The 70567-nt window shown below is 36.8% G+C and overlaps 6 protein-coding genes and 1 non-coding gene across 12 annotated transcripts; 5 read left to right on the top strand and 2 right to left on the bottom strand.

The window, feature by feature from the left end:
• Positions 1-6111: 6111 nt before the first annotated feature.
• On the top strand, positions 6112-8695 carry LOC149029934 (calmodulin-binding receptor-like cytoplasmic kinase 2). 3 transcript variants are annotated; one of them, XM_089152012.1, is made up of 6 exons: positions 6112-6395; positions 6580-6800; positions 6888-7056; positions 7183-7272; positions 7369-7673; positions 8261-8695. In XM_089152012.1, exons 1-6 carry the CDS (start codon positions 6143-6145, stop codon positions 8522-8524), a joined length of 1302 nt encoding a protein of 433 aa, XP_089008138.1. In that variant the 5' UTR covers positions 6112-6142; the 3' UTR covers positions 8525-8695. The 3 variants fall into 3 exon arrangements, with proteins under 3 accessions (XP_089008138.1, XP_089008130.1, XP_089008121.1); XM_089152004.1 differs by having other exon boundaries at positions 6574-6800; positions 7372-7673; XM_089151995.1 differs by having other exon boundaries at positions 6574-6800.
• Positions 8696-12958: 4263 nt separating this feature from the next.
• On the bottom strand, positions 12959-15252 carry LOC149029933 (uncharacterized). 2 transcript variants are annotated; one of them, XM_089151984.1, is made up of 5 exons: positions 14477-15252; positions 14199-14381; positions 13895-14026; positions 13321-13482; positions 12959-13236 (listed from the first exon to the last, which is right to left on the bottom strand). In XM_089151984.1, the coding sequence occupies exons 1-4, from the start codon at positions 15029-15031 to the stop codon at positions 13363-13365; spliced, it is 990 nt and encodes a 329-aa protein (XP_089008110.1). In that variant the 5' UTR covers positions 15032-15252; the 3' UTR covers positions 12959-13236; positions 13321-13362. The 2 variants fall into 2 exon arrangements, with proteins under 2 accessions (XP_089008110.1, XP_089008102.1); XM_089151976.1 differs by having other exon boundaries at positions 12959-13482.
• Positions 15253-18619: 3367 nt separating this feature from the next.
• Positions 18620-21152, top strand: LOC149029932 (uncharacterized). The gene is made up of 8 exons (XM_089151964.1): positions 18620-18946; positions 19049-19070; positions 19775-19831; positions 19921-20002; positions 20109-20204; positions 20292-20416; positions 20514-20532; positions 20623-21152. Exons 1-8 carry the CDS (start codon positions 18847-18849, stop codon positions 20797-20799), a joined length of 678 nt encoding a protein of 225 aa, XP_089008090.1. The 5' UTR covers positions 18620-18846; the 3' UTR covers positions 20800-21152.
• Positions 21153-29804: 8652 nt separating this feature from the next.
• LOC149029931 (brassinosteroid-responsive RING protein 1-like) lies at positions 29805-30659 on the bottom strand. Its single transcript, XM_089151952.1, has one exon. It carries the CDS (start codon positions 30548-30550, stop codon positions 30041-30043), a length of 510 nt encoding a protein of 169 aa, XP_089008078.1. The 5' UTR covers positions 30551-30659; the 3' UTR covers positions 29805-30040.
• An 11267-nt stretch (positions 30660-41926) lies between these two features.
• On the top strand, positions 41927-45173 carry LOC149029930 (BTB/POZ domain-containing protein At1g63850-like). The gene is made up of 2 exons (XM_089142252.1): positions 41927-43699; positions 43791-45173. The coding sequence occupies exons 1-2, from the start codon at positions 42575-42577 to the stop codon at positions 44727-44729; spliced, it is 2064 nt and encodes a 687-aa protein (XP_088998378.1). The 5' UTR covers positions 41927-42574; the 3' UTR covers positions 44730-45173.
• A 1376-nt stretch (positions 45174-46549) lies between these two features.
• TRNAA-AGC (transfer RNA alanine (anticodon AGC)) lies at positions 46550-46622 on the top strand. The gene has a single exon. It is a non-coding gene; the product is annotated as a tRNA-Ala (tRNA).
• A 12319-nt stretch (positions 46623-58941) lies between these two features.
• LOC149029928 (dentin sialophosphoprotein-like protein) lies at positions 58942-66070 on the top strand. Of its 3 annotated transcripts, none has more exons than XM_089142251.1 (5): positions 58942-59323; positions 60990-61074; positions 61199-61525; positions 61616-64269; positions 64368-66070. In XM_089142251.1, exons 2-5 carry the CDS (start codon positions 61072-61074, stop codon positions 65722-65724), a joined length of 4341 nt encoding a protein of 1446 aa, XP_088998377.1. In that variant the 5' UTR covers positions 58942-59323; positions 60990-61071; the 3' UTR covers positions 65725-66070. The 3 variants fall into 3 exon arrangements, with proteins under 3 accessions (XP_088998377.1, XP_088998374.1, XP_088998376.1); XM_089142248.1 differs by having other exon boundaries at positions 60990-61104; XM_089142250.1 differs by having other exon boundaries at positions 58942-60861; positions 60990-61104.
• Positions 66071-70567: the final 4497 nt, after the last annotated feature.

The following is a 70567-nucleotide window of genomic DNA, read 5'->3' as shown; positions in this document are numbered from 1 at the left end:
AGTAGTGCAGTGCATTCATGTATGGTCTATCGCATGGACTCTAATAATTGATGATAAAGTGGACACCAAATCACCAATATGTTTTATCGTTTAATGTTTCGCGTCGATATCACTTTCATTGATGTTAGGTCATATGTATCAATTTTGCTGCATAATCATAGCGATATCATATGCATTGTGTGATTTTAGTAAAGGGTAATAAAGTCCAAAAATGACCTCACCACTGCATATGCCAATCCAAACCAACGAATGAGCGACCTTATGAGATGTACTTGTTAGCATATTTCATTTATACCAATTTACTCCAGCTCATACTATTAAAAGACTATATAATATATCAATAATCCACTGTTCTCTCCATTAATACTCAATGGTCTCAAATGATTGGGAGATGAATAAAACATATAATTCATTTGGAATTGTCCGAGATACCAAAGTAAAACTTCTATTAGAGCAAAAAAAAAAAAAAAAAGTGTTTCATATATTCAAATTTCTTTGCGCCAGAATGTTTGAATGGAGGAACCTTTTTAAGCTCATGTAACTTTGAAATTTATGATTCTAATACTTCTATATTATAAACTCAAATTAATATCCAGTAGCTATATACATAAATATAAATATAATGAAAAGTTGTATAGTTTTTTAAGTGATATTAACCTTCCATTTCAAATGCTTCATCCCTTGAACAATTTGGATTTTTAGTTGACCCATTGGATACTAAAAGTTGAGCTTTAAGTAATAAATTGTTTTGCCTTCTTTTATTTGCATTTTTGTAGCCTCTTATAGTCCGTTTTTTTTTTTTTTTTTTTTCATTATATATTTGACGTTGATTTTTTGTCAATTTGTTTTTGTTATTGTATTGTAAAAAAGAAGTCATTAAATGAATGGATTAAGAAAGTTGGTAAGCATGACAATGAATGGATTAAAAGATCTAGCCCCATATACTTCAAAAATCCAGCCCCATAAAATGGAGTTAGACAGATGCAAGTATTATACTAAGAAACTGTAGTTTATCATTATAAAATCAAAACACAACAGTGTAGAATATTCTGACTTGTGATATAATTTTAGAGTAAGGAAAAAAATAAATGAAATATATACTCAGGAAACCACCTGATTAACAATCTAGAATCTAGCAAATATGCTCCTGAATCACAGAACAACACACCAATAGTCTAATTATAGAAAAATATTATTGAATTGCACAACAAAAGTCTAAAATCCAAAACCCAAATCAAACCAAAAGTTCTTTGATTAATCAGATCATATGGATGGTATAAGGCATCACATATTTATGATATTGGACCCTAAGTGAAATAAAATATAAGTCTAAACTATCATAAATTTTCAAATTTATTGGATACTGTTGATGAGTCCTTAACTGACCCAAACCCTTGAGTAAACATTCAAACTATCAATCAAGTCTGGTAATAATTTATCTTACCTTGACTGAGACTTCAATGATTCACCAATATTATTACATTCTCACGGATAAAAATTACATTAACCAATCCAAGCCAAAATAAAAGCATCAAAATTCAAAAAAATTCAGTGGAATAATACCAATTAAAAATACAAAACATCTAATCATTTCTCATGGATACATACTCAATCAATCATATTTTAGAAGGGTCTTCAAGAGTTAGATAGATGTAATAACTTTACTAAGAAACTGTAGTTTATCATTAGAAAATCAAAATACAAGAGTATAAAATATTTTAACTTTTAATATAATTTTGGAGGAAATAAGAACAATAAATGAGAGGTGCACTCAGGAAACCACTTGAGTAATAATTTAGAATTTAGTAGATGTGCTTCTGAATCACTAAACAACACATCCAGGAAGACTATGTAGTTGCTCTTAGATTTTGGTGCTTGCGTTTTGAAAGTTACTCTGAAAAATAGTACAACAATTGAATCTGATTGGTACTGAACTGTAGTGCTTGATGTTAATTTTTTTTTATCACTATTCACCCGTTGTTACAACAACAACTTTTTATGTTATATATAATCATGGTTGAAGATACAATACAACAAATTTTCTTGTTCTATAGACTTCATGAATTTCATTTCCCTCTTAGAAAAGATTCAAGATTCAATGTCTAATTTCCAATGTTAGTATAATTTGAAAACATCCGAATTCATGCATAGTAGTTACACAAGTGCATCAATTTGACTAATGATCCTCACAAATATTATTATTTTAAATCCATCGAATCGATTTAATCCCCAATAATGATTTTTTTTTATGAAATTCCACCGTTCTTCTATATTAGTCGATCCAATCTCTAATATTCTACCAAAAGATCAATTTTGAATAAAGAAAATTTTATTCTTGAGGAACTGATAGCTTCACAGAGGGGCTAATAAAGTAGCTTTATAGAACAAATATACTATATCAAAAGACAAAGAAGAGAATACCAAAACATTAAGGATATACACAGATTGAACTTGATTATATAATAATATTATTACATTCAAACAGAATCAAACGATATTCTATTAGTTTCCTTTTATGAATTTAGGTGGTCTTTAGATTTTTTTTTCATGAAATAAAAATTTTCATTTACTTATGAAAAACATGTATAAAGAGAGTTATAATCAGGGAACGGAAGTTCGCCGGATTTCGGGGTTTCGCTGGTTGGCGAAACCAACGAAACCCTTAAATCTCGGTGAAAGTTCGCCGAGATTTGTGGAAAATGTTGATTGGATTTCGCCGGAAAAATGAGGAAACTGGGGCACCAAGCTTGATTCCCTGATTTCGCCGGAAAATAGGAAACCAAAGAAACTTGTTCTGCTAATCTGCAGTTGCTTTTCAGAGCTTCAGGGGCACCAAGATGAAAGAGAGAGAAGAAGAAGAATGAATGAATAACGAAGGGAGGTAGAAAATGAGAAGAGAGAGAGGGGTAGAGAGATGCCTGCGTGGTGGCAACGTCCACAGCCACCTGCCACTGATTTTCTTTCTGAACTTGGACTTCTCCTTCTTCCCCGGTCTCTGCTGGTTTCTTTGATCGTGTTAAAGACGGCTTATTCTCTTCTCTTCTACCACAGAAAATCCCAAACGGTGAGTCAAAAGATTTAACGGCACACCAAAGGTTGTTGTTTCAGCAAAAATGGCGAATTTCCGGCGAAAGGGTGCTTGTTTTGCCGGATTTTCCGGCGAAATCCTGAAATATCGATATCGATCATTTTTTTATTTCGCCCACCGGCGAACTGGGCTAATTTCGCCGAAATAACTTTCCATGGTTATAATAATGGACAGTTGGACAAAAATCCTGGCTTTGAAGTTTATCATAAGCAAGTTGCTTCAGCCAACATAATTAGACCGGGTTGAAAGGAAAACCAAAAAACTTGGTTGAGCCTGATTTTTTTTTTTAAATATTCAAAACAATGTGGGTTAGGTAGTCTTTAGATATTGCAATGTTTTTTAATTCATTATTTTATTCTTTGAAGGTTGAGATTTAGAGACATGATATTCTTAATTTCAGCTTGTTTTAAGCACATCAAGACAAATTTTATGATGTCATATAAAAAAACTTTGGAGAAGAGGTAAAAATAAGATATATTAATTTTGAGCAATTGCACCGGCACCTCTAAATAGAGGCCTTAAAGCACTGATATTTCACTTTATGTTTGAAAAATACAAACACTAAAAATTGAATTTTCATTAGACACATTAGTTTAATATGTCACTGAAAATTGTTAAATTATTATTTATTTTATTTTAATTTCAAAATATTTTTATCAAATATTATATAAAAAAAAAGGTAATTTAATAGTTTTCAGTGACAAATTGGACTAATGTGTCTAATAAAAATTCAATTTTGGGGTATTTGTGTTTTTCAAACATAAAGTAGCGTCAGCGCTTTAACGCCCTACCCTCCATTTTTGGGTGCCAGTGTAATTTGCTCTAATTTTTTTTGCCTAACAAATAAGTGACATTTATAATACTTGTTAATGATTAAGTTCTTCCTCAAGAGGGTAACATACTATTTCATTCTTTGGACCAATATGTCTTCTCCCATAATGGAATGACGGACATGTCATCTTATAAGGGAAATGGCTTTTCCCCCCAAAGTTGTAGTTAAGGCCTAAGGGCATACAAGTAACACTATAACACACGTACTTTCTCTAATTGTATATTCACATGTCGCACTATTGTTATCTATAAAATGGAGGTTTGAATTCAAAACTTTCTTGCACCTTTTCTTTTCTTGGTACCAAACCAATTCATTGAAACAAGAAGAATTCACAGGTTGCTAGAAACAAACCTCCAAAAGTCATTGATTGGACAACAACCACTCGCTATTACTTGTGACTTCGAGGGCCTTCCTAGCTAGGAAATGGGCTCGCCCATTAACGCCCATCAACCATTGTAGAAACAAAAGTAAAAACGAAAAAGAAAAAAACCAGATGCTAGCTGCAAAATATCATCCATCACCGACGAATGGGGGGTTGGAAGGGTGGCACTGTTCTCGCCTGTTAGAAGGCGAACCAGCTCCAAACAATCTAAGAGGACTTGAACATTTGTAACTCCCACCCTTTGAGTGTGCATCAACCCAAAGCTAATTGCCGATGCTTCACCTACTAAAACCTTAGAAAAGGGGGAAGGAATTGAGTCAGAGTTGACTTAAATCTCCTTAAACTTACTATTTCTAAATATGGATTATGTCACAACTCTAAATCTTCTACTTTTGAAGGGTAGATGTTTGTGATTTTCTTTACATTTTTCTACCACATATTAAGAGGGAGTTTCATTTCTAATTTTTCTTGTACGAATTCAGAGATGGACATCTTTCTTAATGTATGATAGAGAAATGTAAAGAAAACATAGACATTTGCCCGGTGAGATAAATATCTGAATTCAACTTTTACCATTGTACCATGAATGATGCTTTGACCGTTGTAATTATTTTGTATTTTGAATTGATTGCTCAACTTAAAAGTCTTAAAGTGAAAGTAAAGTTTTCAGTTAGATGGCAATGAGGTATACTGTCTCGAATCTGGAAACCAAATACCAAGTTGATGGCTTCATCGATCATTTCTACATGCAAAGCCCAGAACCCACCATTGGTAACTCTTGGATTGGTATTTTTACGTTTCTACCACGTTGACCTGTCAACCGCTCTAACTAACTTGTTGCTTTTCTCTTTATTAAATAAAATTAACAACCCCATTTATTGCAATAATCCCAAATCCCCAACCACTAATTGATTTTTCACCTTTAATCAATTAGTGCACTACAGTGTTACATATTAAATGCGAAACACTAAAGTTGAACCCTTTTGACGAGAGACAGGTGTACGGTACTTCATCATTCACATCGTACACCGCCAACCTTCACTCCTGATTCCCATCCAACGTGTTATAAGCTAATATTTGCCTTTCTTTTCTTCTTCATAAAATCGTTTCATTCAATTTTTACCATAATGTTTGGTATAAAAAAGGGTAGAACTGATCTTAGCCCATGAATGTTTCCTAAACTGTCAAATTGGTATCGAATGCCACCAGTGACACGATCAATGATTCGAAAGGATTTGAATCTCCATGATGTGAAGAGTAACAATTATAATTACCCATAATAAGAGTAAGTCTACCAATGGTGGGTTAGTTAAGCAGTTAAAAGTCCAAACTCCCATGAAATGGTCTTTAAAAAATAATAATAATAATTATTATTATTATATGACATCCCATAATTACTAATATAATTAAATTCATCACCTAAAAATCCCCGCTGTGGTAGATGATATCCGTCCCTTATCAAATCTGAACCGTTGTGGTCGGTTCGCTTTATCTTTAGATGGGCTAATTTTGTAGCCGAGTCTAGCTAGGAAGGCCCTATCCTTGACAAGTAGGATGATTTGGTCTAATTCCACTCCTCGGCTTCTTGAAGCTTGTATTCAGGATGTCTTGGCCTCTTGTCCCTTTTTTAATTAAATCTCTTTTTACAAAAAAAAAAAAAATCTCCGCTGGTAGATTCATCCACCACAGCGGACGCGGGTAGAACCACCAGTTTATAAGCCGGGGTTGGCAAATCAAAAAAAAAAATCTATCACCTAATGTCGATTACTTAAAATATTATTATAGAGCTCTCTAACGTTGCCAATCCAAGGCGCCAAATCCGACACTTTCAGTCTCAAAGATGCGAAGCTCTGCAACTTCGCATGGAGGCAGAAATCGGAACTTCGACGACCGGCACCGAGAAACACAATCTGAATCCTCAGGTGATTCAAATTGTGCTGACGCTTCATCTGTTCGGAAATCTGCTTCGGGCAGAAATCCTGTGGTGATCGCCGTTAGGAATGTTGCAGAAGCGATCTCTACTTGCTTCACTCCTCCAGAAACAACATCTTCCATTGATGAGAAAGATTTTTCTAAATTTAGAGCTCCTTCAGGTAATATTACTTTTCCTTGGTCTCTACATCATGAATTTGGTGCTTATCTGTGTTTATGATCCAAATAAAGCAGAGCCTCTGAATTACAGATTTGGCAGTTTTCTTCCAATGCAAAAGCTAAGAAACAGTTGAGATCAACCTAAATTAGTAATCTCACCTTGTTGATCTTGTTCTTTAGTTGTAGGTGGCGATAGGAGACGTAGTTCCAGTGGAGCGATTCACGACAACTCCAACAATAAGACCGTGACGACAATAACTGGAAGTGAAAAGTTCACTATCGAGGAGATTTACAAAGCTACCAAGGACTTTTCCCCTTCCCTGAAGATTGGACAGGGTGGATTTGGAACCGTTTATAAAGGAAGGCTTGAGGATGGTACGCTTGTCGCAGTTAAACGTGCGAAGAAGGTAGGAGGAGCAGTTAATTTTATTTTGTTTCTCACTCATTCTCTATGAAATGGTTTGAAATGAATCCATTTGTGCGAATCTTGGCAGAGTCTTTATGATAAGCATTTGAGCGTGGAATTCCATAGCGAGATCCAGACATTGGCACGGGTAGAGCATTTGAATCTGGTTAGGTTCTTTGGATGTTTGGAACATGGAGACGAAAGGATTGTGGTGGTTGAGTATGTTCCCAACGGAACCCTAAGGGAACACTTGGACGGTTAGTTAGTTCATTCTTTCTTTCTAATTTATTGTGTTTTTGCTTCGAAATTGAGCCATTAATGAAGGAATGCCTAAGAGAGGTTGAGAGAGCGTTCAATTTTGAATTACTGAAGCATTTGTACAGGCTTGAACCGCAAAACTCTGGAATTCTCTGCTCGATTGGATATTGCCATTGATGTGGCTCACGCAGTTACGTATCTTCATATGTATGCAGGTATACTTGTAATATTAATCTGATTAGTCTCATTAACAATTCAAGTTCTAATTCAGAGAGATTGAGATGAGATTATGATGAAATTTGTGTCACTAGCAGATCACCCAATTATCCACAGAGATATCAAGTCTTCCAATATCCTTCTTACTGAGAATCTCAGAGCCAAGGTAGCAGACTTTGGATTTGCTCGCATAGTTGCGGATGATGATACAGACGCCACGCATGTGTCCACCCAGGTTAAAGGAACCGCAGGCTACTTGGATCCTGAATACCTAAGGACTTATCAGCTCACTGAAAAGAGTGATGTCTACTCATTTGGGGTTTTGCTGGTTGAGCTTGTCTCAGGAAGACGCCCTATAGAACAGAAGAGGAGCTTCAAGGAGCGGATGACCGCTAGATGGGTAAGTATATGTTAATGTTTTTTTTTGGTAAAAGCATATGTTATGTTGTGACCCGCATTGTTATACTAACTTGCAAGATGGACCCACATCAATATATTTTTGTGAGCGACCTGAATGATCCAGTTTGGAGGATTTGTATGGGACCAAAGGATTTGGGCTGATAGAGATTTAGGGTTTTCGTATTGGAGTTTTGGTTGAAAGCTCTTGTAACACGGTCTAACGATTGGCTGAGATTAAGGGTGGATCCAGAATTTAACATCATGAGGAGCCAATACTAGTATTTCATCCATTATAGAAAGGAATGGGGGAAGTTTAAAAAATTCGTCTGAAGGGTCAAGTGCTGATATTTCACCCATGGAAGGAACATTATATGAAACTTTTTGGAGTGATCTCCATTCTTTTCTTCTTTTACATAATGGAAAGTTCTTCGCCCGAGGGCGTAGCATACCTAATTGGTTTGTGAATCACGTCAAATCTATGCATTCTTCTCGTTTTGCTTGTTTGTTTGTTGACGTTCCTTCTAATGTACATTGATTAACCCTTGAAGCTGAATAGAGTAAGAGGTAATAGAACTGATGAACTTGTAGGCAATGATGAAGTACACGGAAGGAGATGGGATTATGACATTGGACCCTTTGGTAGAGAAGAACACTGCAACAAACTTAGCGGTGGAGAAGATTCTAGAGCTAGCATTACAATGCCTGGCTCCAACTAGAAAGAGTCGACCGAGTATGAGGAGGTGTGCTGAGATCTTATGGGACATCCGTAAGGACTATAGAGAACTCGCTGCTTCATCAAAGCAATCGTTCAATGTTGTCCTACCATTCCCAGTTGATGACCCTAAACCCTAATGGGACAAGCAAAGCTCAATCTCGCATTAAATTGGGCTGACCTGTCATTGTCTTTGTTGCTATCCTTGTGTCTAGTCTTGTCACATTGTTGTGTATATTCCTTTTCCTAATAAAGAATGGGCACGAATGTCTTCTTCCAAAGAGAGCAGTAGTAGATTTATGAAGATAAGGTTTTCTTAACCCTTTTTGGTGTAGTGCAGCTGATAATGGTATCAGCTGGATATTGGTATCCATAAGGTACATAAAAGATCACATGATACCAAACTGAGAATCATCTTTCTTTTTGCGTTGGTATCTCATAAGTGTTGCACATAAAAGGTCACATGATACCAATACTAAGAATCATAAACCTTCTACCTATTTTGCCCAAGAAATAAATGGTATCTTCTTTGGGTTCAACTTAAGTGTGCATTGAGAAATAAATGTCCCCTCTTCTAATGTTAATAGGCACGGACTTAGTGGACTATTTGGCCTTTCCTTCAATTCTTGCCTCTTACAATTATTAAGACAGATGTCACTATTTATATAAGGTTTTCTCTATGACCTTTTTTTTTTTTACCATAGAAGAAAAGATTAATTAGCAAAGGAATCCTAAAATTAATGGATTTCCTGCATTTATTTTCCACCACGCTTCTACCTCTCTGAGCTTGGCAAGGCCGGACAGAAAAGTCAATACATTAGCATGAAACGTTATAAATACATCCAACCAAAATGGGCCTCCAGATCCTTTGCTGACTTGTGGGCCAAAGTCCAACAAAACGAGATGGGCATTGTCTGGCAATTATTAAACATGAAAGAAGCATTAATTTGCCATTGGAATATATTCTTGAAACTACAATGAAATCCAACCAACCAAGCCAGTATGTTTCTTCTACTATGTTCTCATATAAATACATATATACCCAAGTTACCCCTCTCTCTAGGTAAACCTATCACCCCTAATGTTTATAAGGGAAATTACCTTCACTACTGCACACTTAACCTATTTACTATTTCCCCCTATTTTCAGCCTTTCTCCAAACCCAAGCCCAATTCTAAGACTCAGGTGATTGAAAAGTCTCAACCCAGATCCTACCTTGCCCTGATTGATCCTGGTCATGTTCAGCTGGATCAGGTTGGCCTTGATTAACTCTACTTGTCTAACTGCGCTTTTACCTTTGGTAGTGTTAGTTTTGTTCATGTTACTAGGAATTGTAATTATACTAGAAATTATCTAGCCCAGAAGGTCGAGTTGGTGGCTCATTTGACTATATGGTTTATCTCCATTCCTTGGCTCAAGAACATTTAATCTGATATCTTGACTTCACTACTTGAATAAAAAACTTTTCAAATCCTCTCCCCCTAGCCTCCAAAAGAAAAAGAAAAAAAAAAATCCAAATGTTCACCCGAGCCCATAAGAGATTAAGAGGAAGAAAAACAAGAGTCCGGATCAGCGACCCCGATAGGGAGCACAAAGTGCTCTCCCGACGCTTCCTGACCACAAACATCAGTGGGACCACGGTGAAAAATAAATTTTTTTTCACCAGTGGGACCCACTGCCTTTTGTGGTCAGGAAGCCGTGGGGGAGCACTCCACGGGGAGAAGATCCGGATTCGAAAAACAATGCATGCATGTTCGAGGTTAGTGCAAAAAGCAAGTAGATTGCAATCTCATCTGACCCCATTTAGATCTCGTCTACATTAAGATGTTCAACTTTTTTACTAAATGATTCTTCAAACGGAGAGAGATAGAAAAAAATTTCACTTTTGAAGAACCGTTTGAGCATTTTAGACCTTTTCATGTGTCTGGCTAATAACATCACAACCCCCCTTAACGAATCCATGCTCTTAACATTTCCTTTGTTTTACTTTTATCTCCCCAATTACCCTTAAATCAAATATTCATTTAAAACAGCTTTTCTGATTATTTCCACACAGGGAAGTTGAGAATGTAGTGGAGGAGACAAAACAAGTTAATAAATATTTTCATGCACTCATGCTGTAATGGAGGACCAAGTGCACTGAGACGCTTGGGAACAATATGAATACTTGTAAAAATTTGACTTCACTACTCATTCTAAATGAATTGAATGACCATTCTCCTAAATCCAATTCAACTTTGCTTAGTGATGTAATCAATCACCTTTGCACAACCAACAACAAAATCATACAACATTAATGGTTCAATCTATCAATTGACCTCCCACCCATTTGAATATCACATCAAGAAGAAATTAAGATGGTCGTAAACCTTTTGATTACTAAGTTAATTTATTTTAAATTAGAGTAGTCATTATAGATTCCAAGAGTAAGAAAATCTTCCTTTATGTTATTCATTTAATGCTTGACAATTTGATTCTCTGACTAGATTTGGTCAGCATTACATATATGTTGTTGCTGTTCTTCGAACCAATAGGTTTTTTTTGGTCAAACAACCAATAGTATTGATACCCAGAGATGGTTTTCAAGTCTCTCTAGCTGTAAGCTTTTACATTAGATGATTCATGTCAACTGTAGCATTAATGCTTTCATATTAAACCCAACAATCTTTTTCACTCTCTTCCTTAAAGTCAAGAGGCACATCAAATTTGCCATTCCCTGATTCTTATAACACACATCACACTTAAGATAATCTTTTTTACTCCATAGAATTAAAACTTTTTGATCACCCAGTTCTGAATTACCATTTTTGTGCTATGAAGAATAATGGTTCAGTCCAAGTCCTGATGATGAGATGCCTGGACTAGCATATATGCTATTTCTTAAGTTCTCAAGTGCAGATTTTCTTCATTCTTAATAGAAGTAAAAAGCTCCCTCAGGAGGATTAAATAACAATTGAAAGCTCATAATAATTGAAAGCTGTAAAAGAAATTTCTAAAGAATTGAAACTTTTGAATCACCCATTCTACATTACTGTTTTTGAATTCTCAAAGAATAATCTTATGGGGGGGCATCTTTTTCAACCATGCGCACAGATTAAGCATCCTTTAATCTATATATCGCGATGCAATCATAGAAGATTGAAGCAGTTGTTTTAATTACTATTTCATTAACTAATTAACACTAAAAATAAAGTGTGATGGTCAAAAGAGCCTGGGAATCATTTGTTTGCTGCTGGGTTCTTCTGTACGTCAATTTAATAAACTATCTATTTGTTTTCTGCTCTCCCCATTAACTGGGTTGTCTCCCTGACTTTCCTCTTTCGTGCAGTGATAAAAGGAAGATGAACATTTATAAGAAAGCTAATGATCAGTTTGGAGACCAAATAAGATTTTGTAGTACTGAAACTGATTCTGTCAATATCATCAAGATTCGTTCTTTGTACTAATTTATGCCTTCGATTGAAACATTGAACGGATGCCAATGGTCTCTCTTTGGTCTTCCCCAAAAATTTGTAATTAAGTCTAATCCATGACCTTTTTCTTTCTTAGGTTATGGGTTTAGATTGCATTTGGAAATCCAGTTCTCTTTTTTTTCTTATATTAGATTGCGTTTAAGCTCCAAAACCTATCCCAGGAATGCTTTTTGAGATCTAGAACACATAATTAACTGAAGACAATAATCTGAATTGGTAAAGCATGCTACTTTACTGTAGGAGACTGGGGATGGAGATTGATGATGATAATCCATCTGGGTTTTACTCATAACATTAGAATCTAACCAAATCTGCCTTCAACTTTGCCAGTTTAGTCATAGAATTTCAGTCAATGTAGCTTGTAAAAAATGCCCAGTTATAAGTGCTTGTTCACTGTATACATCGGATTCTTTTTCACCCAAAAATGGAGAATACAAATCTGCACTAGGAGCCTACGAGAACAGGTTCCATCAATGATTTAAGTTTAGAAGCGGAGGTCCCACCCTAGTTTTACTCACCTGGTAAGGTTTCTCATTATATAATTTGACTAATTAGAGGTGTAAAGCATAATGATCAGAATTCTATTCAAAGTTGATCTTCACATACAAATTATCAGGATTTCACCCAACTTCAAATTCAAAGAGTTGTATTCAAACTTGAGCTTCTCATTATTATTTTTCTTGTATTATTCATACTCTTAATTTGTAATACAAACACTATAAATAAATTTGGTCTAGCTCGTGTAGAGTCAACAGCGATTACAATGTTTTCTCTTTCGAGAGGATTATGATAATAATTGACTTGCAAATTATTTCAGATGAAATTAACATGAAAAGATATTTATTTTATGAAATTAATTTGTAGTTGAATAGGGGAGGAGTTTGGAATACAAACAACACGTCGACCCCTACCATATTAGAGAGTAGGATTTATTCTATTTCGTCAACATGAAAGAGACATGTTTCTGTAGTAGCCAATGATACCAAATGTTGTATTCTATGTTCAAACATGTCTTAGATCCTTATTGATCAACCTCATGCTTAAGCATTTGCATTAAAGGGAGGTGACTCTCCTCCAACTTAACATGTTTTTCAATAAAATTTGATAAAATCTGTACTAGGGCTTATTACAGAATAGGCTTAGTAAGAAATTGGAATTTACAATTGGATATTCAAGCCTAATCACTATTTCTTTTCTTGACTTCCAAACATAACCCAAATGGCAGAGCAACTCGTTGTTCACACTTGGTCTCACAAGAAGACATAAGCAGCACTGGTACGTTGAGGGTCTACCACAATTATTGGGTAAGCAGCAGTCTTACCTTGCTTTCATTATTTTAAGATTCTCGATTCCAACCCGTGATTTTTCTGGCCACACCACTGGAGAAAAATAAAAGGATAAGGAAGAAACCCAGTATCTGAGCTCAAATCTCTAATTGAAATTTGAAAACCTTAAAAGCCCACCTGCAATTATGGAAATGCAAGGCTGCAACTCAAACCCAGAAGTCAGAATCCGTAGAACTGGAACTCAGTGGGATTGAAGCAGACACCACCATTAAGCCCTCCTTCTCCTCCTATTGCTTCCCTTATCATCTGATCCTCAGCCTCTTCGTGGAACCCATTCACCTGATCAAAGAAGATGATTTAGATTCACAGTACGTAAGTATTAATGTTAAAATTCTTCTTGCTTTTCTCATTGTAGTGTTGCACTGGTGGGTTTTGATTTTGCTAGACTAGTCGTGTGGATTTTATTAAATTTCCGCCGCTCAAAACATTATCTACACTTAGCACTTAGTGAAAAAAAAAATATATATATATATATATTCTTTGAAACAAACCAAACCATGTTTTGAATGGTTCTTAAGTCCTAAAAACCTCAAAGAACACTTTACAATTAGCAATCTTGCAATGTCCTTACAATTAACCGTTAGATGCTCTAATGCCACGTGTTACAATTCTAATGTTAGTTGCATGATTGTTAATTGCATTACCATATGTAGCAAAAAGAAAATGGAGTGAGAGAGAAAGAATAGTTTACCCAAACATCATCTTCATCTTCTCCCTCACGGTTGAAACCTGCAAATTTGTGAATCTCTCCTGTATCATCGTTGCGGGCAAATCTCCCACGTACCCTTGGTCTACTGTCGGCCAGCGTCTTTCTACACGCATACTGGACATAAACAGAGAATCCCATCTTCAGTCTTCATGGAGATTGATTAAAATTTGGAACTTCATTTAAAAATTAAATAAAAATAAAAAGAGCATTCTAGATTTTTGACTACATTATGAGATGGGCTTCCGGTTCTTTGGGAATTTTGTCTCTGTTCTGTGTCATCCCTTACCTTTATTGTTTTGTTGAAATTTCTCTGAGTGCGCTTGCTTCTGTATCTATGAATTCTTTGCTTCCTCTCTTCTGCGTTGTACTTTCGTACTTTGAGGCTCCCTTCTTCCATGAACGAATACGAATTCTCTACAGCTAACGGGCTCGATGAAAATCCATGATTCAGGTGTGTTACTGCAATTTTCTGAAAGACCCAATTGACGAAAACAATCAGATTTCTAAGAAGAAAACAGAGGAACTAAAACACAGGAAGAAGAAAGTAAAGATGGGTGTTCTAACTTGTAAATCTCCTGTGCTGCAAGCCCTTCTAATGGGCACAGTGTAGTTGCCATCTTGAGGAAAATCCATGGCTTGGTTAGGGAAACTCGGGTATTCTACGAGAGAACTGATGCGAGGATGGTAACAAATACCCTGTTTTCGGTCGAGAGATTGGCTACTGAAGCTCCTCTGTATCTGTATCAGCCCAGCTGAGACCTTCTGAGCACCATTTCCACTGTGAGGAGATTGAGGATTCACATGAAGATCTTCAGTGTAATTAGGTTGGACAGGTAAAGATTGAACCTGGGTTGTTGGTTCTAACGACAAATGATTCATTTTTTGGCTGGGAGGAGAAGAAGAGAAGAAATTCATGGAGGTTTGACCACCAGCAGAGGAGCATAGCTCGGCTTCCATCGAGAATTGAAACCCATGGAGGATTCCAGTAGAGGATGAGGAAGGGTCATGGAAGGAGAAAAAGGATTCGGATAGCGACTCCAAATCAACATCAGAAGTGAAGATATCAGAGCTCGAATTACGAAAGAAAGAGTCTCCAAAAAGAAAATGTTCAGAGGACATTGAAAAGTAGGAAAAGGTTACTACAGTACAGAGAAGCGTTGAAAACTTGAAAATGGAAGATGGAGAGAGTAAGAGAAAAGAGATATTTTGATTTAATTTTGCTTTCTTTCCAGTTCCACCGGAACAGAGAGAGACAGGGTAGTTATTCAGTTGAGGCTTTTGAGGAAGAAAAAAAAATAAGTAAACCTTGGGAGGAAGAAGAAGAAGAAGAAGAAGACAAGGGAGAGGAAGTCTGAAATCTACCAACTACTCTCACCGTCACTCTTTATCATACAAAGAAGCTAAAAACCAAATAGAGGTGGAGAATTTAAATTGGAATTGAGCTTCTAAACTGCAATTCATCAAAGTTGAATACACGTGCAGCGAATCTGATTTGGGTTTGCTCGCCTTTTTATCAACTAATCATGAATAGATTATAATGGTAGAGTGAGAAGGTCGCTGGCCTAGTGAGTGAGTGAGGGAGCAGCAATGTGGTGCGCCACTGCGGCGGCCGGCGGCTCATAGAACCTTTTCTTAACAGTGGCCACGCGTCAGAGTTTGAGTCGGTTCGAATTCTAAGAATCTGGATGGGTTCAAAACGGAGCAATGAACCGGCTCTGAAATGGCCAGGGTACTCAAATCAAGTTTTGGTCCTTTCTCTGGTTTATTTTTTACATTTAAGTTCATTTTATTTTATTAATGTCAGGTTCAAGATTTTAGTAAAATCTATATCTGCTTAGCTCAGAATCCGGATCATCATCCCGTCAGGAGAACACTCAGTGCTTCTTGAAGGTTTTACCGCCACAAATCATGTGGGACCCACTGTATTTATGGTGGTAAAGTCGTCGAGGAGCACAGAGTGCTCACCCGATGGGTAGCTGATCAGGACTCCTTTGCTCAAGCAGCTCTAACCTTGATTCAACTGGGCTCAACACTGTTGGGTTTAGCCACTCCGGTCTGTCTTGTCTTGACTCTTGATTGATTATGGACTGGGCCAAGTTAATCTTGTTTCACCTAAATGAATTTCTTTTTGGGAAATTTTCAATTGCACCCCTTAATTTACAGTTTAAATTAATGTCACCCATGAGTTCAATTTGTCAGTTATACCCTCCTATTACTATCACGGTTAGTTTAGTCTTACTTAGTCTTTATTTATCCATTTTCAAGATTATCCCCCCTCCCATCCTAAGTTTAAAAATACTATTCATGATCCACATCCCCCAAACTTTGTGAGGATTTATAATTGGAAGAGAAAAAAGTCGTAAATGGTAAATAGAGATGACAAATGAGCATTGGGTTTTTCATTTAAAGTTATTTTTGTTCTTTTGAAATATTTAATTTGCTTAGATAAACACTTCATTGTAATTTCCTAATAATAGGGACATGACGGGTGTGTTTGATTTTTTTTTTCAACTTATAGGGTGTTTGATTGATAAATTTAATACTTCAAGAGTAACATTAACTTTAGGGTGTGTAATCAAGGCAAGAAAAATTGACGAATAAAGCCAAAATTTGGTGATATTTTACCAGTTCGACAACTAGGAAACTAAAAGTAACCTGAAAACCCACTAAACGATGGAATTTAACAGTTAAAATGATGGCTACTAGTTAAACCCAAGTGGAAACAACACTATAGAGCTTTTAGAGCTTTTAGTGTCCATATGAACCTTTTTTCCATATTTTGTCGTATTTTCTTCATTTCTATTAAAAAGTTCATGACCTTCACTTACCGACATATAGATAATTCCATCATAATTCAAAATAGAAGGGAATCAGGAAGATTAGCATAACAAAGATAATAACACAATCAATCAAATATACAAATACAATTGAGGTCGGGCTGGGTCATGTTGGGCCTGGCTAGCATGACCTCACATTAGCCCAGCCCACCCTTTACCTAGATCCTACAATTGCTTCTTCCTTAGCTCTTCCTCATTTTCTTTTTTTTTTCTTCTTTTTGATAATTTAAAAAAACCTTTTATATAAGCTAGAGAATGCAATTACAACATTCGTGCATGTTGCAATTTATAATTTAAAAAATTTAGAGGGTTGGGAATTTAAACATGACAACACGGGTTTCAGTACAATATTTTAGTTCAACCAACAAGGGTATAAGGTTTAAATGCCAATTAGAGTTCTTCATTTGAGGGTATAGCCTAGCCAGGTTCTCATCATTGTACCAAATTTCCTGCATTGTGATTTGTTGTTGGTTTACGAGTTTGAGCCCCTGTTGGATTCCATGGGTTATGGTTTGTGCCATTATAACTTTGTTGATGGTATCTTTATTCAGGTATTGTATTTTTCTATTCCATATAATCTCAATGTTTCAAGTTGTTATGTCTAGCCCTGAGTTAAGCATATATACGTCTATACATAACAACATAGCTAAGCATATATCATTAATGTTATCCCATATGCAAATTTTGACATTTTGATTACACCTATCCTGTACGCCTTGAGTTTCATGAGACATTGATGGTGTTAGTTGAAGTTCAATCTGAGCTCATCGTCAATTGTTGAAAACTTCAATTTGAACCCTGAACGCTTCCTTAGATACCCCTCCGGTGGTCAACAAGTCATGTAGATTTATATTTTAAAAGTCAGTCATTGACTTTAAAAACATTTAAAAAATGAAAATATCTTGCTTTCCCGTATTCCATTCCCATTGAGAAATCCAGACTGGCATTTTATCATACCATTCATTGGTTATTTGGGAAATTTGTATTCCCACCCTTTTGACTTACCTACTAATATTTATGTTATTTTTTAAATTATTTAATTTATCAATTAGACTCTTTAATATTATTAATATTACTATTAATTTCAATTAGTTTTTATTTATTAATTTTCAATATCATCCTCACATCTTTAAGTTATATATTCCATATTAGATTTGTGTCTTCAACATTGTCGGGTTTAATACCCAGTTTTGTCCCTCGGAGTGCGAGTCGTGTCGTAGATCTCCTAGCTAGGAGGTCCTCACTGTGTCATGAGTGGCCGTGTTCTGATGAGTGCTTATTAGAGCTTAACTCGACCACGTCCTTTACATATTATGAATAAATTAACTTTCTACCAAAAAAAAAAAATCATATATTTTATAATTGTGAAGATTTATGATTGGGAGAGGAAGAAATTGCAAAATAGAGAGAATGAAGAAATAAGTCGAATGTACGATTTATGTTCAAGGTTACTCTTGTCGTTTACAAATATTGAACTTGCTTACATTAGCACTAAGTATGATTTCCTAAAGACATTGGGATTTTAGTTTGTGAATAGTCTAGTTCATAAAATGAATAACTCAGGAGGTAAATCATTGAAAATTAAAATTGTTGCTGCTTATTTTTAAATTTTGAATACAACAATACTTGTAAATCTATTCGTTGGTTATGCCATAACATCTGCAAGATCTCGTATCTAACGGTTTACGATGTCACCATTTCTCATGTAGCTTGTAACCGACGATGCATAGGATCATGACGGCCAGCCGTCTTCCCAACAATTTCTTTCTTAGCTGTCGTTGCTTGTTCCTTCTTTCTATTCGGCAATTCGGCAATGGCGAAGTCAAGTAAGAAAGAGAAAAAGAAAAAAAAAAAAAAAAAAAAAAAAAGCTTGTAATTAAAACACCAATAGCTATTCTTCTTTGCTTCGTCTTCGTTGGAGGAGAAGTGGAGAACCCAGAAGGAGAGGGCTTCACGTTCTCGATCTACTTTGTTTCATAACCTTCTCACTTCTCCTCCCAGAACTCTTTCTTTAAAAATCTCTGAGACAGAAAGTTAAATCTCTGAGACAGACAGTGTCAGGAAAGAAGAAGGTTCCAACTTCCAAGCACAGCAACCATGGTGTCGAAAGATGCAATAGAAAAGATGCAGGGTCGCCAGAATTACCGGAATCTTTGGCACAGCGATCTCATAAGCACAATTCAAGCTGATACGCCTTGTAAGTAATCACAATTTTTCATTTTCTTTTCTTTCTCCCAATAACTATTTGGTTCTGAATTTCATTTACCTGATTGACTGCGTCTGGGTTTTTGTTTTGCAGATTGGTGCTTGGCATTGTGGTGGTATGAGTTCTGATCTCTCCTATTATTTTTTCTGCAATTTTTTGTTGCTTCTTAGTTTATCATCCCTCTTCTGATGCTCTTAAGTATAGGTTTCGTTGACTTTATGAAATTGAGATTTGACTTCAACTGAATTTCAATCTTTTGTACAATGTTGGATCATCAACGACTTCTGTCTCAGACTTTGTTTTCTATGTAGGAGCTAGCCGTCTCTTAGGTTATGATCTTGGTCTCCTCATTGTACTGTTTAGATTTTTTTTTTTGTCTTTTTGTTTTTTATTGCTCGAGTCTTTTAAGCTCGACAAGTTAGCCATGAATATCTCCTCTCAAGATGTTCAATGCATCTTTAAAGCTTCTCCATTTGCTTCTCTGCCCTTGTCTCCACTGTTAAAGATCTGGAAATCTACATAAACTTTCTTTGCCAAGGATGGGAATGACCCGAAGAATCATTTGGTTGCTCAATTTTTTATTTTAATCTAAGGGTTCAATCCTATTCTCTTCTGGGATTTACAGAGGCCTATTGAAGAACACAAATGTGGCAGCGGACGATTTTTCTAATCATACTCTGTTTTTTGAGCTTCCAGCTCCTCCTAAATTCTCTGCTCATCACTTCCTAGTATTTCATAATTCAACAGTGCACTTATTATGTCTTCACCTGAGTTTATTTAAGCCTTACTCCATGTTGTGCTTCCTTTCTTTAATTTTAGCGGACCATGTGTATCATACCTGCTCCGCAAACGAGCCCTTTACGATGACATGTCAAGGTACTTAATGTTTTATCCTCTTCTTGATAAGTTACTTGGTAATGATAAGTGATCTCGTGGCATGAAACCTGCAAATTTGTTTATTGTAGGTATGTATGCTGTGCTGGTTATATGCCATGTAGTGGCAGGTGTGGAGAAAGCCAATGCCCTGAACTTTGTCTCTGCACAGAGGTACAAAATTTATTTGATTTCAGATGCATCTTGTTGAGTTCCATGCCTTGTTGAATCTCATTTCAAAAGTAGCTTGTACATGATGTCCTTTTTTCTCTGTATTTAGGTCTTCTGCTGCTTTGGAAATTCAGTTGCTTCAACTCGTTTCCTGTTGCAAGATGAGTTCAACATACAAACGACACAATGCGATAACTGCATTATTGTACTCTCCCTCCCTCCCTCCCTCTCTCCCCCTCTCTGGTTTACATATTTTAGTGAGAGACTGAACTCAATGCTCTTCTTCCCATAGGCTTTCATGTTCTTCCTCAGCCAAATTGCATGTATATTTTCCATCATTGCAATGATTGCTGGAAATGAACAGCTCTCTGAAGCTTCTCAGATATTAAACTGTATGTCTGATTATGTTTATTGCTCGTAAGTCCATTCTTCCCTTTTCATCACCCTGTTGTCACCTACTGCTAATGCTAATGGAATTTCCTACTAATTTGAGTTTTTTTCCTTCCCCCTCCAGGGTTTGTGCATGTATGCAGGTATGTGTAGAATCAATCCAATTATGATTTAAATACTAACTAATTCCACTTTTACATTGGCTTTACTGATGTTACTGCTGAGTGTTGCAGACACAGCATAAGATTCAAATGGACAAAAGAGATGGTAAATTTGGACCACAACCAGTGATGGCTGTCCCACAATTCCAAGAGATGTCGCGGTTAGATCAGCCAGTTCCTCCGGCAGTCGGATACCCTCCGCCAGCATACGGGCAGCCATATGGTTACCCACCAGCTTATAACAAGTGATCTGTTCAATGAAGCAAATGGAGACACAAATAAACTCAACATTGAACTATTGACAAAGTGCACTTATTTTAGTTTGAGATCCCTGAAGTGAGTCCATTGATTTAATTTTCTAGGAAGAGTGGGTTTTATAGCTACTACATTTTCCTTCTTTGTGTAACTAGTGTACTGGTTCTGTCTAAACATCTTAAATTTATCTTTGAAATTCTGGTGATGGTGTTTTTGTTGAGGATATTTAGTTGTAATACATGGGGGTTTTGTTGCAAGAATATTGTTGACCTGGAAATTCTTTTCCCTATAAATGCATAATCAGATTGTTTGGACTGCACCACACAGTGCCTGAATGACTAAGGCTTGAGCTGAACAGCGGGCTTGCCTTCTGTATCACCATAAAGGCTCAATTATTCAAGAGCCCCCCAAACCCCAGAAGTGAAGTAGGTAGCCAGGTAATCCCAGATTTTCAATCTTGGATATAACCCTAGATCAGAGATGCAGGATCTCTAGAACTTAGGCTCATCTTGTCTTTTCTTGAGCAACTGTCATATGGGGAGCATACCAATAAGGTATGGTTAAAGAGAAAGAGAGAGACACAGAAAGCTCTAGCATTATGTGCCTTGGCAACTGAGAGAACCTTTTTCCCAAGTTTGAATTGGCTTCTGTTTTTCAAATTGCAATCTGATTTCAGCTGCTGCCACTTGAACCATAAACTACTTTGTAAAACAGGGCGTTTCCAAGGCCAAACGTTACAGCTGAAAGTTCCTTCTCAGGGAGGTCTTCAGTACTCTCAGTATGAGTTTCTAACACAGCTAGTTTGGTGTGGGTTAGATTTCTGCCCAGTTTGGTTTTCCCAAAGGTCAATATAATACTTCAATAACAAAATCCTCTAAGACATTGAAGAACCACATTCAAAGAAGCTAGGTAGAAAATTTTGACAGGCATGTTCAAAGACTTCTTCATTTGTCAAATAACTAAGTCATCAGAAAATCTAGAAACAAAGATAGATAGGTGACACATATGAAGACCTCTCAAGAGTCTGCAACAGAGTATAAAGGGAAATAAAGCACCAGAGAGGTTGGCCATCTCTGCATAATTGAGGCTTTCTACAGCAGAGGATCATCTGAATTGCCAGTGACACAATTTTAGGATTAACACTCTCATGTAAACAAAACTCGAATTCTTTGTTGGATGGTCCAAAGCCAGTTTAAGTTAGAAATCAACTCAATATGGTTAACCTAGACCCAGGCAATGGTTGGTGTTGAGCTTCCAATCATGAAACACAATATGTTGTAAGGACACCTCATAGACAGTCTTAACAGCCATTTTGCTATGCCAGGAACAATAAGGCTTCTATCCACCTGGTGATGATTCATCTGAAGCCCAAAATTTTAAAAAAACTTGCTTGTATTTCTCTCCACAGCTTCTGGTATGGCCATGCAGCTTTTATCATTAAATTCTATGGTGAAAGAAAGCATTGCTTCAGTTTCTTGACCTATACATCATTCCTTAAGAAAAATATATATGCTTGGTTCCGGATTGTTCAATGTCTAAATCTTATGAACAAAAAGGTTATTCTTTTCTTGAATGCTGGTTCCATTTGTTGGTTTTCCCCACATAAACCAGATGAATCTAGCAAAATTAAACAAATAGGAGTTGCATAATGCTGACAATGTAAAAATAAGAACACGTCAATGCATGGTTGGTAGAATGGTAAGATCCATACTTCTCAGTGGAAAGGTCATGGGTTCGACCCTTGCGGATAGGGGTGTCAACGGTGCAGTTTTGGAGCGGTTTCGGGCCGGGCCTAACGATTTCGGGCTGAAAAACCCCCAACCCATTTAAAAGATAACGGTTTCGGTGCGGTTTCGGTTTGGTGCAGTTTGGCCTAATGGTTTGGATTTGGTTTGGCTCACGGTGGACTAAATTAAAAATCAATATTGAAATTTACAACTCTAAATCCTAATTTCTCACACACAAAACTACAAAAAATAGAGGATGAAGACTCCAAGTAGGTCCAACGAATAAGTGATGGTATTAGCTTGATCCAAACCACCCTCCACCCTCAAAAAATAAAGAATTTAAATTTTTCTATCATGTGTAGACGGTGAAACAGCGATTAAGATTAAGATTAAGATTAAGATTAAGAGTTAAGAGTTATCAATTAAAACTTTAAAATTTTAAAATAATAAAAATAAATGAAATTTGAAAATTAAAAAGTTATCGATTAAAATTAAGACTTAGTAGTTAAGAGTTATCAATTAAGACTTTTTAAATTTTAAAATAATAAAACTAAATGAAATTTGAAAATTAGAAAGTTAACGATTAAGATTAGGGTAAATATCACTTACCTCCCCCTCGTTAACTTCATCGGTTAAATTTAACTTTTATCGTTAAATATTTTTTTAAGACTCCAAACTATCCTTGGATAAAAATATTTTTTTATTTTAAACCCTAAATTACCATAATCACCCTAACAATTAAAATACTAAATTATCCTCAATTAAAATAATTGTTAAAATCAAAATACCATAATTAAAACTCAAATTATTTTTAATTATTAAAAGCCCAACATACCTTTTTTTTTTTTTAATTAAAATTATCAAACAATTAAAAAAACCCAAAATAGTAATACGTGTTTAATTTTATCAACATACTCTTTTTTTTATTGCATTTTTAATTTTACTTGATATAGTACGTGTTTTTTTAATTGTTTGAAATTTTTTTAAAAAAAAGGGTATGTTGGGCTTTTAAAAATTAAAGATAATTTAGGTTTTAACTATGGTGTTTTGGTTTTTAATAATTATTTTAATTGAGGGTAATTTAGTATTTTAACTGTTAGGGTGATTACAGTAATTTAAGGTTTAAAATAAAAAATATTTTAGCTGGGGGTAGTTTGGGATTTTAGAAAAATATTTAACGGTAAAAGTAAAATTTAGCCGAGAGTTAGCACAGAGGAGGTGTTTGATATATTTGCTAGGTAAGAGGGGGGTAAGGATATATCCATAAGAGGGAGTGAGGCTATGCCAAGAGGGTAGTTTGGGATTTTAGAAAAATATTTAACGGTAAAAGTTAAATTTAGTCGAGAAAGTTAACACAGGTGAGGTGTTTGATATATTTGCTAGGTAAGAGGGGAGGTAAGTGATATTATCCTATTAAGAGGGAGTGTAAGTGCTATTTGTCCAGCTAAGAGGGGAGGTAAGTGATATTTACCCTTAAGATTAAGACTTAAGAGTTATCAATTAAGACTTTTAAATTTTAAAATAATAAAACTAAATGAAATTTGAAAATTAAAATTTTAAACCGTTAAACGTGTTAACACCCAACTACTCAAACTAGAGTCTCAACGTCTCAAACACCGAAATTCATGGATCATTAATTACATTTAAACAATACCAAAAAAAATTAATTACATTTAATATTTTAATTTCATTTATGTAAAAGACTAACGAACTGACCGTTCGGGCTGAGGACCCTCAGCCCAATTACGGCCCATTAAGGATCGGTTCGAGCTATAACAGGCTGGTTCGGTCCGGTTTTAACGATTTGGGTTGAAAATTGACATCCCTACTTGCGGATGACAAAGCTCCTCCCTTAAGATATAATTGAGGTGTGTACAAGTTAGCTCGGATAAACATCAGATACAAAAATAAATAAATAAATAAATTAATAAGATGAACATAACAAATGGGTGTGTGTGAGTGTCAGTGTGTGTGTGGAACGAGGAGAAATACTCCATAACAGTGGTAGAAATCTTTTCAGAGAAGGTGAATGTTTCCAGTCTTTTGACAATGCTGACAATGTTTTTGTTTTTGTTTTCTTTTGTTTTTTTGTTTTTTTTTTTTTTTTTTTTTTTTTTTTTTTTGTTTTTTTGTTTTTTTTTTTTTTTTGGTTTTTTGAGTTTTTTATATGTGCCCTACTTGTGGTTGTGGACTTCTAATATAAAATATCTAAAATACCCTACAAATGTAAAATTATTAAACTGACTTTGTGCTTCATCCCGTCTCCAATCCTTAGATAGATGAAGGGATTCTCCCCTCATACATATTCTTCCTACACCTTGTCAAAAACTACCAACCACCCCTGAAAACCAACGCTTCCACCTTCCCTCTCCAGTAGGCGATGCTGATGAGTCCAAATCCTCTCTCCACCCAGGCAAATTGTCCTCCCATCCTCTGATTTAGATGATGATGGGCAACCCACGAATTCTGATCCTCTCAACCTAGTGGGCTGTCCCCATCCTCCAATCCTCACAATTGGGCTGACACGAACCTGCCCGCATTTATGGGCAGGCCATGTATGAGGCTAGGGTGGATGACAGGCAGGTTGTCTGGGTGGAGAGAATCTGGACTTGTAATCCGCACCTTTCTGTTTTGTGTAAAATCAATTATGATTCTAAAGGAGGGACTTCTTGCTGCCTTTGGTAACAAGGAAGTTGCCATCATTAATTCAACACCCATAATATATGGTGATCTTGGTTCACCAAAAATTTTAAAATAGAAATATATGATGGTTTTGGTGCCTAATAATAATCACATGGTAATTTATGAGTTTTGGGTTTAACAAGATGACATGTGTATGGTTTGTGATTTGAGGTTCATCTAGGTCAACTTATGTATATTTAACTATATTCAGAGAATAACTTTACATATTATTTAAATAGATGAAAGATTTGATGCTTAACCTTAAGAAGATTTGAAATAGTACACATTGGAGCATACATATATTATTAGTACACAACTTAGTTCAAGTTTACCGGGTTATATAGCTTTTTTAAATAGTTAATTAAACTTTAAACAAGATTATGAAACAATTAACACCTCACTAGAGTGATATATGTTCATCAAGTTAAGATAAGCATCATGAAAAACAAAAAAAAAACCCAACTAAATTCATCTAGACACCATTACTTAGACACTTTAGAATAATAATAATAATAATAATAATAATTGCAATTGGATTTGCGTGTGACACTCATTTCATCTATGCACATGCTTATCTCATATGATCATTTATTTAACCTATAAATTTTAATTCCATTCATATTATATTATACATGTAGATATATATATGGTTGAATCTTAAGATTGGCCACAATTCACACATGTTAATAATGAAATAAAATATGCTTGAAAACTTTAAAAAGTATATAAGTATGAAATTAAATATAAAGAACTGACACTTCAATGGGGGAGTGAAAATACATATTTATAGTGGATCTGATGTTCATTCGAGCCAGCTTATATTTACCTCAACTATATCTTTAAAATATAATTTATATGTATGACAGGACATTGTCCTTAACCTTAGGAAAACTCAAACTCTTAACCTTATCGTGATTCATCACTAAGATAAATCATCAAGGCCGATCAATGGATTACTTGTCTCATTATTATATGATGGTTACATTGCTAAGAATTTCATAAAATCCAGTGCTTTTGTGTGTACTTTAATTTGCGTGTACTTTCACTATATAGAATTACCTTAAAGTTGAATGCCAAGGCCTACTGGGAAGCTTCTTCGGGACCACGATCTCAAATGTCTTTTTTTGTAGGGTGTGAATATGATACATTTTCAAACCTAGGAGATTAGGTCGAAGATTACAATTTATATCTCTTTGTACTCTCACATATAATATATTGAGATGAGCACACAAAGTGGAAATGAAGCAAACCATCAAAATAATCTATTATACAATCAATAGTTGGTAATGATATACAATTACAACATCTTGATATAATAAATTTATTAAATCACCTTAAGTTGCAAAAATATTGTCATGGCCTTATGAGTAGGGTCAGTTGTGGGATCATAGTCTTACTTTTGTTTAGTTTTATTAGACATTTCAAAGTGAGCAAGTTAGGTTAAAGATTGCAATCTATGTGTAATGGTGCTCTATATCATGATCAGTATGGATAAACAAAAACAAAGAAATGAAACAAAACACCATATAATCTATTGTTAAATCTAAAGTATCAATATCAACATTAAAGACAAGATAGAAAGATTCTCACAAAGCTAGCATGGAAGATTTATTTTTGCACATTCTCTCATATTTTATGTCATGAACCATTGAACCCTATTGAAGATTACTATTCATATATATATTTTTTTATGTGAAAGAAGAAACTAATTTTTTTTTTGTTTTGGTTGAAAGAAGAATCATATTAGGCTCTCTAGAGAATTATTAAATGTATAGCTTAAAATGGTTTATAAATGAATATATATTGTCACGAAACAAGTATGTAAATGCTTATGCATGCCATCTTATATCCCATGCGTCATTGGTGATAAACTAGTTTCTAACATCATTACAATTCATCTTTCCTTTATAAAATACTCAAATTTTAGATAACAAGTCTATCAAATCACGTAACGTTGAGAGGATCATGTCGCGGACTTTGCAAATAGTTTTTACGGGACCACAATATTACTTTGTCTAGTTTTATCAGATTTACATGATATTTCGAAGTTGAAAAAAATCAGATTTAGAAATGCAATCCATATCTAATTGTACTTCTATGCCATTAATTAACATAAATAGTAGTACAATAATAAAAATGAATTGAAGCATCATATAATCTATCTTTTATCTACTTGAGCTCTTAAATTCATATAGGGTTACTATTAGGGGGGGGGGGGGCAAAAAATACATAGCTCAGTTTGTAAAGATCAATATTTCATAATATAAGGTTCAAAGTTTGAATTTTGTTGAGATGGTCATCGTATATATAAAATTATTCTTAGGTTAGAGTATTTCAAAGTGACTGATTCTAAGGTTTTGAAGACCCATTCAAATCTTAATGAGATCAGAATCTGAAAGGGTTAGTTTGGAATTTAAAATTCTTGATGAATGCACTCGTGCACAACTGACCCCATTTCACCTATATGATATGGAGTTAAGTGTAAACAAAGTCCACTTTGTGAGTCTTAATTAATAACCTCACCGAACACTCGTGAGAAAAGTCATTAAAACGCGTTGCTATTTTTTATTTATTGAAATTACATGGTCCCCCTCTTGACAACCCCCTTTCTTTTGTGACACCCAATTATAAATACCTACAACCCCTGGAATAAATGGCCAGTGTCAAATGGAGCCAATCCTTAATGACTTCTATTCTGACCTTCTTAAGCCCCTCTTTGTCTTTTACCAAAGAAAGGGGGAAAAACAAAAATCATTGTTGAAAATATACAAGGAAGGGTTTAGGAATCTTCATGTGGTTTGTCCAATTTCAAATTTCATGTGCATTGTATCATATTTCAAAACATAATTTGTCAATGCTCTCATCAACTTTGATTGTAAAAAATGAAAAAGATTTCATAGTTTTGGATCATGTAATTTGTAAGAGTCATCTGGGGTTCAGGGTGAATACAGTTTATTCTTGACTCTTTCATTCTTTCTTTTAATTAGTCATTTAGATCACTTTAGTCATTATTCAACAATTTCGGTCTTTAGAGTCATCATTGTAGATTGTGACGATAAAAGGATTTTTTTCTTTTTACATGGTAAAATCATTTGTCATGAGTTTCTTGATTTCGGTCTTTGATTTATCCAAAAGTCATACATTTGTCGTGAAATTGAGAAAAAGTATAATGATGAAGACAGACCAGCATTGGCTTCTCATGAAATAGTCTTCTTTCCTCTTGTTGTATTAGGAACAACAAATCTGATGGACTATGTATATGTTCATGAGACATGCTATTTCTTTCATATTGTGATGACCAGTTTTTTGACCCCCCCCCCCCCCAACAAAGAAAAAAAGAAAAGGAAAATTAAGAGTTTCCAAATCTCCGATTGCTTAGAATTCTCAAAGGTACATGGGATGCTAGTAGGTGTTTGGTCAGTGTCAAAATTTTTGGAATTGATGAAACAAGTTAAATCAAATTATTTAGAAAAAATTTTAGAGACACGCATAAGATAATTGGCAAAAAGAACAAGCACAGCAAAACTAGGCCAAATTGACATTGACCCCCAAAGTGTCACATACATTTGCACAATAGTGAAAAAAAATAAAAATACACCTAAACTTATATAATGGATTCTTGTAGAAAGAAAAAGAAATTGATAAAAAAAAAAATGAAATAAATTGCTTTAATCATAGATGGACGAAAGAGGATAATTTAATTATTTTAAAATATCAAAGGAGAACGAAAAATGAGAGTTCACTTATTTAGAGGGAAAAAATTTGAGTAAGAGATAGAAATTTTCCCTGAAAGGTTTTTGTTTTTTAATATATATTTTTTTAAATTTTAATGGGCCGATCTTGATGGATCCTATCAACCGCCAGAGGCCCAAGGCTTCTTACAGTTGCTTTTTCCGGGGTTATTTTTGGAACTTTGGATGATGAGAGGAGACAAACGGCAACGGAATTCAGGAAGAAATGAAGACTAAAAGAGAGAGAAAGAGAAAGAGAAAGAGAAAGAGAAAGAGGGAGAAAATCATCATTGATTACCTGCTCCTTCTCTGCTCCCGACTGATTAGTATCAGAATAAAGAATTGCACTATCATTATCCATTGCAGAGACACCCAGAAATAAAGAAAGATTCAGGAGGTAGAAGAAGTATCACAGATTCACATGCCTATCTTTCAATCTGTTAAATTTACTAATAAAGATTGTAATTCTTCAGTATTTCTGGATCTTTAATGAATGCTTCTCCGTAATTCTAAACCAAAAGTAAAATCGAATCGAATCGAAGTAATTTGATGCCTCCAAACTAAATACCATAATCAAAGCTAAGACGAGAATCCAACAAAAAATGATCTTGCTTCCGCATTCAGAACAGAGTAGAAGACAAGATCCGATTAAGCCGGTTAAATTGCCTGAACCCAGATCCCAATGTTACGATAATCGTGAAAAATTGTCATCAAAAACTTCATCCATGGCTTAAGGCTTTCTGCAGATTCTTATTTGGGGTTTCGATTTTGGTTCCTCTTTATGAGCCCAGCTCAAAGTTTTGAAAGTCCGCCGGAATCTGGCTGAAAAATAACAACTTTCTCCCGCATAAAGAAAGAATTCGAATAAAAAATCCAAGTCTGATATGATAGCTAAGTTTCTAAGTTACATTAGAAAATTAGAAAAAAAAAGTATACAAAAACCATATCTTTTCCGGATTCTCGGAGTTTCCTCCTCACTTTATATGTACATTTTAATTACTTCCCAACACCTCTGTTTTTCCCTCTTTTTTTTTTTTTTTTTTTTCTTTTCGTCTGCAACTCAAAGTAAGTAAAGAAAAGAAGAAAAAAAAAAAGCTAGAAACTTGCAACAGAAGAGTACTCGCCGTAGAAATCTGGAATACCAGTACCAGCCCAAAGACGCTCGTTGAACGCGTCCTGCAACTCATCAGGTATGAAAGGGGTTCTACAAAGAGGGCAAGTTTTCTGATCATGATCCATCCATCGATCCAAGCAACACCTGTGGAAGATATGGCGGCAGTTGGTCAACTGTCTGATTTCTTGTCCACCTTCGAATTCATAGAGACAAACAGCACAGCTTTCCGGTGGTTCGCCGTCGCCGTTGGAGATCAAGTCATCGAACTTCACTACCGGTAGGATTTCTCGGATCAGAACTGCATAAACAGAATGAAATTCAGGGTACTGGGTAGGTCGTTCTGTCCAAGCAATGTCGGGTTCGAGAAAATCCCCCAAACCCACAAATCGAAATACCCAGCAGATGATTTTTCTGATGAAACCCAGGAAGGAAAGGGTGTGAACAAGTACCTTCGGAAGGAAAAGCTCTGTGTAACCTACTGGGAAACCCATGATTATAGCAGAGTGCAAGAAAGAAACAGAGGAGGAGAATCGAGAGAGAGAGAGAGAAAAGGAAGAGATGGGTCTTGTTGGCTTGTTCTTCTTCTCTTCTCTGGGTATTTAAGCCAAAAACGCGAGAGTGAATGGAGATTTTGAGAGACGGATTTCTCCTTGGTCTTATAATAGAATGACGGCGAAGGGACGTAAGCATTTCAGTTCTACTGTATATTTGAGTAATTAAAATTATTATATTGAATTAATTCATGGTTGCAATGGTAATTTAATAAATGTTAATTCAATGAGGCGGCTCTCCTATTCTAATGGAAAAAGCCTTCGTCTCTCACGTGTTGCACATGTCATACCTATGCCACGTCATGCTTCTTTAGATTCTTTCAATCACACATTTACCCCATATACATAGAATTAAATCTGAACCTTTTATGATGGACGATCCAGATTTAATCCTACTAAATTTAATGGTAAAATTTGTAAGATTCATCAGCCAAGAAATTTACACTGTTCAAGCCACCATTTTTCCTTTTTATTGTTTTTTTTTTTTAAAGTAATCTAGAAGATCTCAACTCTAGAAGTGGAGTTTCTTCACGGGTCTTGGCCTCTATTTTAAATTGTGAATTCATGATCATTGGATCTCAATTTTTTTTTATACAAGAAATTCTCATGCATGAATGCAATAGTTTGGGTAATTTTGACTTTTTATTTTCCCTTGATTGAATGTTTGACACATGTTCATTTTAAAATCAAAGAAATCATCTTTTATGGGTTTTTTCTTTCCATGTGAGTAGAGGATTTGGACTCTAGTTTATACAACTTGACAGCTTATTCAAATTAGTCTGTATGAATGAGAGAAACGAAAATTAGCTATCTCTTCTAGATCTTGTACCAGAAGATGAGTGGCCAGACAATTACTACCTTACCCTTCATAAAATACAGAATTATATATGTTAAAGTCCCTACATATGTTTTTTTGGCCTCCAGTTACCATCACATGTTGATCTATTACCTTCTTCTTAATGGCTAAAGGATGTCTATAATTTATACCCAAACAAAAAAAAAATGCTTATTATAGAAAAAGAATCTCGGCCAGTTCCCAAAATTGAACTCCCTTGCTCTGGGTGTAATAGTTCATTGTGATGGTAACTGGAGTTCAATTTTGGGAACTGGGGTTCATTCCAAAAATGTGTTAGACCGAATGCTTATTACCCTGATGATCGGATTCCAAGATTCGACCTGGGTTTAACCGACTGGTTCGACCCTGGGTTTAACCGACCTGGGTTTATCCAAACTGGTTCGAGCTAGTTTATTTCTCCCTTATTAACACACTCCATGAATGTATATCTAACACATGAAGGTATTGATATACATTCATAAATTGCTACCAATATATATATGTATACATTCATAAGTTGAAATCTACTCCCAATTACCATCACATGTTGATCTTTCACTTTTTTTTAATGGAAAAGAAATGTAGATAATAGAAAACAAACTCTTGCACTCTGAATATATCTCAGAAGATAGATATAATAAATACATAAATTGGTGATATAATAAGTCACATTCATAAATAAAATTTGTAACATTTTTGGTGATTTGTGAATTAAGCTGTCATGATCAGATCTTTTATGAAGAAGGAGCAACTAAACAAGGTGGCCTAGTGGATCTTATCTTAAGTTCCATTACTTTCCCATCATTCAAATTGACAGATTTACTACTATTTTCACATTCTAATCTATTCTATGTATCAACAAAGCTCATCCTTATCGCCCTGTTTCACCCATTATTTCTTAATGTATCAAATCAAATTTTTTGAAAGTTAAAAATATCAACTTGAGTATTATTGATCATGAAAATAAAACCCTAAAAACATGCCGACATGACAACAAATAAAGCAAACAGTAAATTACCCATTACAACTATAACATCATTGCTATCAAAATACACTTAGATTGCATTTGGAAAAATCACATTTCCAAGTCAAGAAAGAAATCAACTGAAGAACAACATTAGTTTTCCATTTGTAGAAGGCTTTTAGATGAAAATTTTTGAATTTTGTGAACTTGATCTGAAGATCTCTTTTTTTATCCTCCCACTTAGAAAAAATAATGATAATAATCTCAACTCGTCCCTTTAGGAAAACTATAGTTTATGGTGCAAAGGAGTGACATTTTGCTATTGATGGTATGCATCTATTTGAATTGATAGCCCAACTAGATAGGATTGTTTCTATTGATGGTATTTTACCTATTTTGAGATGATAGCCCAACAAGAAATTACTTTTCTTTCTTCTCATTCCGAGTAGTTGAGAGTTCAATCTCATTTCTTAACTTTGCTTTATTTGTAATCAATTTAATGGTGAACTTGGAAGTTGTATGTAGCCTTGATTCCACTCTATCTTTATCATCTTTTTAGAACCTATTTAGTTTAAAAATAAAAAAATATTTAATATCTCTTTAATTTTTTATTTTTTTTAATGATTGATGATAAAGGAAAATGATATAACTGCTTAACTAGAACAATTACATTGAAAAATATATTTGATCATACTAGTGTCTATATCGGTATTTTTTTTACTGTAAAACCTTAGTAGCCATTGTTTTTTTGAACTTTTGAAGAGTTTTGATGTAAAAATGGTGACCTCATTGATGTTATTGTCTCTATATAAGAGGTTTTCACATCTTTTTAACACAAAAGGTATTCCTAATCATAAGAAAACTGGTTGAGAAGAGAAAGAGAACATGAAAACCACCAGACCCTTGTTTTCAACAATAAAAGATGGAAGATGTTGGAAGAGCTTCTAGAGAATTATGAAAGATTATTTCTTTATTCTTCTATCTTATCTCTTACTAATTAATAATGGTATTGGCATTTGGAAGTATTCTTTATTCCTAAAGCTCAACTTGATGCCTTCTCCTTCTAAGAAGTTTCAAAATACCAATTTCAACAATAATATATCCCAAATTGGCCTGGGTTCCCTGATTTAATTAGCTATTAAGAATGTATGAAACGGTTTTGATCATTCATCTTCTCTTTGTTTTTGCTGTGATTGATCTTTTGGTGGGCTCTCAATGATCATTGATCATTATTTATCTTTTGTGGTAAGACGCTCATTGGAATTTGATTCTTAAAACCCCATTAGAATATCAACATTGGTCATCACCCATATTAACATTGTTGTTGCAGGCTTTCTGAAGGGATTATAGGATCAGATAGCAATATATATGACAAGGGTTGTTCTATTTTTCATATATATTGTTTGAAACATGAGTGGAAATGTGAATAATGAAACATGATTGTTTCTGCTTTGGAACAGTTGCCAAAAAGAGAAGAGCTCCAGTGTTAAACATGGCCTACAGCATCTAGTGGGGCAAAAAGTTTTAGACGAACAGAGTGCATATGGGATGTTTGAGATTATGCCAAAAACACACATTGACAGGGAAAGAAAGAGAGAAGATGAGGTGAACCATACACATACTGCCAGGGCACATAGAAGCTTACATTGACATATCATGCTGGATCTCTTGCTGCCGTCCAGTGGGTTTGGCCCCTTTGGCAACTCATCTCTTGTACTGCCACGTTTCTTACAGCCTGGTTCTGTTCTTCATTTTTTCTTAATCATACCTTGAAGCGTTGGTTCTTCTAATTTCTTCAAAGCCCACAAGAATCTCTCTCTCTCTCTAGATCTCTGTAAATAAATAAATATGTTTAAAGAGAGGATTTGGGGGTGTGGGGTGGGAGACATGGGCACTGTTACTGCCATGAGAAAGCACCATGTCAAGAGCAATGTTGGCTTTGTGATGTGTGTTTTGTCTGTGTGAGGAAAAAGTGTCTGTAAACGGTAATCAGTGGCTATAAAGAATGAATGGAGTTAATGGGTGTTGGAAGCTTGTGATTTGTCTTCTTGGGACTGAAATTTGAGTACACAAACATGTTTCTTTGAACCTTTTATTCTTCTTCCCGAAATCTGTACAGAATGATCGTATAATAGATATCATTAATTTCCACAAGAGACCAAATTAAGATCACATAATCGATCGGCTAGCACGACATGTTGAGATTTTGTTCGATCTGTTCTTGTGGGTCATCGGGTCAGACAGAATTAAAGAGGGTGACATATGGGTCACCACCATTATCAAACCTTCCTGGTTCTCCCGTCTTGATTGTCTCATTCTCACTGTCACTGCTACTCCACTCAATTTAGAGACCAATTAAGCCCATCTCGGACTAGGTTAATGGGATCATTAAGAGCAGGCTTAGGGAAGAGCAGAAGGGGAAAGCAGAGAGAGAGAGAGAGGACAAAAGTGTGCTTGTTGGGTGATGTGAGGCTCTCTGGCCGGCCAAGAATGGGGTGAGAGAGCTCCTCAGTGGACCCAAGTCGGTGGGAGTGTTGTTGTGAAATGACTTTGATGAGGCTTTGAGTCTTCAGAGAGCAGCAGCAGCAGCACACCATGGAGGACCTGACTGCTTTGGTCTCTGTCTTGTCCGGGGGACCTACCTTTCATCTGGTTCACACAATGTTAGACTTTTGACCTTGACTCTCAAGTCAGGCTCAACATGTTTGCAACGAGTCCAGATTCTCCTAATAGTCTATTTCTTCACATTTCTTTACCACATTAAATTTAAAATTTATCTTTCGAAGTGTTAACAAAAAAAAACCACTGGGGGTGGTGGTCTAGTGGTCCCAAGCTCACTTCCAAGTGGTTTGGTATACCTCATATCCTAGGAATCCCCTCTGCTCTTCTGTTTCTTGCATTTGACAGTTGTGTGCTCTTTGCCTAGGCATGAGTGCTACCGACTTTTGTGGACTATACTAAGCTTCCGGTGGGGCTCCGCTGACGGAGCCAGTAGCTTTGCCCTGGTAGTGCACAGGGTTAATGCTTGCATAGATTGCACTCAATAAAAATCCGAACATTGAGTAGCGGGAGGGCGCTAGATCACCTCCCCACTGGGGGAACACGTACAGCTAGCTAAAGCTTCTCGACCTCACAATAGATGTAAGGTCCATGTTTGAGTATTGATAAAATAATTCAAAGGTGACACTCCTAGTGAATCCCACATGCGCTTTATCACTATCATGTCGTGGAGAAACATTATGGGAACAGTATTTTTTTTTTTTTTGTGGTAGAAAACTAGATTAAATTGAAGGAGACAAAGGCTCTGGATGGGGAACATGCTCCCTCAACCGGCAGGGTTTGCCAAACCACGCTATCTCGCGTCGGGCTCGGGCCAAAGGTGAGTCACAACATTGGCATCTCTTGGAATATAAGAAAAGAACAGTATGTGATCCCTTAACAGGGAAGTGATCTAAACTCTAATATGTAGTGAAAAAATGTGAAAATAGTACAAACTTGTGCCTCGATGGATAGAGGATCCAGACTCATCTTCAGCATCAGCTAGCTAGTGACCTCCTAATTGTTCTTTCTCTCCCTCACGTTCTCTTTATGGTCATGGATAACAAGATTTTGCCCACCTTCTTGCTTCTCTCCTTGAATACTTTTCAAGAATTCAATTTCTTCTTCTTATCTGCAAATTCTTTTTTGAGTCAAGTGTTGATAGAATCACAGGGCCATATTTCCCTCCCCTTCCCCTTCCCCTTCCCCTTCTGACTCATCAGTTTGTAAATGAGACCATAACAGAAGCTGTCCAGGTTAATAAGTTAAGGGATGAACTAAAGAGGCAACGTCTGACAGAAACTTTGAACTAAATATTACTTAATCTAGTAAATCAAGGTGATTAATTGGCAATTTGCAACATAAATTAATTGCTATTGCAGGCAAAAGTGCAGTCACAGATTCTCAATCTCTTACCATGTCTTCCCTTACAGTAACAAGGAAGATGCAACAAAGTACATTGATCATTTGCCTGATAAGAGCTGATGTGGCCCATGTGAGTTTTATTCTTGCTGTACAAGAGTATGATTTTTTTCTTCTATCCCAAATCAATGTGCTCTTGAATAGTGGTGACAATTTCTTATGTAAATACAGTAAGAAAGTGTAAGATCAAAGAAGTTTTTAGATCTAAAGGAAAAATCGTTTGAAAGAAGAAAAAAAAAAACCTATACTTAATTTCCTCACCCCTCAAATAAAAAGGAAAGCTTGTTGTGATGGATGATCAAATTTGAGCAAATCCCTCTCCACATCTCATGATGTTGGAGTGGGTGGGTGGGTTTCATTTTCATAATTTGATAGACATTAATTTTTGAGTAGAAGAGAGAAGGGTTGTTAAGTATCAGAATCATTGACTCTGATTTGAAAAAAACCCCAAATCTCAGTGAAGGGCAACCACCCTCTGAACGCCTATCTCCCTGAACTAAGTCTCATGCTTCAACTAATTTCTTACAGATATTGATTGACAATAAGTGAAGTGCACCGGGGTGGGGCATGAACCCATAAGGTGATGTTGGCGATTCTTTGTAGCTACTCTCCAACCTTTTCTGTTGTGTAATTAAAATGTGATTTTGTAATGGGTTCTGTCTACTTCAAAATGTGACAAGACAGGAAGGAGCCTTGGGAGCCTTTCCTTTCTTCTTCACACCTTCAAGTACCTCAAAATCTGAATTGAAATCACCTTCAAATACAACTTTCAGGTTTTGTGAATGGTTTTCTTGTTTCTCATTTCTTACACGCATTTTGGACTAATCATTATAGGGTGAGAGATAGTGTGAAAGTGACACTATACATAATACATCAAGGTCAAAAGCCTTTGCCCACTTAGATTTGAACTCCTGACCCTCATGACCCTCATATGGGGTTGGTCTTTTATCAATTAATCAGCCATGAATGAGAGATTTTCTATACTCATCTTAGGTGATCAGAACTTTCAAGAATAGAAGGAAAGAGAAATCATCGACCTCACGACAAATACAAAAAAAATCATCTACTGTGCACAGCAAAAAAGCAATGTTATATGCCAAATAACAGGCTAAGAAGAGTAAAAAAATTACAAGGCTATTTTGGACTTTTCTAAATGGCTTTCTTGTTTCTCATTTCTTACACGCATTTGGACTAATCATTATAGGGTGGGAGACAATGTGATAGTGAGAGTATACATAATACATCAGGGCCCAGAAGCCTATGCCCATTTAGATTTTGTTACTTCACATTGTGTTGCCGACGGACATGGGGTCCCATTCTTTGGGCCTTGAAATTTCTTTCTGTTTGGGCTTGGGCCCATGAATAGCTGTGACTTAAGGTTTCTAAGGACATACATATATTCTCTTGTAACAAAATATCTGTAATAGTTGTTTTGAGAAGAATATAGTGAAAACCTACTACTGGATGTAGCCTCATATTGAGGTAAACCAGGATAAAATCCGTATCTCTTTTTATCTTGTTTTCTGTGATTGATCGCTCTAATCCTAACAAATTTGAACTCCTGACCCTCACGAGGTGTTGGTCTTTTATCAATTAAACCAACCATTTAGAATTAAATAAGAGATTTTCTATACTCATGTTGGGTGATCAGAACTTTCAAGAACTGAAGGAAAGAGGCATCGATCGACCTTGCGACAAATACGGGATTCAAAATGAAATCTCTCTTCTCATCTTAGATCAGTATTTTGTATTTATACATCATTTACAGATACATAAGACATAATATAAAAATACAAGGGAATTCAAAGAATTATATCTAACACTTACCCGGTTAGAAGTTTTATTTTCAATCTCATTTACCTGAACTGAATCTTTGTATAAGCTACTAGGGTTTTGGGGTGTCGGGTGTTGATTCCAATTGCATTCAGATTTCTATTCCAGTTTTTCAAACCCTGGGTGTAATAGAAGTGAAAGACCAGTCTCATTTATTTCCTTTAAGATGGAACATTGTGCAGTGGAATGTGTGTGGAAAAAAAGGTGAAATAGAAGCGAAAGACCAGTCTCATTTATTTCCTTTAACATGGAACATTGTGCAGTGGAATGTGTGTGGATCATCTCTCCCCACAGTTTTACAAATTCGGATCATCACCCCTGACGAGTGCTCCCCGACAGCTTTACCACCACAAATTTGGTGGGACCCACCAGTAAAAAATAAAAAAATAAAAAAACCCTCCCATCACCCCCCCTATTTTTATGGTGGTAAAGCCGTCGGGGAGCTGATCCGGACTCCAGTTTTACAACCATAAATTATGTGGGGTTCACAAGAAAAATTAATAAAATATAATTATAAATAAAAAAAAAAAAAAACCTCCCCCATGACCCTAACCTTGTGAGTCCCCCTGTAATTCATGGTCAATAACCGTCAGGGAAGCACAAGGTGGGGGAGACGATCCAGAGTCTAGTGGAACGGTATGTATCAAGAAAAATAGTTCAGAAATTGAATTGTTAATTAAAATCAAGGGTGAACCCGCTTGGTTTGGGCTGATACAGACGAACCATACCGGCCGAGATCAATTTTATTACCTTCAGAATCCGATAAATTTTTAAAACTTTGTAAGGCACAAAGATCTGAGAGAAATATGAGCCATCAGTGGGGAAATGTCCATTTCCTTGTAGACGTATGACATGTGTCCTAACATCACATCAAATTGTTGATCTCCATTTATAAGTAACATCAAAGAATTGTGATTAAGTTTTTTAAAAAAATAATGTAACTTGTAAATGGACTCAACCTTTTGATGAGATATTGTGACACATGTCACACATCTACAAGGAAATGAATTAGAAATGGACTAGATATTGGTCCTCCTAGTGATGGATTAGAATACTTGCAACCCAAAGCCCAAAATTGGAGGAGCATTTTCCTTCTTCAACCCAACAAGTAGGATCATTTCATGGGCTCTGGGCCTGAATCAGCCCACAAGTATTTTTCTGGACCTCCTTTTTCGGAAACTAAATTAGAGAATACTGTTTTCCATGTAATTTTATGGGTGTCAATAAAACCTTGTCAGCTCAAATTAGCCTAAACCCGCCTTGAGCCAGGTCAAGCTTGGCCCGACTTTTAACTTGAACGGCAGGTTTGGATTACAAAATAACTAACCCTAACAAGGTCGGAGAGGGTCTGAATTTAAAGTTTAAGTCCTTCGAATAACATGGATCTAGATTTATCCGACTCAACCCAGGCCCATTGACCCCCACAGCAAATAATTTCATTACCACCTTGGCATGGAACTCGCCGTGAGTACTTTTCTTCTTGGCATGAAACTCGCCATAAGTAAAAATGATGAACATCTAGCAATGGAAATTAGGTATAAAAAAGGCTCCATTATTGTTTTATTTAAGTTGCCTTCAAGTGTCTTGAGATTCTGCTATTATCAAAAATATTTGTTTCTTGGGAAACACTCCTTATGATGAGAAGGGGAGAGAGAGATGGTGTTTCTTCTACATCATTTCTTTGTAGGAATGATATCAAGATAAATTAATAAGTTAACTTTATATACATCAATACTTGTATTTGTACAAGTGGAGTGCAACATCAACTCATGAGAGTGCTGAGGTTATCACTGACCAAATTGACAGAATCGTTTCTTTTAAATTTCCTTCTTTCAAATGGTAAAGACAAAGATTTACATGGTGCACTCACACACATTCAAACGAAGCTATATGATGAAGAAATAAAATAGACTGCAATCTTCAAGACATTTTCTTTAAACATACGAGATATCCATTCATTAAGATGGAAAACCCAAAACCCAAAAATTCATTGAAACTCACCTGACCATCTTTTAACAGTAGGGATCTGAACATCATTAATGGCTGGTGTTCCTTGTATTTTTGTTATCCAGACATGTTTAGACCCTAAAACGAGTATTAAAACATTCTGGTGAAGCCAAGATTAAACTTCATCAATGAAATGGTTTGTTCACCATAAAATTTGAAAGTTCTATCCCCCATTAGATTTTATGGTCTTATATATCACTGTTCCCATTGTGCGTTGGAGGTCACGGGTTCGAATCAGTCTCTCTGCAAAGCAGGGGTAAGACTGCCTAGAAAGTCCCTTACCCAGACCCCACAGTGTGGGAGCTTCGGCACTGGGTACGCCCTTTATGTATCACTGTTCCCAATGACAAATCTCATTAAGTTTCTCTTCTATAAAATAGAGTTGGACTTCATCATAGTGTTCCTAGTTGGCTATATATAGTTATATTTAAGAGAATTCTGAACACCTAGAGAAATCTTTACAGTTGAAAGCTCACCGTAGGATAAGTTCAATAGATGTAAGCTTCTCTTCCGTGCATAAAAAATCCCTTGTCACCATGTTTCATTATGATAATTTGTTGGGTGTATGCTTTATCATATGGTTATTACAGAAAATCTTCCATGTGCTATCACTATTTTCCATTTTTATAACTGATCAGGTAAGATTAAATTATAAAATTTCAAACATTTCTAGCAATAGAATGATAAATTACATATTTCCTGCTAAAATTTACTAAATAAAAGTCAGTGAAATTTTTTCATTGATGAAAATATTGCCTTAGTACATAAAACAAGATGGTTCTAAGCTGAATAAAAACCAAAACAAATCAAATTGGCAGGATTTCGACTTTCAAAAGTGTGTTTGTGACCGCGCATTGGATGACGACTTTCATGTGCACCAACCAATGTCCAAGGGTGTTTCCCAAGTTTTGCATTTTTAACCCTAACAAGTTTTTTGAAAAAAAATGAGAAGTTACAGAATAGGTTCCTGAACAGCTTTAATAAGTGATTTCAAACATCCTTTGATTTTAATTCTTAATTTTTCCTTTGTTTTAATGCAATGGTTGATATTCTAGTAAAGGTGGCCTCTTCATTCTGAAAGTGACAACTTGGCAGATTATCACTCCGTGGTAGGACAATCTAGCTTGTGTCCCCATGTGTTTCTCTTGTGTCTTTGAGTGAATGAATTCTCTTCGTATCCAGAAAAGAAAAGAAAAGAAAAGAATAAGAAAAAAAATAACAACCCAGCTTTAATAATGCAAGGCAGGAAGCTGTGATTGTCACTTGGTTAGTGGAGGGCCAAGATATGCTGTAAAGTTGATCTCCAAGCAATATTTATCTCATGGAAGCTCTAGTCATGCTTCCTTTTCTAAGAAGAAAATAAATACAAAAAGATTGAACAAGAGACAGAGAACATGGTAGCAGCTGGTGTACCCAAAAGGTATAAACAAATTAAAAATTGAAAGCAAAACAATAAGCATTTATAGAAACTGCTAGACATATATATAAAGGTAGAGTCTTCATAACTCATCTAACTCCCTTGGAGCCCATGAGTGCCACTCTTCCAAACGTAAAAGATCATCAAAGTAAAAAAAAGACAACTTCTCTATGATGAGAACTGAACTTGATTAATGTAATGTTCTGAGTATTTTGCTTTTTTATCCAAATTGAGGTTTTATTGCATATATGTTTATAGCACAATAGTGACAGTTTTTCATGTAGAGATAATAGGATAAGGTCTTAACATCAAACCTGTATCCGTTCATAGCATCCACCTACCTGGAATTATCAGCAAGTTCTCTCTCCAAATAGAAATCAATTCATCAAGTCTGTCCAGTTTTGATAGGAATCAACCATTTTTGACCTAGTAATGAACCAAACCATCTAGTCTAAAAGAATCCCAAACGACAGGAAGCAGTCAAGCTTAAAGGTACAAGGTACCCCAGCATGCCAGAAAAAAGTCCCATTGTTGTGTTTTGGTCTTCAGGTGGACCTGGTCTTGCATATCTATCTAGTTTTCTATTTGAGAGTTGAGACTAGCAAAACATCCGCCCAGATCATTCTCTGTTTCTTTCCTGTTTTCGTCAAGAACAGAGACGTATACAAATTTGATTAAATCAACCGCCTCACCATATATACTGTCCAGTTCTCTCTCTCACTCTCCACTTGCAGTACGTGATAGAACTCAAATGCAAAGCTCTGCATTTAAACTCCACCTTCACCATATCCAGCAGGTTATGGGATCGACTTATATGCTTTGTTCTCTCCATTAATTTTCTGGGTTCTTCAATTTTTTAAGGCTTCTTCTCTCTCTGTGACTAGAAAATCCCAATTGGAGTAGTTAACGAATCTCTCTGGCTTTCTCTCTCATCCCCCACACCGTGAAATGCGATATGCCCTAAAGGACAAGAAACGACGATTCATGGCAGCTGGTGCTCATCTCAAAACTCAGATCCAACCCACCAAACCCAGACGACGCAAGCGTCGCGAAACTTCTACCATTTCTACCGCCGCTGCCCCCAATTCCCCTGATCACTCCGCTGCCGCCGGAGATCTACACATCCGCAAACGTCACCCTCCCAACATCGTCGACACTGACAATTTTTGGTGCTGTGCTGCTTCCAAACATAAAATGCCGTCCTCTGTTCTTCCTCCACCACCACCACCAACTCCGCCTCCAATTCACCGTAAAAAACAGCAGCAGCACTACCACCACCGTACGTTCCCCACCACTTCTGCTACTACTCCCCCAATTCCTCCTCCAGATCAGCTTTTAGAACCGTTTCCCATTATCATTAATTCGTCATCATCAACCTCGCAATCTCAATCTCTGACATCATCATCAGCAGCTTTCAAGATTAGCTTTTCTCCTGTTACTTCTTCTCCGGTCATGATGGATTCCAACATTGCCAATGGGGTCTGCGTCAATGGGGGTACTTCTTTCCATTCTTTCCCTTCCAGTTACAGCAAATTCAATTCCGCCCTCAACGCCGGCCTCTTAAACCCAATGTCGCCGCCTCCGCCACCACTCGATAAGACCCGATCGAGTCCTACGCTCTTTGAAATGATGACCCACGAATCCGACTATCATCCCAAGAACTCCACTCCAGCGATTCATGCTCCTGTGCTTCCGGCGAAACCCCAAATCACTGTTCAAGATAAGCAGGTATTGCTCCAACAGCGAGTTGCAGAAATTTTAGGCAGTTGCAGCCCCGGGAACCAGCTTAATGATCCCATCTCCAGCGATATTAAGCTGACTCTGAGCTCCAAGGATGGAGTAACCGTGTCCATTAATGTACATCGCCATATCCTTGTCGTCCATAGTAGATTCTTCGCAGCAAAGCTTTCGGATCTGTGGTCTGAGCAGCAGCGGTCACTGCCCCACGTTATTGAAATCTCCGATTGCGAAGATATTGAAATCTACACGGAGACTCTGCGTTTGATGTACTGTAAGGATGTTCGAAAGAAGCTCATGAAAGAAGACGTATCGAAAGTCCTCGGCATCTTGAAGGTAGTTAACCTAACATAACATTCTACTGATTGAACAAGAAAGTGGTCGGGGTTTTCTTGATCTTGATATTGTTTTGGTTGGGTTGTTTCAGGTTTCGTCTTCGATTCTGTTTGACGCTGGAATTGTGTCTTGTTTGGAGTACTTAGAAGCAGCTCCATGGGCGGAAGACGAAGAGGAGAAGGTAGCGTCGCTGTTGTCGCGGCTCCATCTCGAGGGAGCTGGAGCAGGGGAAGTATTGAAAAGAGTGTCAACGGAAGGCGTAAAAGACGGGAAAAACAATGGCGACGAGGTGATTCGAAGGCTCTTGCAGGTAGTTCTGGAAGGCAAAGATGAGAAAGCTAGGAGGGAGATGAAAGTGCTGGTCTCAAAAATGCTTCGAGAGAATTCATCATCTCAGAACGACCTGAGCAAGGAGTCCCTCTATTCTGCTTCGGATCAATGTCTGCAACTCCTTCGCAAGCATTTCTTCAAGGCAGCATCATCGGAGCTAGATGACGCAGCTCAGATCTCACGGCAAGCCGATAACCTGCATTGGATACTGGAAATCCTAATGGATCGCCAAATTGCAGAGGAATTCTTGAAAAGGTGGGCGTCTCAGGGGGATCTGTCAAAGGCGCACTGTAGGGTTCCTGCCGTTCATCGATACGAGGTTAGCAGAGTGAGTGCGAGACTGTTCGTCGGGATTGGAAAGGGAAAGTTGTTGGCTTCCAAGGAGGTGAGACGGTTGTTGTTGCAGACATGGTTGGAACCGTTTTACGATGATTTTAGTTGGATAAGAAGAGGTTCGAAGGGGTTTGATCGGCATTTGATTGAAGATGGTCTGAGTAACACCATTCTTACCTTGCCTTTGCCGTGGCAACAGGAGATTCTGCTGGCTTGGTTCAATCGCTTCCTTAACTCCGGCGAGAATTGCCCTAACATACAGAGAGCGTTTGAGATCTGGTGGAGGAGGGCTTTCTGGAAACGAAAAGCCGGCCCTGAACGACATCCACAAATTCGAATCGCCACTGCTTCGTCTGACCATTCATAATTCATAATCAAAACACCTCGACATTTATTTTTCGTTTCTTCTTCCACACCATACTACTACTACTCCTGTTTTCAGTTCTTCTATTTCCGGTCCGGATCCGGGTCCGTGTCCGGGTCTAAATTTTCTTCCCAGTTGATTTTTCCTTACGTGTATGATTTTATAAATACTATTGTGACGTACACCTACAAAACATAATGAAATTCGGGTAGATCTAATTTCTCTAGAAGAAAAGTAAACCCGTTGTATCTCCATTACTGATGCACATTTTTCTTGATCTAATTAGGAAAGATAATTTCCTCCCATTGATTTCGCTCTTTTATATCAATTTTTAATAAAAAAAATTATTAAAATTAGATATTATACCAAATAACTTATAAATATTGTTAGTTTAAATCCAACACTATTTAATCCCTAATATAAAAAAATGTTGATTAATTCTACCATATTTTTTGTCGATACATCCCATTTCTATTTTATAATAATTATTTTTTCTATTTTAGTTAAACTTTAAAGTTATAATTCATAATAAAAATAATGGGCTAGAAGCACCAAATATATATATATATATATATATATATATATATATATATATATATATATATATATATATAAATATATATATATATATATATATATATATATATATATATATATATATATATATTAAAATACGTTACATTTTGTAATTGAGGAATTTGAAAAATCATTCAACTAATTAAAAATAATTATTATAATTTTATCATATTGTTATAACATTTTAAATAAAAATCTATCTAATATTTTCTTCTTATAGGTTAGTAGTATCTCAATTTCCTCCAGTATGTCAATCATATTTTTCAAAAAAAGATAAATTGAATATTATTGTATTTAATTATAACTAAATACATAGAATAACTAAATATAATAATCGCAAACATTTTGATTATTAATGTAATTTTTGTATGATTATTTATTATCCTCAATCATGTATAATCTATTTCTTAAAAAAATAAAAATTTAAGAGATTCCTCAAAACATTTCGCAAAAATGATGGACACCCCAAAAAGATATCAACTTAACAAAGACAACCAAAAATGTCTCTTAAATTTTCACAATGTTTCACACTCCTATTAGCAAATTTCATTAAGTCATCCTTAGATAATCTCATAATTCATACATTACTATTAATCTCTTGTTACTTTACAATGTTACCCCCAAAAAGATTAAATCCTTAATTTTATCTTGTTGATTTATCGTTAATTCTTCATCTTTTATTATAAGATCTAGAACAATACAACTAAGATATATTTGTCATTTATTTTAACTAATCAATGTTTCTAATAGAAAAAAAAAATGCCAATTTGGCATAGTTTTGGGATATTATGTTTTTCGCCAATTATCTTAGAGTGTCTCTAAAGTTTTTCCAATAAATACCATGCATAGTGTATGAACAAAGTAATTCAAAATTACTAAGAAACAATAATAAAAAAATTAATATATTCTTAAAACGTCTCACGTGATTAGCATTTATAATAAACATCACAATTTTAAACATTTTATTGTGTTCATTTTATTCACTACTTCACATTATACAGTTCAAAATATTATTTGCCTTCATAATACATCTAACAACCTTATAACTAATGTTATATATTAGTATTTCTTGTAATTGATTTATTTGGTTGAGAACTGATTCAATTTAGTTTTTACAAGTTTTATCGAATGTTCGAACTCTGTAGGCAGAGTATTATTATGAGATATATTATAAATTATCTACACCAATATTTGAAAACTAATTAATTACAATATGTATATAAAAACATGTACTTTAAATATATCTTGGGGATGTAGCTCAGATGGTAGAGCGCTCGCTTAGCATGCGAGAGGTACGGGGATCGATACCCCGCATCTCCAAATGAAAATAACATTTTTATATTACACATTTGTGTTGCACCCCTTTTTCAATGACATCTTTATTTTGACAAGGTGGTGGCGCAGTTGGCTAGAGCGTAAGTCTCATAGCTAAAAGTCATCATGAGGTTGAGAGTTCGAGCCTGATTCAATAAAGTAGATGCAGCTTTAGAGAAAATATATAGAGTAAATAAGAGTCTCTCATTGGGAGATAAGGGGGGGGAGGGGAAAAAAACAAGGGTCCCACTTGTTCAGGAGAAGAAAGTAGGTCTCCTTGGGTCCCACTTTTTACTGTTCCCAACTTTCCCACAAAATCCCACCAAATATGTGGGTTTTAAAATAGAATGAGTTGAATTGCCACATGGCGATTGGAACCTTATTTCCCACTTTCCCCCCCAATCCAAACACTCTAGGATTTAAAGGAAAAGTAAGAAATTTACACATTTTTCAACGACTTTTGCCCTTAATCATCAAGCAGCCTTAGAATATTCGTGGCATTGGTAATGCATCTGGGAATAAGGCTCTTAAACTTTTGTTAATCATCAACTAGACATTTTGTGTGTCACTAGACCAAAAGTAGATGTTTCAGTAAGTGCTCAATTTTAATGGTTAATAGTTATCAAATGTGAGTAGGAACACCAGTGAGAAAAGATATATTGGGGCAACTGTTGTTACAGGTGAGCGAGGTTGGTTCCTCTTAAGGTTCTATTGGGCAACAACATGTACTTCTTCAGTTTATTTGCAAATCTTTCACTTGACTATTGTATCATTTGTTTTTGTTTAAATGTTATAATATTTTATACTAATTTTTCAGTCATTTCATTTTATTTTATTTTTCACAAATTTTTGGTACCCCTTATATTTTTTTTTCTTTAAATGCATCAAATCAAATTGAGAAATAAATATTTTAAAAAAAAGAAAGAAAAAAAATATTTTTTTAATTCCAAACAAGCATAACTTTAATCCACTAATAAAAGCTATCTAATCAAATAAGAATTTTTTTTTATAAAAGAAAGTAAAATATATTTATTTTTTCTTTCCATTTTTTTTCAATTTCATACAATTTTCCTTGTCAACAACAGCTAGAAGCCTTTTTTATATTTTATTTTATTTTTATTTTTATTTTAAATGTATAAATCAAAGTTACATCAAACTAAGAATTTTTTTTTATATAAAAATAAGAGTAAACTTAATATTTATTTATTTCCTTTTTTTTTTTCAATCTTAAATTACCTTCTTTATCATTTTTTATTTTTTATTTTAAATTTAATACAAGTTTTCCTACAAACTCAAGATCTTAATCTTTTCATATAATTTGTGATTGTAAAGCCGTCAAGAAAGATAACTCATTAAAGTTAATACCATGATAACGTGGGTCAAAGGATAGTTTGAGGAATACATGCATTTACCCTCAAACGGTGTAACCATTATTTTGATTTGGCAAAAAAAAAACCGTGTAATCCCAATAATTCCAATTGTTAATAACTCCACGGGATTAATGATTCTAGTAATAAAAATGAGAGTCATGATTAAGATTTTTTTTTGGGACCAAAAAACCCTCTCTCCCTCTCTAATAACATACAACTAATTTGAAAAAATTACATGATTCGTTGCATTTAGGTTTTCTTTATAAAAGTAGCTACCACATGTTTCACTTTACAAAATTAAATAAAATCGTTCAGTTTTTAAAACTAGTCAAAACATTGTGATGCATCCAAAATTTGATTAGCTTCCAAATCATTGATGAAAAACTTGTAAGATGGGGTTGGACGTGGCCCGACTACATGGTCGGGTGACTATTTCCGGAGGCTAAGTCAGTGATTCAGTAATGGATCAAATCACAAAGCTGTGGCTGGTTGCAGAGCTTTAATTGAAAATGATAATGGAGGAAATGATTTAGATACCTTAGCAGCGTATAACCCTTTAGTTTATATAGGATGTACCTCTTATTCCCGAGCGGTGGATTCGTTCGTGTTTTCTCATGGTGGCCGTTTGATCTTTGGGTTTTTACCCTTCTTTCGGAGATATGGGCAGTTACCTTTCTTAGCACGTCCATCTCATGTTAGTGGTAGTTATCATGTTAATTCCCATAGCGTCCTTTTGTCCTCATGTTAATGATTGGATTTGGATTGGGGGGGGCGGGGGGGGGGGGGGTTTATATATTTTTACTTGGAATATGAGAGTATTTTTCTAAATTTTTTGTTAAAATAACTACAAAGTTGTTAAATTCTAAATTGAAACCTAACCCTACAAATAAAGTGGCTAGGGGGGGAGGTAAAAAAAACCGGACCTATCTCCAACTCTCCATGACCCGACCATGGTTGGACCTGATTCAGGGCTATTTCATCCTTATCACATGACTTTCCCTTCCTTTTGAAGTTTTACCCCAAAAATATCCTCGTCTCCGATTAAGCAATCGAATCTCGTCCTTTGGTGTCATCACAATTAGAGATCAAGGACTACCCTCACTGTGCTGCCAATTGTCATCATCCCAATAATTCTTGTTGATACATTTTTTTTTTTGAAAATTTTATGCATAGGTCCTCTTTGTAAGACCTAAATTATAGTTGAGTTCCCTTAAGGCAAATAATTACATCTAGGTCCCCATTAACTTCATTCAACATTCAATTTTTGAAAAGACCAAAATACCCCTCAAGGTGTTTAATAAATGTAATTTAATTAATGTACCCCGAAAGCATTTTTCAAATACATATTGGAAGGGGACCCATCTTCTTCCTTCCCCCAGTTATAAATTATCCACCACCACTAGCCAGGAAAACCAAATTGAAACTTAAGTTTAAGTTCTTGTTAAACCCTAAATTTTAAAACTTGCGATTTGGGACAAAGATGGGATTTTGAGAAAAATTCTTAGGGTTTACGTGTCATGGAGTCAAGTCTGAATTGGCACTAGTCCCCTTCCCCTTTTTTTGGTGTTGGTGGAAAGTTTATGGTGGTGGTAATTTCCAATAGTGGTGAAGGAAGAAGTCCCCTTCATTTTTTTTTAATTTTTTTTTTATTGAATTTCAATTTCAATTTCAATTTCATTCGGAGTTGCAGATAATCAAGAAAAACCATTGATGCAACCACTTTTTTCCAAGAAAAGTTCACAGTATTGGTATCAAATATTGTATTGGTATCTTTTATCAAGTATTATATCTTGCATTTTTGTTCAATTCATTAGGTGCCCTTTAATAATAATAAAATAATTAGTGATAGAGAGAAGATACCAAAACGTATCGATATGGTGTTCGAGAATTATACATCAATTCCTTTTATCAAGCCTGGATTCGCACTGTTAGGCTCGTTAAAACTTGGATCACCAGGACTCTTAGTGAAGTAGTTCTTGGATTGGTTGTAGGGGCAACGTCTTCTTTTAATCTTTGGAAAACACTTTCTAATTCGTGCTCTCAAGTTAAGGCAGAGAGCTCAAACGCCTCAGACTTCATTTTTGTGCAGCAGATTCACCCTTTGGTTTCTTGTTCACTCACCCTCTGTCAATCAGTCTCAATTCTATGAAATACTATTGTGATGTACACCTACGACACATAATGAAATTAATTCTGATTACCTTTCTCTTATAAGAATTGTAAGCCTTCCTTGGCCGCCCCATCTCATGCACATTTTTCTTTTGGGTAATATATCCAACCAACACAGATCTAATTTCATTTTCAAATCTTTCATCGGATAAAATGTTAGTGTGTTTGGTTACTTAATTCCATCATTGTTTATGTAGATTTTGATTTTCAAATTTTCAAATCTATAGAATCATAGCTCATTAAAGTTAACTGATAAAGTGATGGAATTTGAAACATAGAATTCATAGATTTCATTGAGGGATAATTACATGTTGTCCCCTTTTGTAATAGTTTAATTACTACTTCATTCCATATATTTTTTTAAAATTACCAATTCAACTTTAGACTTTACCCATAATTACAATTGCCCCCTATCTTGAAACCCTTAATTATCATTAAGGGATAATTACTGTTGTCCCCATTGTTATAATTTAATTAATATTTTATCCTATATATTTTTTAAAATTATTAATTCAACTTTATATTTTACCTATCATTACCGTTGCCCCACTACCGTTAAACTTCATTAGTTAAGTAATGACATGGCATGTTTTATTTATTTAAAAGTTCCAAAATAACCTAAAAGTTTTATTTTACTTATTTATACTTTATATTGCATTATGTTATTTTTAATTAAGAAAAAATTAGCCCTAATTTGGTAGTTGATATCTTTTATTTTTTGTATATTTACTTTTCAATTTAGTATTATTTTTTTGTTTTTCAATTTGATGTTATCAATTTTATGAAGTTTCTACTACCTCTATTAGGTTTTTATTTATTTATTCTCTAATTTAATGTTATTAGTTTTAGGAAATTTTTGTTCTTAACCAAAATAATAATAATAATAATAATAATAATAATAATAATAATAATAATAATTCAGGTTTTTTTTTTTTAATTCAATCAAAATGATAAGAATACAAACACGAAATTGGTACTTGATATTGTTTTTTTGTCTAAATGAGGATAATATTGTGTTTTGATTTTTTTAATTCTAGAAATACAAAATAGACATTAAACATTCAAATATAATGGTCTCTTAACACTATTAGAGCTTAGGGGTAACAATATTATCATAAAGAACCGGATCCTTCAGTAATTAAGCTATAATATAGGGGCAAAAGTAATTATCCTTTTCAATAAAGTTAATTGTTTGGCTAACTTGATCATATAACTCAAGATAAATTTGGAGGAAAACATGCCTGTACCCTTAAACATGCAACCCCAATAATTATAATTTGTTAGGTAAAACTTATAACTCCACAGGATTAATGATTCTAATGAATCCTTCAACAAAATAGTCAAACTGATATTAACCAACGGGGGTTGGTCCAAGTGGTAAGCAGTTTGGTCCGTTTAAGCAAAGTTCTGGTATCGAAACCTTGTGGATGCAAAAAATCCCTGCTCGAGAGACTCACCCACCACAGCCAGGTGTGCGACTGGGTCGAACACCGGATTAGTCAGGGCAAAGCCTTGGAAACCGAGGTTGGCAACCAAAAAAAAAAAAAAAAAAAAAGCCAAATTGATATTAAAATTTGGATTCATGATTCTAATCTCTCTCTCTCTCTCTCTCTCTCTCCAAACATATAACTAGTTTTGGACGTTTATTAACAAAATTTCTATTGATGCATTTTCTTTTGAAAAAATTATGCATGGGTCCTCTTTTTTTTTTTTTTTTGGGTAGAAAGATTGACTAAGAAAAAAGAGGCACAGGGGCCTGGATAAGGAACATGCTCCTTGAGCCAGCAAGTGGAAATGGGCCAATCAAACGCAGCCTCACGTGTTAGGGCCTCCCGGGCCAAGGAATGAGCCACCGAGTTGGCATTCCTTGGAATAAAAGAAAAAACAAATGTAATTGGAGCCAAAGCTAGTTGTCGGATATCTCTTATGACATTCATCAAAGATGTAGGAACTTGGAGTGAAGGATTGTTCAGCAGGCGCACCACAGCAAGGCAATCTGATTCAATATTCACATGAAGCCAACCTTCTTCAATAGCTCCCCACAAGCTAACCTTAATCTCCAACGCTTCTCCAACACTTGCTTCACCAAAAATTAAAGGAATGGATCTAGCAACTACTAGATTTCCTTTCCAATCTCTTGCAATGAAGCCAATACCATTCTTTGTGCTGTTAGCGCATAAAGCTACATCAGTGTTGATTTTGATGACTCCCCTAGTTGGCGGACTCCATGGTTGGTCCGTCATGTGGTAACTCTGTTGTATGATGGATACCGAAGTGTGGATGGTCCTCCCCGAGCTATCAAACAATTGCTGTGATTTAATAAACTCCTCCGCTGCCTTTGCTGCCATCTGAATCACATCCATAAGTAGCCATTTACCTGCATCAAACATTTCTACATTGCGAGCTCTCCATAAGTACCATAGGATAAAGCCAATTTGGGCTTCCACACCTTTGTAGTTATCTTTGTCCTCCTTTTTATATCGCCCCCAACCCACAATCCATTATTCCACCGAATGGTCCATGTACTCGTGGAAACACAATCCTAAGCTAGAGCCCAGCCATACTGCCCTTGCAAATGAGCAATGAAAAACAAGTGCTCTATAGATTCTCTTTCCCCACATCTACAGCATATATCTTCCATTCGCATTCCCCTATGAGCACAATAGGGGTGTCAACGGTGCGGTTTGGAGCGGTTTCGGGCCGGGCCTAAAGGTTTTCGGGCTGAAAAACCCCTAGCCCAAACCAGCCCATTTAAAAGATAACGGTTTCGGTGCGGTTTCGGTTTGGCGCGGTTTGGGTTCGGGTTGACTAACGGTTTGGCCTAATGGTTTGGATTCGGTTTAGCTAATGGTTTGGACTAAATTAAAATCAATATTGAAATTTATTTTTATTTTTTCCTCAACTCCAAATCCTAGTTTCTCACACACAAAACTACAAAAGATAGAGGATGAAGACTCCAAGTAGATCCAACGATAAGTGATGGCATTAGCTTGATCCAAACCACTTAAGAGTTTTTATTTTTGGGTAAAGACTTAAGAGTTAAGAGTTATCAATTAAGACTTTAAATTTTAAAATAATAAAACTAAATGAAATTTTGAAAATTAAAAAGTTAACGATTAAGATTAAGACTTAAGAGTTAAGAGTTATCAATTAAGACGTTTAAATTTTAAAATAATAAAACTAAATGAAATTTGAAAATTAAAAAGTTAACGATTAAGATTAAGACTTAAGAGTCGAGAGTTATCAATTAAGACTTTTAAATTTTAAAATAATAAAACTAAATGAAATTTGAAAATTAAAAAGTTAAAACTTAAACCGTTAAACGTGTTAACACTCAATTCGAGTCTCAACGTCTCAAACACTCAAAATTCATGGATCATTAATTACATTTAAACAATATCAAAAAAAAATTAATTACATTTAATATTTTAATTTTATTTATGTAAAAGACTAACGGATTGACGGCCGCACACAGGTTAGGCCGGGCCAGCCCGAAATCGCTCGGGCTGAGGACCCTCAGCCCAATTATGGCCCATTAAGGATCGGTTCGGGCTATAACAGGCTGATTCGGTCCGGTTTTAACGATTCGGGTTGAAAATTGACACCCCTAGAGCACAATTAACCCCAGTTGAAATAGCTTGGTTACAGGCTTTCCAGAGTAGAGCTCGGATCTTTGGTAAAGCATTCAAATGCCAAACCAACTTCCAAACTGATTTGTCGACTAAATCCCATTTCTTTCTTTGTGATGTAGAGGCGCGTCTCCTACTTTCTTCCTCTTTTTCTTTAGACAACATGTGATAAGCAGATTTCATAGAAAATGAGCCTTTTTTATCAACATTCCACACAAGTTGGTCCTCCGCTGGAAACATTGGGAGCTGAATTTTTAGAATTGCCAAGCAAATATCCACTGGAAATAATGTGTTAAGCATTGCTATGTCCCATAAGCCATTTTCATCTATGAGCTCAACCACTTTTGTAATATCATTTGAAGCTGGAATTGAAATAAGTGCCCACCACTCCACCAAGTCTGGGATCCATTTATCTGTCCATATGTTTATTTTGTCACCTCTGCCCACCTTCCAAGCTAGGCCTTTTTTCAACACCCTTCTTCCAATCATCACGCTGTGCCATCCCCATGAAGGAGAGGAACCTGTTTTTGCTTCCAAAAAACTGCATGTAGGGTATTATATACTCTTCATCACTTGCGCCCAGTGTGAATATGGATTGGATATTAACTTCCAAGCTAGTTTTGCAAGCATAGCTTTGTTGTGTAAGGACCCTTCTCTAAATCCCAAACCTCCCGAGTCTTTTGATCGACAAAGTCTATCCCACGACATCCAATGTGTTTTTTTCATGATTCTCATGAGACCCCTAAAAGAAGTTGGCTGCCACTTGGGAGTTCTTTTGGTGAAACTTCTTAGGTAATTTAAAATGCCCAGCCGCATAGTTAGAGATGGTTAAAGATGGATAGAGCTGAGCTTTTTAATAAAATTTCCTTACTTGCTGGAGTCAACAATTTATGGGACCAACCATGTATTCTCTTCTCCACTCTATCATTTATTTCATGAAAGACTTGAACCTTAGACAGTCCAATTGTTGTGGGAAGACCTAGGTAAGTAGAAGGACCATCCCCATACTTAATTCTGAAAATCCGAAAGATCCATCTCTTGAATTTTGGATGTGTGTTGCTGATGGAGCATAAGGTGGATTTTGATTCATTCACTTGCTGCCCACTAGCCTTGCAGTATGTGTTGAAGATACTTTTAACTTGATGTAGAACGCTCAACTGAAGTTTAGAGAAAACTAGATAGTCATCAGCAAATAACATATGTGATAAATGTCTTCCCCTATTTTTAATTTGAATTCCTTGGATATGTCCTTCCACCTCGCATTTTCTCATCAAAGTTGAAAAGCCCTGAGTACACAAGACAAATATGCCTGGGGATAAGGGGTCCCCCAGTATCAAGCCACGGGTGGGGGTAATGTAGCACCTGATAGACCCATTGATGAGGAGAGAATACTCCACTGATGTGATACACTCCATGATTAGCTAAACAAAATGGATTGGAGAATCAAGGTGCAAAAGGATTGTTTCAATGTACTTCCATTCCATTATGTCATAAGCACGCCTCATATCCATCTTCATGATTACCAACTTCTTCTTTCCCTTCTTTTCTTTTTCACATGGTTGAACATTTCATGCGTTACCATCACATTATCAGATATGTCACGGCCTTCCACAAATGCAGATTGTTCTGGATCAATTAGATCAGGTAAAACACATTTCAATCTTGATGCCAGGATCTTCGTTGCCATTTTCATATAGGTATTCACTAGACTGATTGGCCTAAAATGATCAACCTCCTCCGGATTAGCCTTCTTTGGGATTAAGCTAATAATTGTTTCATTAGCTTGAGGGGGAGAGTACCTATTAAAAATAAAGTCATTAGAAAAACCATCAATTCTGCTTTGATGAGCTCTCAGTATTTTTGTAGAAACAATGGAGGGAATCCATCAACACCAGACGCTTTGAGAGGGTGCATCTTGAATAGTATCAACTTGGTTTCCTCCTCAGTTGGGGGCAAACATAAGTGTTGTTTCGCTTGCTCCGGAATATGCTTCTGAATTGCACCCAAGATTTCATTTATTGCATCATTGTCACAACCTTCAGCTGCAAATAAGTCCTGATAATACTCATTGAAAGTTTTGTAAATTGTATTTTCTGATTCTATCCATATACCAGTAGGAATTTTCAGCTTCATGATTCTGTTATGTTTGCCTTCTTTGGGTGGTAATTGCATGAAGATAACCATTATTTCTGTCACCAGATTGGAGCCATTCGATACGTGACTTTTGTGCCCAAAAATCCTCCTCTTGCAGCAACAATTCCTCCATTCTTTGAACAAATTTCGCCTCCAGTTCATGATTTGCCTCTTCCACGGGTTTACTTTGAAGTATCTGTAACTGTTGCAAGGTAGATTGGATGTTGCTCTGCAGATTACCGAATACCTTATGATTCCATTCCACACATTCCTTTTGACATTGACTTAGCTTTTCATTCATAATATTATCAGGATCATCATCAGCTTCTTTCCCCCAAGCTGTGTGCACAACCAAGTTAAAGTCTGGGTGTCTTAGCCACATAGCTTGAAATCAGAAAGGGCGAGGACCACGCTTAGGCTTTCCTTCAGTGTTAATAATAATTGGGCTGTGATCAGATCCTATTGCAGCTTGAGTGAACACCAAAGCCTCGGGGAATTCAGTATGCCAAGCCAAATTAGCTAGAGCTCTGTCAAGTTTGATGTGTATGCCATCTTTTCCTTTTCTTTTATTACTCCACGTATATGCAGGGCCCTGTGATTGCAAATCAAGAAGGCTACATTGATCCACCATCTCCCTGAAGTGAGATATATCTCCACTTTCTTTACAAGTACCGCCTGATTTCTCCTGCTAGTTAAGGAAGGAATTGAAATATCCTGCCATAATCCATCTCTGGGTTCCAATTTGTCCAAATTTCTTAATTATTTGCCAAAGTCCTCTTCTTTAAGATCGCACTGGATTCCCATGGACCCCAATAAAGTAGAAACCCAATGAATCTTGAGGTTGTATGAAAAACATCAATTAGAAGCTCTGAATATCCACTTCATACTCCTTCCGTAATTAACACAATCCACCAGCTAGGCCAATTGGGTCAACAATTTTCATCCCCTCCATCTTGAGCTTTCTCTGAAGCTTTTCTAACGGCTTTTTTGTGCTTTTGTTTCCATCAAAAAAATGATATCCACTTTATTTATCCTTGAGAGATTACATAGCTGATGAACTGTGAGAGTTCTCCCAATACCTCTACAGTTCCAGGTCATGATTCTCATTGTCTCCCATGGGGATGGCAACCTGCATCCTCCACGTGTGTATAAGATAAAAAATATTCTCCATCAGCAAGCATATTGCCTCTGAGCTTTTCAACACTACGTTGCTTCTTAGCCTTTGCTTGTGCCTTGAGACATTGGGTTGTTCTTGCCTTAGTTTGCTTGTGGACCTCTAATTCATTGTTTGGAGTAGCTTCCACCATCGAGTCACTCTCTGGCCTTAAGTCCTCATGTTGTCTTACCAAATGAGACTCAGTCAGTGGGCTCAAATTTTGGGTTTGTGGATGGTTGCATCCTAACGTTGGGTGGAAAATGGGTGATTAATAACATCAATAGGCCCATCAGAGTTGTGGCCCATATGGAGGGAAGTGTGGGTCACTGGGTATTGGGAGACAGGTAGTGGGGGATGGAGTAGAGTGGATTTTCTCAGACAAGGGATCGACCGGCAAGGTATCTTCAGGTGAGGAACCAACTAGAGGGTGTAAAGGGTAAAAGAACCTAGGATTCGGGTTGATTTGGCAAATGGGTTCCTGATCCCATGTCCATAGTGTTGGGATGAGTGGGTAGGTACGAAATGGGTGTGTCTGTTGTGATCAGAACATTCTCTGCATGGGTAGTGGGTTAACATGGTTGATGGACACATTAGAAAGGTGGGGTATAATGGAAAGCATTAGGTTAGACAATTCATGTTGAGTGGCCATGTGCAGAGGCGGCGAAGAAAAAGTTGTGTTTGGATCAAGAAATTGTGTAAAATGACCTGGTTAATCCTTGGGTTTTGGTTTGTGGGGTTTATAATTGAGTTGCAAAGCATTGTGGGATTAGGTGTCAGGCTGAAATGTTGCAGGCAGACTGGTGTTCTGACAGACGTGGGGTCCTCAATCAACTGCATGTCCTTGCGCAGACATAGTAGGGTTTTGTCCAAAGGTATGACAGATAGGTCGGTCCTCGACCAACTGCATGGGTCCTCTTTATGAGACTAAAAAACTATAGTTGAGTACCCTTAGCAGAAAAAATTATGCCTAGGTTTTCATTAATTTCACTCAAAGTTTAAAACTTGGAAAGACCAAAATACCCTTCCAGGTGTTTAATAAATGCATTTTAATTAATGTACCCCCAAGGTATTTTTTTTTAAAAACATATTAGAAGGGGGACTCATCTTTTTTATTTGCCAAGCAAGAAATTTTCCACTACCGGCCCAATCGTTAGAAACCACCCACCACCACCCCCAAGAAAAGAAAAACCTAGTTGAAGCTTCATTTTAAGTTCCTCTTATGCCCTAAACTTTAGAACTTGGGATTTGGAGATGAATAAGGGATTTGGAGATGTTAGAGTTTGTTTTTGATTTGGTTTGGATGTACATTAGTTAAATTATATTTATTAAATACTTTGAAAGATAATTTTGTTTTTTCTAAATTTGAAATTTTAATGAGGTTAATGGTTAAAGACAGTATTAGTTATTTTGGTACTTAAACATAAGTTGAGGGGTATTTTGTATTTTGTATTTTGTAATTTTGCAATTTAATTAATTAATTTATTTATCGTTTTTTTGTTGTTAGTTTGAGACCGCATTGATTGGACATATCCGGACCAATGGGAACGTGAAATTAGGCATCCAAGGGAATCGGTGACCCGGGTTTTCATCTCACAGCCACCGGTGCCGGGCCGGAAGAGCGCGCTGCGGTTTGCCTTGTTTTATTTATTATTTATTAATATTTTGTATAATTCTAATATATTATGCGCTTGGGGTCGAAAAGTCATCATCGCAAGGTGTTGACCTGAATGCCAAATTCGCACTTCGGAAAGGAAAGAATGTGTGAGGGTGTTTTCGTAATATGAAATTAATAGCGAGGGCAGTTTGGGTAGCAAGCGTACCATAAATACGTGGCGAAGGGAGCAAAGTATAGGTTCTTCATATGAACAGGGAAGGGAGAAAGGATTGCAAGAGATTGGAAAGGAAGAAGGGTCGGCGTATCAGAAAAGGAATGTGTGGAAGGAAACGCCAGGGAAGAATCCCAGTCCCTCCATGATCGAATCGAAGCCAAGGAAAAGAAGAAAAAGAGGAGCAGATAGAAGAATCCGATTACAACTCGCACATACCCCCATACATGCTTTTTGAAGATGTTTTGAAGACGGATTTCAGAAGATATATATCTATATTATATATTAACATCTCGTTGGTTTTGGATTTGTTCCGGCTTCGAGTCTCTCGTTTTTGAGCAACTGATTCGAAGGTTTCGTCTTCGTAGGGTTCCGTTTACTTCATCGCTCAGATTTCTCGTACGATCGGGAAAATCCTCTTCAGGTATTCAAACCCTAGTTTTTGATTTATATGTTTTTGGTTGTTTTCCGTCGATTGTGAAAAGAAAAAAAGCAAAAAATTAATGGGAAAGGGCAAGGGTTTACCCTCTCCAGTATGGATTCCTTTGTGGATTAGAAGCTCTCCTCGGTCCAAGGCAGAGACCTTTGTTGTTTGCAGAATCCGAGAGGTCTCCTTTAGTTCAGCAGAAGGCATTGTCAGTTTGAAGGATTTGAGACAGTTTGAAGAAGACCAAGGCGGGCAAGACATTAATATTAGGGTTTTGCTTTGGCAATCACTGTCGATGAACCGACGCTACTATCCCGGAAGAACCTCTGCAGATTAGGGTTTTTTTATCCCTAGATCTGTCCGCTCTTAAGATTTAGGTTTTCATGGGCTGAGTAATTGAAGCTGTATACCGGCGCGGAGCTACGCTATTCTGGGTCGGGGGTTGGTGGTGTTCATGTTCGGTTGGTTGATTTCCTGCTTTGGTTTACCTGCGATTACTGAGATTGGGCTCTCGCAGTCTCCATTCGCCTGATAAGAGATGGCTTAGTCAGTTCCTTGTGAACTCCTTAAAGAGACGCCTTCATCCTGGATCTAGGTTTCTGCGGGAGCGTGTGTTATTAGGTCCATATATGCTCCAGGGAAACCTCGTTATGTGTGAGCGACTCTTTCGCACACCATACATGCATAAGGCGTCTTAATTTGCTTGGAGGAGGACAGGGTCATGGTTTTGCCAGCTTGCGTCTGGCAATTTGATGTAGAAAGCACTCAGCCGGCCTAAATTACTCTTAGGTCTATAGGATCTGTTATCTGCTACTATTACTCATGATTGGATCCATTGATTAGCGTTGCCTGCGAAAGTTATTGTTCGAGCAAGACACTCTCTCCCGTCCACTAGTCTCTTTTGAACCATAGGTTTCTCAAACTGGAACTCTTTTTATCTTGTGGAGTTCAGGCGGTTCCTGTTCTTCATCCTAATCTTTGCAGATCTGCCCTCCGGGTTTTTGGTATTCTATTTGAAGGTGACTGGAGTGTGGGAAAAATTGTGTTCTTTTCTTCTGGCAGATCAACCTTTTCTTGATCATGAACTCTAAACAGGATTCCGACCTTCAATCCGTTATTATTGGAGTGAGTTAGAGAAGGGGATTAGTTCCTCTGTTTATTAAACGGATTCTCGTGGATAAGCTTTGGATCATCAGACAGTGGCCCATGTTGCAATTCTGTTTCTTACCAATGGGTATTATTAGGCTATTCGGCCCTTTTAGGCATAATCTGATTTAGCAGTGTTTGCTCGGTTACTCAGCTAGTATGTGATGGAAGTTATTTCAGTCTGAAGAATCTTATTTTGAGTTTCACTTCTGGGTGTTAAGCCCCGAGTTGAAGCTATATAGTCATGGTAAATTGGTATTTCCTTCTAGTTTGGTAGTCTGAGAAGAAGTTCCACTCCGTCCTTAGGTTACTGCCTTGTCCAAAGCTTCACTGCCAACTGAGGAGTTCCATACTGGCCTTGAAGGCTGGTTAACGTGATCTGCCTCAAGGTAATGGCCTCTCAAGGCATATGTGGCAGTCTTGTTATCAGCTTTAGGTCTCAGTAAGGTCTTAGTGTTTGTTATTATCTTTGAGGTATTTTATGTTGAAGCTGTTCTAAATCTTGCATCTTTTGCAGGTGAGTTCATTTTGGATACTGCTGTGGAGGGATTTTATCTGACAATCCCTCAATGAGCTAGGATAACGAGGGTTCCAATTTAATGGTGGGTAACCCTTGTTTCGACAAACAACATGTGAGCTCAGACATATCTTAAATTGTTTTATATTCGTGGTATAGATCTTAGAATTCTTCTGTATTTCATAATGATTTTCATTCTATTTTCTCAGATTCGGTTGTGTTCTTGCTCTGGGGGTTCTGCCTCTAATACAGATCCAGTTCAAAAACAAATAGTGACAGCATCCTGCAAAATTTGTGGGGGGAAACCACTGGTTGACCGGAGAGCATCTCTATCCGGTAGCATGCTGAGCACTGGGTTACTTGAACTTACTAATGCCATCAATCCTGAATTGACTTGGAAGACAATTTCTAAAGGTAACAGAAGTGCCTCAAGACGGGCTAGAAAGCCCATTTCGAGAAACCATCAAAGGACTGGAGCTCTGCTTGATAAGCAACCAGAAAAAGTTGAGGAGATGCCTGTTTCAGAATCTGAGAAGGTTGATATTTTGTTTCACATGTTTTACTTATTAGTAGTGGAAAGTATGTATTTCCTTTTATCATGTTCACGTCATCTTCTTGTTTTGCAGCTTGGAGTTACAGTCCTTGGACGCCGGTTTAGTGACAAAGTTGAAAATATACCAATTAAGAAAAGAAGATTTTTGTTTCGTTCACCATCACCACCACCTCGGGCATCTTCTCCACATGTAGATGACTCTTGTCAACATGATTTAGGTCAGGAGTCTTCGCTAAATGCAACTGTGGCTACAAATACAGCTGTTCAGTTGGGCCAAGTTGGTGGCACAGGTATTGCTAGTGGTGGGAAGTACGTGAAGGAGATAGGCAGAAATCTTGGTGAGAGTGATGATTTCTCTGGAATTTCAATATTGGCAGCTGCTGCGTGCAATAACAGTATGGACAATAGTACTGATATTGAAGAGGATGGTTCAGCCCTTGAAGTGTCTTCTGTGCAAGAGAGGTCTTATGATGTGCCAGTGAACAATGAATCGTGCCTTGTGGTGAAGGATACATGCAGCAGGGGCCTTGGTCTCAACAGTGCTGAAATTTCAGATGAAGGGACTGGCTCCTGTATTTCAGCAATGCATGTGGAAGAAACGATTGCCTCCTTGGTGACAACCACTTCCTCCTCAGAAGATATCATGTGTAAAACAAATGCGGAGGCCCACAACCCTGTGGATAAAGTTCTGTCTGTGAAGCAAGAGTCTGCGATTACAAGTGACAGGAATGAAACAAGTGCAGGTAGACATGAGACGTTGCTGGATGATAGATCTCAGTGGGACTTGAATACAGTTATGGATGCTTGGCAGAGTCCTTCTCATGATCATACTGTGGATCGTCAAGAAGATGGTATTGGTGATATTGCTGATGGTGGATGCAATGAGAACTCAGATAAGGTGGAAGTTTGTGAGCAGCAAAGGGAGCCTGTGAATAAGAAATTTGAGATCGCAAATATGGTGCAGCCTGTGGTTGGCAGTGTTGTGGGTGATGAACCTGAGTATATTTTCTGCCGTACGGAGTCTGGAGGTTCAACTGTGGGGTGTGACAAATCAAACAGAGTCGACCACAATGTAGATGCACATGCTGTTGAGGGAAATTGTGAACAGTCCACTCTCTTCCAGGGTACAGCTTCAACTGAAATTGAGTGTGTTCCAAATATGATGGTACTTGATAAGGGGTCAAAGTCTATACATAATCAGGAATTGTCCACAAATATTGGTGTTCATCAGGTTGTTGACAAGGACACATGCATAAATAGTTGTTCCCTTCCCCTAGCTGAAAAGGGCAGCGGTTCTCCAGTTTCAGAGGAAGATGGGCATGCAGCTTCTCCTGGTGCTAATGGTACTGGTGAGGAAATAGGAGATGATTATCCTGCTAAGGCAGAAAGAGCTGAACATGTTTGCTCAAGTCCTCAGTCTGGGAAGGATTGCACTACTTTGTCTTGTGAAGTCATTCCTGGAGCGGTGTTCAGAGATGAAAAAGTTTGTGCTGAAGATGGCAAGGATGCTGTTGGAACTTTGGGTGTGTATGTTGATGGAAACTTCCCCAGTAAACCACAGAGCCCTCACCACGTGGCATGTGATCCTCTACAATTTAAATCTCCTGACAGTGGCATGGATTATGCCATTTGTAGTTCAGAAATAGTTCATCGTTCGCCATCAGCTCCCTGTGATGAGTTGCCTGGTTCAGAGGCATCCGATGGAAGTGGTGAACATGGTGTTGGCGTGGCTTTGAAAGCTCAAGATGGCAGGGATTTTGCAGATGCTGCTGCCATGGGTTCTCCAGATCAGATTGAATGTGAAAAACTCACACATAATCCTTTCGAAGTGATTACGGAGACAGTGGAGGCGCCAGGTAGCATAATTTCTAATGAGGTTCATAGAAGCTGTAGTGACGATCTGATAAATATATCTGGTGATGTTGCTCCTGAAGATGATCATTTTGATGATGTTGATTATGGTTCAGATATTTCTCAAGATGATCCCCAAGGGATTGAAAGGGAGAATGAACCTCAGGTGGATTATGATTCTCAGTATGAGGATGGAGAGTTGCGGGAGTCTTCTTTACCTGGTTGGGGAGGGGATGCATACGAGGAGGGGGAAGCTGAAAATGTTGACTATGGATCAGATAACAGGGAAACTTTTGACTTTGAAGGTGCTGAAAAAACTGATTGTCTTGGTTCCATGTCTGTACATGGTGAGGAATTGGCAGGATGCCAAGAGGGGAGATCTGCTGAGATCAATGGCGGCTGTGAAAGAGATCAAGTTATGGAGAAGACCATGCTAGAAAAAAATGTTCTGCATGACGAAAATTGTGCTAAACGGTCTGGAAAATTTAGCAGACACTCAAGGGGGCAGTTTGGTGAAAAAGATAACCGCAATGCATTTGAAATGGATTCTAGGTCTGATAATGAATTTAGGGGAGGTGGTGCCAAGGTCAATGAAGATGATGACCATTATGCAAGTGGACATGCTGGGAACGGTTCAACCCAATCAGAAAGTTTAAAGATGAAATTTTCTGGATGGGATAAGTTGCCCGAAGGCAGCAGAAGTTCTGTTGATACAAAAGTGGAAGCCAGAGATGGTGACTCTAAAAGGTTTCATTCTGTTGCTCATACGGATGGACCTGATTCTGGGCATTCTGCGACGAGGATGGCAACGAGGCGGGAGCTGCATTCCCGTATTGAGGGGCCCACATCTTCTGATGTTTTGCATAGAAAGGATAGGTATGTTTGACAACTTTGTTCCCTAGTTGCTTATTCATCTGTTAGTCAGTTTGTTTTATGGGGTAAATGTTTGTTGCTTACCATTCTTACATTTTCAGATTCAGCAAGCTGGATGATACAAATCGTAGAGTAGAAAGGGGTGGATCCTCTTTGCTGCATATGCATGGCAGGGGGCGTGGAGCGGATCGATGGATTGATTCTTCCCGTTGGGGTTCAGAACGTCGTACACCTGGTTTTGTGCACCCTGGGCCAAAGAATGCCGCAGCAGCAGCTGCTGCCAAGATTGAAAGCAGCGGCTTTGTTGTTGCTGCAGATGGTACAGTGGTAAAAGCTGGTGTTGTTGGACGGCATAGGCAATCAGCAAATCAATCTTCGGAAGGTGTGCGCCGCTCTCTTGCCAGAAGAGGATCACCATCGGACAGGGATGAGGCTCTTGGCATGCATATGGAACCTGATCTGGTGGGTGAGATGAGCCCTGATAGGAGCATTGCTGTTGGTAGAGGTAGGTCTGGAAGATTTGCTCCACGAGTTGTTGGGTCAGGACTCAGGGAGAGATATCGAGGACCTGCCCCTGATGATTCTTCTTTACGCATGCACCATCCTTCAGTCACAAGAGAACGGAGCTACTCTCCCATTCAAAGAAGAGGAGCTCCCCAGATGTCTCGATCCCGTACGAATTCCCCATCAAGATCTAGAACTCGTTCTCCCCATGATTGGCCTTCTCCTCCAAGGGGAAGAAATGGGTTTGTTATCGGTAGTGGTCCAGTTTTCAGACATCATAGTAGGAGTCCTCCAAATTTCAGGTCTGAGGTTAGGACAGATAGAGTGAGGTCACCTCATCGGCGGCCAGGGTTTTTCGCAGATCATGCCACAGGTTTTGCCCCAACATCCAGAATCCGTGGTTCTCCACAGCATTCCTCCCGATGGGTTGAGAATAGGAAAGATGCAGCTGATCATTTTCGAGAGCATGGATTCAAGCAGAGAATGCAGGATTCGGAAAGGAGATTGCCTGGAAGAATTTTTCCACGAAGCCATAGGTTTGATCTGGTTGGTTCCACAGGGAGATCAAAGCCGGATGAATATTATAGACCCATCCATCATGGGAGGTTTACTGAGATGGATGGAGCTGGACGAGGGTCTAGATATGATGTAAGTAATGACGATAGAAGGAAACATGGCCACAGAAATGAGTTTGTCCATCATGCCAGGCGTTATGATACAGATGGCCATGTAAAGAGATTCCGGTGTGATGTGGATGATGGTTTTGCAGCTCATGACTCAAATGACAAGGATCCAGTAGAGTTTCGCGGAAGAGGAAGTCCCAAGGCCTATGACAGAAGTATTGACAGCAGGCTGGGGGATGCACCTAGGAGAACAAGAGATGAAAAAGGCCATTTTAGATATGGTCGAGACTGGAAGTATAATTCTGACTCCAAGTCATTTGGCATGCGATAATGTGATGTAGATGGTGCTCCAAGAAGGGAATGCTTTCGTGACCTTTGTACCCTTTGTTTTTTTTGTCTCTTTGGGTGCTTTGGTTGGTTGATAAAGATAGTGAATCTGGTGAATTTTCTACTTTTGGTGGGGAAGATTCTCAATCCTTTTCTCCCCATTATCACAGTGCTTCTGGAGCTATATTCACTATGATTTCATTAGCAGATGGCTGCTCATACTTTTTTTTTCCTCTTCAGTCCTTTGTAGAAGATTTTTTTTTAGTCATTTTTCTTTTGGCGTATCCTGAGTTATGTAACCTCTGCACGAGGCCACTGAAATATTATTAATCAAGTGAAAATTCAATTTATCTTTGCGTTCCTTCTTCAAAGGTGGAGTTGATAGTTATGGTTGAGCGCTAGAAGCCATTCGCAGGTAATGACAACGTGACAAATTCATGGTTATTTGATTGGAAAAGATTGCCCCCACCCTCCCCCTCTTCAAAAGAAAAAAGGTTTTCACTGATAATTTTGTGCCTTGGTGAACAAATTCGAAAGTGTATATTCTGGTTTCACTAAATGGCGTTGAATGTATTGCAAGGTTCCCTTGTGATTGAATAAAAATTGTGCATGTTGATTCCTTTAGATGGGTAGTCTTTCTAGAAGACTCAGAATTTGCATTTTGTTGCTGCAATGAATTTTTATCATCTGGTCACTAAATTTCTGCACTATTTTTTAGCTTAAGAGCAGGTGCAGGCACAAAAACAGCTGAATGCTCTCAGGATAGGTTAATGTTTGCTTCAACTTTATTCGAGGATTATGTAGCATCTGAACTGAGTATCTTGGTTTCACAGGTTCCCTAGTTTGCTTGATGGGGTTAAACAGCGGTTGGGGGGCACTTCTACAACTCTATGTGTGTATGTTCTTTGGGATGATTAAGGATGGTTACTCAATAGCTGAGTATCTTCCTTGCTTGTAGGTCTGCCTGGAGGCTTTCTGAGGACGATATAACTCTGTTTCGTGCATGAATTTGATTTTTCTGGCTGCATACTTTAGTGAATTATTCATTGATACAGTTAGGTAATCATAGGGTTTGTTCTTGTCTTCTGGACTTTTGCTCAAGTGTTGAGCTGTAGGTGCCTGAGTGCAGTGAGAGAGAACTTTCAGCTGTACTATCTATAAATACTTACCGAGAAGTTCTGAAGAACCATATCTATATTTTCATTTTTACATGGAAAATCCCTTACGAAGTGGTTTATTATGTATACATAATACATACATACATACATATATATATATATATTATATATATATATATATATATATATATATATATTTATTTTTTTTTATTTTTATATATATATATATATATATATATATATAATTGGCCACCAAACTACATTCTTGACAGGTGAATTTGCTGTCCTTATTTTGGTTGACCCTTGGAGAAGCAGGATGGAGTGGATTATGTATGTTCCCTTGCATATCATGATATGCCTGCCAGACTTACAGTCATGCTGGACACAAATCATTTTGGCAATCCTCCATCGATTTCTGGACTTTACTTTTTGTTACTGGAGCTTCTTAAAGAGGGCTGAGACTTGAATGCTGCGACCCATTTTCCACTCAATGCTCTGATTTTCAGTTGATGCAGGTCATACGTACTTTCAGCGGTACATTGGAGGAAGAAGCAATCTGTGCCAGAACATAGCTTTTGCAGTTCTGGTTTGTGCCATGTTGAAGCTGTTCTAAACTTCTAATGTTTTGCAGTCCAGGTTCTGATTCACCTAAATTACCAACACTGGAGTCATCTCTAGAACTACTTTCTAATATTTTTATTGTTTGGTAGTTCCTTTTGTGGTTGGAATACTTTATATAAACCCCAAGCTTGTTTTAGTTGATATTACTAGTAGTGCTAGTTGCTTAATGGTTTCTCTTTGTGAGTAATTATTTCTAGTTTATTGTTTCAGAATTTTGATCCCTAATGCATAATATACTTGGTTAAGGTTTTCAGCATGTTCTTCTGTAAGCAACTTGGTCTGCTGCTCTTGCTCATCCAAATTGAAGTACTGGGCCGTGCCTGATGCTGAATATGACTCAGTGCAGAACAACTATTATTTTCATTGAGAATGTCCTCTACTCTCCACCTTCATGTGTACATGTAGAATTTCTCCAAATCTAATTCCTTAACTACAATGGAGTAGCCTTTTTTACTCTGATCTTGCCCCAGTAGATGCACCACTATCTCTACCATGTCAGGTAATGAGTATATGGTGTTCCCTATTTTTGTTCTTCCCATTACTATTATTATTATTTTTTGCATTGACTGCTACCCATTGAGCTTTTTAAGTAATCCCCTTCTGAATTAGTTATATGTGCTCATCTTCTTTCCCATTAAAATTGACAGCAGAGAACATTTACATAGTTGAAAGGTGCTTTTGGCTCTCTTCCCTCCCTTTGAGCCTTTTATGTTTCTCCTGTTCCCAAGTATCTTTTCTAATTAATGGAAGGATTTCCTGGGGAATCGGTGAATGTTGTGGCTACATTTTCTTGGAAGTGAAGTTAAAATATTTCTGTGGGAGGCGAAATGTTTTACACATGGAATATCATTTTGGTGTAGTTGCAAGGGAAATGCAAATATTTCCTTTCCCTTCATTCTCCCCCCGCTGATAGAATTAAATGTACCACCTCGGTTATTTGTTCAGGATCCTTGATCAAATTTTGCATAAGATCCTTGTCATCATTTTAACTGCAGGAATCACTAATTTAGAAGGTTAGACATGGTGGATTTTTTATATCTGTAGTGTTAATGGGTGAAAATGGTTTCCTGATGTAGCCTTAAGTGATTGAGGGCCAGTTCTTCCAGGATCTTATCAAAACCAACCTTAGTTTGAGGTTCAAATTAGGGTTTCAAGGGTTTTCAGCCAGAATTGATTCAGGTCGTAGCGAAGGCTCGAACTGAATTGTAAATCAGATCTGATTTATGAGATTAGGGCTCCTATTTCTGAATATTTCTGGTACCTGAAGGCTGGTTTGTTCCCCTTCGAATGGTGGAATTAGAGTTAGGTATCAGGTCTCAGATTAGGATTCAAATAGATCTAGGGTTGGGGTTAGGGTTTGGGAATCTAGGACTAGGGTTTTATGGTTTTAAGGTTAGAGTTCTGAAGATCTAGAGTCAAGGTTTGGGAGTATAAGGCAGCGAAGGGATTAGGGTGTAGAATAGGGTTTGGGAACTTAGGGCAGCAATGGAATTAGGGTTTAGGATAGGGTTTGGGAGCTTAGGGTAGCAAAGGAATTAGGGGTAAGGATAATGTTTGGGGATCCGGGTAGTCTAGGGTTAATGGAGAAAAAAAGTGGTTGAATGGGATAGGGTTTTAAAACAGAAAATTACAAGAGTGGAAGGGGAATGGGATAAGTGCTGACTTGTTACTTACCTGTAAAACAAGCCTTGTAATGGGATGTGATGGACATGGAAAAAGAAGTGGAGGCGGGCTACAAGCACTGCCGAAGTAGAATCCTTCAAATAGAAATCCCAAGGTTACTTACTCGATAACATGGATGTCCCTTACCATTAATGAGAAGCTCTGCTAAAATCTTTCTCATAAGCAGTAACACACTCTTGATGAAGTGTCCTCTCAAATCTGTATTTTATAACAAGCATAGGCTATTATAGCCTTAACAATGACTCCTAAGAGAACTTAATATCCAATTAGAATCCAAATAGGACTTCTAATCTTTAAAGAATGTATTTCAGATTCTAGACTGACTGAAACATTACTTAAACTAAAAATAGAACATAAAAGGACTATTCTGCCCTTATAACTTAAGTTGGGCATAATTTACATTATTAGACCAATTAGACTAAAGTAAAAATCTATTTTTGTATTTGACGTAAAAACTAAATTTATGGGTCCACAGAGTAGGCCACTGACCACATAAACCTGCTGAACAAAGGCCCAACACCCATGTTATCAATCCTTTGTTGATTTCAAAGAGAAGTTGGCCAGTTTGGTGAGGACCTGCATCATTACCACATTGGAATGTTAATGCCAGCATACACAAGACAAATTGAAGTGTTAAGGGTCAACCAATTTATGTGTTTCTTATTTAGTAATTATAGATAATCTTGGATTCATTGTTCCTCTTTGAGTCTGTTCTAGATAATCTTTAATGTTGCAAGTTTCTTTTTTCTTCTTCTGCTGTTTGTTAGTCTCTGTATTTTTACATGGAATCAGAGCGATGACAAAGAAGAAGGGGAAATAAAAAATTTCTGCTGCCGAGAAGAGGAAAAGCTCTGGCAGGGCTTCCCCCCCCCAAAAAAAAAAAAACTGCGGTTGCATATTGTGAGCCACCTTTCCCATTATTGCTCCTGCAATTGCACCTTTCTGTTACTGGCTTTGGGTTCTTTATATCTCCTGTGGCTGTTATTTGTCATTTGTTTTCTGGTTTGGTAATGTGACATGTTTCTCTTTGCTATTGTGGTCTTCGAATCTATTGTTGCTGAACTTTAGCCCTAATTGGTTCGGCTGATAATTAAAGCATGTACTGTCCCTATAAGGCTGTTTGAAATTTCTGGGTTTGAGCCCCAGAGCTCTTCTTTATGAGAGATCAGGTTCACACCTGATTTTTTGTTGTACAAGAACCAGTTGCAGGATATATATACACTGTTTTTGTTCAGTTACATGTCTAGGCTTGTCATTGGTGGTCACTGTTCTCTGGTACACATATCAGTGCCTAACTCCTCCCTGAAATGTAGATTATCTCATAGAAGAAAATTCGATCGAAATTTTGACAATTTCGGTCGAAATGTCTGCATTTTTAAAAAACGAACGAAATTCCAATTATTTTGGAGGTTTCGACGCGATTTC

Source organism: Hakea prostrata, chromosome 1 (genome assembly GCF_041222555.1).
Source record: "Hakea prostrata isolate BN-2017 chromosome 1, UWA_Hpros_2, whole genome shotgun sequence".
Lineage (NCBI taxonomy): Eukaryota > Viridiplantae > Streptophyta > Magnoliopsida > Proteales > Proteaceae > Hakea > Hakea prostrata.
Note: the sequence above shows the minus strand (reverse complement) of the source record. Positions and strands in the feature narration are given on the sequence as shown.

Coding starts and splice junctions, on each gene's coding strand:
- LOC149029934 (XM_089151995.1), top strand. CDS start 6,143: ATGCGAAGCTCTGCAACTTCGCATGGAGGCAGAAATCGGAACTTCGAC. Junction 7,057..7,182: donor CCTAAGGGAACACTTGGACG/GTTAGTTAGTTC, acceptor GCATTTGTACAG/GCTTGAACCGCAAAACTCTG. Junction 7,674..8,260: donor AGCGGATGACCGCTAGATGG/GTAAGTATATGT, acceptor ATGAACTTGTAG/GCAATGATGAAGTACACGGA.
- LOC149029930 (XM_089142252.1), top strand. CDS start 42,575: ATGCGATATGCCCTAAAGGACAAGAAACGACGATTCATGGCAGCTGGT. Junction 43,700..43,790: donor AAGTCCTCGGCATCTTGAAG/GTAGTTAACCTA, acceptor GGGTTGTTTCAG/GTTTCGTCTTCGATTCTGTT.
- LOC149029932 (XM_089151964.1), top strand. CDS start 18,847: ATGGTGTCGAAAGATGCAATAGAAAAGATGCAGGGTCGCCAGAATTAC. Junction 18,947..19,048: donor AATTCAAGCTGATACGCCTT/GTAAGTAATCAC, acceptor TTTGTTTTGCAG/ATTGGTGCTTGGCATTGTGG. Junction 19,071..19,774: donor TGGTGCTTGGCATTGTGGTG/GTATGAGTTCTG, acceptor CTTTAATTTTAG/CGGACCATGTGTATCATACC.
- LOC149029931 (XM_089151952.1), bottom strand. CDS start 30,550: ATGGGTTTCCCAGTAGGTTACACAGAGCTTTTCCTTCCGAAGGTACTT.
- LOC149029933 (XM_089151976.1), bottom strand. CDS start 15,031: ATGTCCTCTGAACATTTTCTTTTTGGAGACTCTTTCTTTCGTAATTCG. Junction 14,382..14,476: donor GCAGCACAGGAGATTTACAA/GTTAGAACACCC, acceptor TGGGTCTTTCAG/AAAATTGCAGTAACACACCT. Junction 14,027..14,198: donor ATTTCAACAAAACAATAAAG/GTAAGGGATGAC, acceptor GTTTATGTCCAG/TATGCGTGTAGAAAGACGCT.
- LOC149029928 (XM_089142248.1), top strand. CDS start 61,072: ATGGTGGGTAACCCTTGTTTCGACAAACAACAT. Junction 61,105..61,198: donor CTTGTTTCGACAAACAACAT/GTGAGCTCAGAC, acceptor CTATTTTCTCAG/ATTCGGTTGTGTTCTTGCTC. Junction 64,270..64,367: donor GTTTTGCATAGAAAGGATAG/GTATGTTTGACA, acceptor TTACATTTTCAG/ATTCAGCAAGCTGGATGATA.